The sequence below is a fragment of the Hydractinia symbiolongicarpus genome, chromosome 1 (genome assembly GCF_029227915.1).
Source record: "Hydractinia symbiolongicarpus strain clone_291-10 chromosome 1, HSymV2.1, whole genome shotgun sequence".
Classification (NCBI taxonomy): Eukaryota; Metazoa; Cnidaria; class Hydrozoa; order Anthoathecata; family Hydractiniidae; genus Hydractinia; species Hydractinia symbiolongicarpus.
Genome location: NC_079875.1, coordinates 25285213 through 25357301, shown reverse-complemented (window position 1 = coordinate 25357301; position 72089 = coordinate 25285213). Strand labels below are relative to the sequence as shown.

General features: G+C 35.0%; 2 protein-coding genes across 6 annotated transcripts; both read left to right on the top strand.

Moving 5' to 3' along the window:
* The first annotated feature begins 28360 nt into the window (after positions 1-28360).
* On the top strand, positions 28361-38020 carry LOC130648246 (uncharacterized). The gene is made up of 16 exons (XM_057454289.1): positions 28361-28439; positions 28952-29019; positions 31106-31123; positions 31774-31791; positions 32007-32057; positions 32358-32467; positions 33593-33625; positions 33707-33737; positions 33890-33955; positions 34247-34312; positions 34475-34560; positions 34635-34757; positions 35720-35813; positions 36840-36882; positions 37681-37721; positions 37921-38020. The coding sequence occupies exons 1-16, from the start codon at positions 28388-28390 to the stop codon at positions 37999-38001; spliced, it is 981 nt and encodes a 326-aa protein (XP_057310272.1). The 5' UTR covers positions 28361-28387; the 3' UTR covers positions 38002-38020.
* Positions 37767-67240, top strand: LOC130648215 (uncharacterized). Of its 5 annotated transcripts, none has more exons than XM_057454261.1 (26): positions 37767-37980; positions 38341-38406; positions 38555-38640; positions 39363-39491; positions 39652-39751; positions 40137-40239; positions 40767-41017; positions 41318-41353; positions 42219-42294; positions 42622-42656; positions 44697-44726; positions 44805-44841; positions 44927-44985; positions 45101-45113; positions 61877-61926; positions 62017-62038; positions 62736-62782; positions 63211-63229; positions 63395-63447; positions 63524-63542; positions 63736-63773; positions 64159-64180; positions 64298-64335; positions 64418-64433; positions 65003-65076; positions 65674-67240. In XM_057454261.1, exons 3-26 carry the CDS (start codon positions 38612-38614, stop codon positions 65854-65856), a joined length of 1479 nt encoding a protein of 492 aa, XP_057310244.1. In that variant the 5' UTR covers positions 37767-37980; positions 38341-38406; positions 38555-38611; the 3' UTR covers positions 65857-67240. The 5 variants fall into 5 exon arrangements, 4 of the variants coding, with proteins under 4 accessions (XP_057310244.1, XP_057310238.1, XP_057310251.1 ...); XM_057454255.1 differs by having other exon boundaries at positions 37767-38012; XM_057454268.1 differs by lacking the exons at positions 37767-37980; positions 41318-41353 and having other exon boundaries at positions 38265-38406.
* Positions 67241-72089: the final 4849 nt, after the last annotated feature.

Sequence of the window (72089 nt, the reverse complement as noted above, 5' to 3'; positions counted from 1 at the left end):
AGTTTAAAGGAAATTTTGAAACCATTCTTTTCTATGAATGACATCAAGGACATCAATGCTTTAAATAATCACTTTACCACTGCCGAACGACAATAAATCACCGAAGCATAAGTATGGAAACAGTTAAAGCTTTCAACTTCAGTGAGGAAGGTTTTCATTTTCACGAGGTTAAATACAGTAAAGTTGTTGACCTATTACGCTTATTAAGAAACTACTGTTCTACTGGTGATGATGAAATACCGATATGGCTCATAAAACCTGTAATAGAGTATCTTGCATCGCCTTTAACGCATATAATCAACTGTTGTATCGAAAAATAACACTTTTCTAAGCAATGGAAGATTGGATGAGTGGTTCCTATACCGAAGGTTAATCAACCAATGTCTTAAAACGATTTGAGACCAATTACAATTCTTCCAGCTCTTTCAAAGGTTTTTGAAAAATTATTATGCAAGCTGTTATTAGAGTACATTGACAATAAATCTATATACAGTAACACTCTATCCGATTTTCGGAAAAATCATTCAACGGTTACCCTCTTATTAAAACTAAAGGATGACATTATTAAAGCAATGAACAAAAGTGAAATAACATTGACTGTCATGGCAGATTTTTCAAAATACGAAAACTTTATCGAATAGGATTATCGAAACCTGCCATAATAATGCTGTTAAACATCTTTCTGCTCGAGAAAAATACATACAAGTAAATGATAAAAAATCTAGCATATCTCAAGTAGTTTTCGGAGTGCCCCAAGGCTCCATACTGGGTCCAATCTATATGTTAATGACCTGAGTGATTGTGTAAAAAAAAATTATGTTCGCGAAAGATTTTTTTATCCTTTTCAGTTACTGCCTATGCTGTTAAGTCACGGAAAGAAACTTTACTCACGATACGCTAAGCATAATCGATAATTGCCGTAAATTGGCATATCTAAACAGTGCTCTGTATACTTGTGACGTCTTAATGACTTTAATGAACAAAATCGGGGACGAGTAAATTTTCCTGACTATTGCTTACACTTTCAGATTTTTGCATAAAAAATTTTAGTTACCATGGATATTTCTTTTCGTACATCCATGGATACACTAAAGTAATTTGTTTGCTTTTCTGAATTAAAAAGTGTTTCGCGATAAATCGATAAATACAGAAATCGGGAAAAGAAGAAGAAGCACACTTAACACAAGGCCCTTTATAAATTTTGTAAATATATGCTCGAACTCGCCGTAAATAACAGGTTTGATAATTGCGATAGAAAATCTATAAAGGTCTTTTAGCTGCATTATTGTGAAAAAGTAGAATTTATTAGTTATGTAATAATAAATTTTGCCTTTTTTTGTGGTAAACATAAGCGATCATCTACAAAATAAATTATTTAATCAAATTTGAAAAGTCCGAAATATTCCACCAAAAAGCTAATAATTGAAATACATATGCATAATGTCAGAATTATTCCACCAGTCCAACATATTCCACCTTGTCCGACATATTCCACCATATGTCCGATATATTCCACCACGTCCGACATATTCCACCAAAGTCCGACATATTCCACCAAAATAATAATAATAATAATAATAATAATAATAATAATAATAATAATAATAATAATAATAATAATAATAATAATAATAATAATAATAATAATAATAATAATAATAATAATAATAATAATAATAATAATAATAATAATAATAATAATAATAATAATAATAATAATAATAATAATAATAATAATAATAATAATAATAATAATAATAATAATAATAATAATAATAATAATAATAATAATAATAATAATAATAATAATAATAATAATAATAATAATAATAATAATAATAATAATAATAATAATAATAATAATAATAATAATAATAATAATAATAATAATAATAATAATAATAATAATAATAATAATAATAATAATAATAATAATAAGAAAGTTGACGGACTCCTTTCCTACACGAAACGGACTCCTTTCTAACTCGGCCGGACTCTTTTCCAACGCTCGGACTCCTTTCCAACACGATCGGACTCCTTTCCAACATGATCGGACTCCTTTCCAACGCAAACGGACTCCTTTCCTACCCAATCTAAAAATCGGCTGCCCGTAAAATTTGCCAGTTAAAGTTTACAAATTCAGAGGCGAGGAAGGAGACGAAGGAAGAAATAATACACGTTTTTTTACTTTATTTAGAATGTAAGAGTGGTTAAGGGGAGAATATGGTTACTTTATTTCAAAGCAAAGACTTGTTGCTTGGGGATAAACGCTGTGAGTACGTTGCTATTTGTGTATAAGGTTATAGCTAGCTAGCTTTAAAGATTTCTTGGGGTGATATGAGAAGTAAAAGAAGGTGATATATATTTAACAAAAATGATCTATCTTTGTTTTTATACTAAAGACTACCTAGCTAGTGGCTATTTAACACAAAAAAGGGCAATGGCATTAGCTAGCTGTAGCTATAGCAAGTTAGGGATATCTCTTAATTCAGGCATTAGATCACCTGATCTAGGCATCTGCTTCTTCTGTAAATATTTTAATTTTTGGTTTTATCGGCTCACCAACTTTCCAATCTAAAAAATCTTTTCTTTAGTTTGGATAAAAGTATCTTTCTCTTATAGCTAGCTATATATATAGACATGCCAAATTGCATGTTTTATGGTCAGCAGATTGGCTAAAACTGCAACCACCTCAGTCAACATGTATAGACCTTTTGCTGTGGCAGGCAGAAAGATGCGGAAGCTTGCTGAAGAAAGGTCTTTTTCAGCCCATTTCTTTCTATGGAAACATTTTCATTTATCGAGTGTAGATGGATAATTTCTGATTGACATATATTCATATAAAGTCGTAATGATACCGTCGTGCGAAGAAAAAGACTAAAAAGGACCTCACTTTATCTAGCGCCCGCATCTTTTTGCCTGTCACGCAATTGTTAAAGCCGAAAGGGCTTACCGCGGAAAATGTAAACATTAAAAAAGGTCTATGCTTGAGATAGTAGCTAAACATTCAGACAAACAATGTAGCATTTGGGATAAGTTAATTGTTTTGTAAGTTATATGTCAGTTATATATTTATTGTAATCAATGATAGTTATGAGGGTGCCGACTCACCGGAAACGCCGCAAAAACCACGGGCTGTCGGCCCGGAGAAACCTGAATCAACCCGAAACAACATTTTTTTTAAACATTTATTACAATGATGTATAATTTATTCTTTCAATGTCGAGCAGTGGTAGTGGATGTTAGACGTAAATCTCTGGTTATGACGGAGGCTTAGTAAACGCAATAAAAACGCGTATATCTATATTGACATAAATGTTTGTCTTATGTGTATTAACGAAGTCCGTAGATACTTTAAAGTACAGCTACAGCGCTATTATAGCGCATTTGCATATCGGCACATAACGGCATGGTTAAGGTAACCAATACCAACATAATGGTAGACTAATAGTCACTCCTCAACAGTGGAAGTTTTTTATATCATTTATTCGATAAATATAGCTGTAATAAAATCCCACACATAATAAACTAAGAGTAAACGACAAAATAGCACCTTCCTTCTTCGGGACAAAATTTAAATGAGACCAATGAGCCTTGCACGCATAGCATGTCAGGCGCAATTCGGGCGATTTTGGACGGGCCCAGGCTTTTCCAGATGGTTACATAACATATACAGCGTTTTCGGCGAGTCAGCACCCTCATTGGTAGCTGTGCACTTCAATGCAGAAAATATAACACATTGGTTTGAACAAGTATATTTTGTCACGATAACTATAGTTTTTAGGTTGTTATGCTTATCATTTATACTCTGTTAAGGTTTTCGGTATACATACTTTCTTAGCAGTGATTTTTAAAACTTAGTGTCTTTGGTGACTACAAACTACCATCAATCTCAAACACTTACTCATTATTTTAGACTTCATTACCTAGATACAGACTGCTTGTACTACAGACATGTGATGATCATCAAATAAACAAAGTACAACACATTTCTCACAGAATGAAAGTCAGTATAGATACATTGCAAAATCTACACTCTGCTCAAGTGACGGGTGATGTTTTGTTGTTTTTTCTCACTTTTTAAAGATCGTTATTTATTTTTCTTTAAGTCAAATTTCCTGGGAACGAGATTGCACATTTTCTAAAAAATTTTGAGTAATCGAGCACAAGTAAATATTAAAAAATAAAAAAATAACAAGAGCTATAGTCAGCTAGCTGAGTTTGGAAAAGGAAGTTTGTCGTATTGATATACTGTATTGGTATAATCTATAATGCTCTGTTTCTCCACCTCCTGCAAGAGACAGTCAGATGGGCAATAATATTTTTTCAAACTAAGCAGTCTTATATTTATCAAATAAATTGTATATATATATATGTATATTTTTATATTGAGGATTTTCCAAGACCATATTTTAAATTTTGCTTCTATTATTCAAATGTTTGTACTGTTACCGTTAGTAATAAAATAAACATGGCAAGGAGTAAAACAAATCGTTTTTTGAATCATTTTGAAGCATAAAATTATTCAGGAAAGTTTTATTGCTCATGTCCCACCCAAACTTGTATGAATCTAACTTCAAAAAATTGCTAGGTGTATGCTTAGTGTACTCCATCATCATTTAATATACTTTGTGTTGTGTTTCCGGCTGCTTTTATAAATTCAGTATAGATGATACTCTGTAAAACACTTGACACATGTTGTCAGAATAGTGCAACTTCATGAGTAAATGCTCATTAACTTTTGAAAAATGTTGAGTGGCAAAAGTGGCAAACCTCTGATTTTAAGTTAAGCAAGAAATGAGTATTGAATGTAATTGTATATAATAAAATATCACAAAAGAACTAAATTAATTTATTGTATGACCCATTGCATTTTGTGTATTATCATGAACGATCTTTAAAATGGGCAATATAAAGGTTTCTTTTATTCCAAACTGCAAATCCCATTGTTACCATTATCATATATACCCAACAGAGCCATAGGTCTTTTTGTGAAAAAGTTATTTAATAATGTATCTAGTGTAATAATTATTTTTACTATAACTTTTACTATAAGATGTTTTAGGAAAGCATGAAAGAAATTTGATAAAGATAAATTTCTATTTTGTCATTTTAGTAAATTTTACGACTAGCTTTTATGTATGGTATATTTTGACTGATGATGACAATGAAACAATCCGTATTTTATCTTAAAATTTTTTACTCCACTTGTGCTGTTACAATCACTTGAAATTACTGTATTTTTTGTATGACTCTGGAGTTTACTTCTGAAAACAATAAATTAGTTACATATTTACCAATTCTGCTTTCAGTTGAAAAGTCTTGTATAGAATATAAACAGGATATATATAGTATGTATTGAAAACAAAACAATGTAGGAAAAACAGATTTATTGATGTTTTTTCAGTTGGGAAACTGGATAGGAATTAAGATTAAAAACTTTTTTGGTTGAGATTGAAACACATTAAGAAATTTACTTTAGAACCTTCTGTCTTTGACAATTATAAAAAAATAGGTAAAGCTTATGCTTACAAAAATTGCATTTTAGATGTTGTCGTCTCTGCTACTATTTTGATTTGATAGGTAAAAATATTTGGCTTACAGTTTTGATTATATATTTAGAAAGTTGAAAATAATTTGTAAACATTGGGTAAGTTATACAGTTAAAGTCAAAAATTAAAGTAAAGGATTGTTTAGTTTATTATTCTTTTATTTATTGTTGTTATGGATACTTGTATTTTAAAATAATCTGTGGAAGTCAATGCTCAAGTGTAAAATTCAATAGACTTTTTTAAAAATTATGGAAGTTCAGTATTATAGTTGTGACAGATTTGGTAAAACATATTACAGATATTTACAGCAAATCAGTTGTTAACTAACTTCTTTTTAATAAGGTGGTAATGCAACAGGTTATACATTTATACTACATAAATCCGGAAAACAATTTTGCAGTAGACACAATGTTCGTATAAATGCTAACCAGTATTAATTAATATTATTCAAATTTTAAATCAGTATTAGATTAAAGAAAACTTACATATATAGTACATAAATTATAAAGCACAGTTTTAGCAAAATGAACACAAGAAAATTGGTCAGATTTATTTTTTTGCTCATAGTTATTATAAGTTCCCCTTTTTAATAATTTCAGATAATTGCTAGTAAAAATTTAAAGTGGTGATGTAGATTCATTTTGTAATTCTGTGTCCTATCGTGTCAATTTAAAATATTTGATATTTGTTAGTTTCAGTAGTAAGTTCAGGAACAAATAATTTTTGGCAAAATATTTTGAGAAGTAGTTTTTTTTAAAAAAGTTTATTTTAATATTGTTTCATGGATTATATTTAGTCTTGCTTATATTGCAATTTCGGACAATACGTATTATTATTTATTTTTTGTCACAGTTTTGATTTTAAGCTTATTTTTATATTCCTTTTTACGACGTTTTTACTACCTTTTCTACAAGAAAAATTTAGGAAAATGCACAAGTAGTAAAAAAGTGCCAGAGTTAATTGTAACTTCACAAAAACTTTTCGTTACAAAAAGGATTTTCAAGTTTGTAACAAAAAATAGACATTTCTTTTGTTTGTTTTTATTATAACTAGATACGAATTCAACTTAAAATATGGTTTATAAGTAGCATAGTGGGAGTAGGTAGTTGAAATTCACCCTGTGACTTGTTTTATTACCTAACATTTTTTCAGTTTTTTTTCCCGGTTGTTACTATCTCGCCTGCGAGGAGTATTCAAATACAGCTGTCCGTCCCAAAATGGAAATTTTTGGCTCTCTGAGCACCGACACGGGAGTAGTCGTGTGTTCGAATCTCATCTTGGTAACTATTTTTACTTTTTTTCTTCTTTTTACTATCTCGCCCGCGAGGATAAGTTTCCAACTCGTAACTAACTAAATGTCCCAAATGGTCAATTGCAACGTCACAGATTTAAACTTCGTACCTAAACTCTCTAAGTACTTGGAAGTCATCTAAATGACGTTTCAGGCCAAAATTGGTATTTGTTTTCGACAAAATTTGGCACAGTTAACAAAAAAGGTATGCTGAACATAATAGTGACATCATAATTTTGATTTTTGTCACCTAAATGTCATTTTAGGCCAAAATTGGTCCAAAAATTAAAACTGCTTTATTTTAGACAAAATTTGGCAAAGTTAACAAAAAACGTATGCTGAACATGATGGTGACATTAAAATTTTGATTCTTTGTCACCTAAATGCCGTTTAAGACCATAAACGTTTCAATCGCGCGACTTTTAACCATGGATGATAGGCTGTATTTTTGTTAGCAGAAATTGCAGAATTGGGTCGCATTGTGGATGTTTCATAGTTGTGCATTTTTAATAGCGAGATAGTTTATGCAGCGCCTGCATCTTGTTAACTTTACTAATGACTTCTCAGACTACTATTCGCTTTGTACCCAGATCTTTTTTTAAAACGTCGTATCGGACTCCTTTCCAACTTCGTTCCCAAGTTTGGTATTTTGTGTAAAATATTAAGAAACGTTATCGGACTCTTTTCCAGCCTTGTACCCAAAAATATTAAGAATTTCATAACGGACTCCTTTCCAACTTTGTACCCAGGGCCTTTATTATTTTGCATGAACACATGAAGAGACGTCGGGTCGGACTCCTTTCCAACTTTATTCCCAGGGTCTTTTGATATTTTGCATAAAATTATTCAACATCGTATCGGACTCCTTTTTATATTTGTACCCAGGGCCCAATTCCTTTCAACTCTGTACCCAGGGCTTTTATTATTTTGTATGACGGTATGAAGAGAGGTCGTATCGGACTCTTTTCCAACTCTGTACCCAGGATCCTTTATTATCTTGCATAAAAATAAGCGTGTCATACTCCTTTTGAACTTTGTACCCAGGCCTTTATTATTTTGCACAAAAGTATTAGGAAACGTCGTATCGGACTCTTTTTCAACTTTGTAACCAGCGTCATTTGATCTTTTGCATAAATATATTAAATGCGTATCGGAGTCCTTTTTATGTTTGTACCCAGGGCCCGACTCCTTTCATCTCTGTACCCAGGGCATTTATTATTTTGCATGAAGGTATGAAAGGTCGTATGGGACTCTTTTCCAACTCTGTACCCAGGGTCCTTTAATATCATGCATAAAATTAAACGTGTCATACTCCTTTTCAACTTTGTACCCAGGCCTTTATTATTTTGCATAAAAATATTAGGAAACGTCGTATCGGACTCCTTTCCCACTTTGTACCCAGGGTAAATTATTTTTTGTAAATGTTAAAGTCGACTCCATTTCAGTCAGGGGTGTTTAACATTTAGGATAAGAATATCAAGAACATCGTTGTGGACTCCTCGTGGGCTCGTGAGTAATGTGATTTCATACCTTACATTTTACCCGAAAATCGGATTTCCGGGTAATTCATATAATTTTTTCATGCAAACCATGTAAAATAGGAAAATATGTTAAATATATTTTATTAATTCTCAGAAACATCGAACAGAATGCGAAAATTTGCTCTAGAAATAAAGTAGTTCATTTTTAAGCAGATCCTGGTATTTTAACAAACTTCAAGCTTTAATTGACATGACAGGAAAAGTGCTAACACAGCCAAAAGACTATGTTTGAAAACCCCTGGACCAAATAGCGTTAAGATACGAGTTACCAAGATCAAGTGTTGTTACACAATAAAAGTCAGTCTTGATTAGTCCTAACAATATGGCATTCAGGTGTTTATTTGAGTCTAGCATAGTAATATGTGAAGTAATTTATGGAGGTGTTGCTAAATTCATGTGTAGGTTCAAATCCTGTCACAGACATTCTCTAGCTCGTATGCAGCTATATAACATGGACAACGGGCACATCGTCTGTGAGCCCGGCATGATATAGCACTTTCGTTAAGTTATATTAATAAAGTTTTATTGTTTTTTCATTTTTTTGTAATCCAATCAAAATTTGCTCTGATAGATTACTTCACATATTCTTTTTTTCTTTAATGTAAGCACCAATGTTTTCACTGTCTTAACGAACATAATTACCCTCATCTGTGGAGCAACGCTGCTTATGTGCTGACCGATTTCCTCTCTGAATTAGAGTATTTCAGGTTTCAAGAAAACAGTGCCAATAGGGCCGGTATTATTTCGCAGTTAGTTTATGTTAGAAAAGAAAATAATTCAAACAAAAAAATTCCAGCAGTTTAACAAAGAACAGCATGAGTTGCTTTTGTTTTTCGCAATATTCGCAATCAGGTTGCTCTTATTTTGTTTTAAAACAATTGTTTTTAGTTTTTATTAAGCGTGCATCTCGACTCAAAATGTTTTTCTTCGCACATAATGCGTCAATAAAGCCACTTATACCGTCAATGATAGAGTAAGAGCTCGGGGCGCTTATTTAAAATGTTTATGTTTTTTTTTGGGGGGGAGCTTTTTCGGCAGGGGCGTGTATTTAAGCAGGGGCGCATATTAACTCTACTAAAATAAAAACAAATGAAATGTGTCATTTCATTTCTTTCCTTTCACTTTTAACGAACAACATCTAAACAAAAATTAATCTATCTCAATGTTTTCATCTTCGTCTTCGTCTTAGTGGTCTGAATCGACTGTGAGAAACTCGTGTGTTGCTGTGACAACATTTTCATCTATTTGCATCAGTATCTTTCTCAGTTAAGATGGAAGCTGCCTTTCTAAGATGTCCAGTGAATACGATCGTTTTCTGATCCGTCTGTGGCAAGGTTCAATGCACATTATTTAAAAAAGGTTTTTATATTTTCTGGAATATTTTTTTCCCAAGCCTCCAGGATCAATTTTACGATTGTACGTCGGGGTGGAGGTTTTAAAGTTTCCCCCAGTTGCGAGCTTGCTAATTCCTTTTTCCTTTAGCCAATCATCGTATTTTTCTGTTGCATAAGCTTTGAAGGGTTCGTTCCAGCTTGCGTCCGGAGCACGAATATACTGTGTACAGCTGCCTGGTTCATTAAATACGTCAATCTTTTTGGAGTGTAGAGAACATTTTACACTGTCCTCGATGTGACATTCATAAGAATCCCAAACAAGATAGCGACGGGTAAATTAGAAAGCTCCGAGTACTTTATTAAGCATATATTGGTTAGTTCAGTGTTCATTCAGGCGTTTGGGGATGATACTATATAGCAACTTTTTAATTCTTTGTCCATTGCGGCTGTCTCACGCTTTACACCTTTAAAAACAATAAAAATTGTTTTTACCGTCACTGTATTTTCCCTAAGCCGTCCACTGTTGTAGAAGAAACCATATCCTATGACATTAGCAGCCTTGTATGGATGTTTCATAGACAAGCGGCGGACATTTAAAATAAGTGCTACTAAATTATCAAAAAGTTGATCTTTTTGTTGTTTTTTATGCCTTATTCCAAATAAGCGCCCCCTTCTGATAGCCGTGTAATGAAATAAGCGCCCCACTGGCTATAGAAAGGGGGCGGTTATTCAAGCAGCGGCGCTTAGTGAAAAAATGTCTCTTAGGGGGTAGTGTCATTTACGGTAATCATATAGTATAATGCTACGTGCGTTGAGTCAATATCAGTAAGTAATATGCGCAAGAACCATCAGAATAAGTAAATTCTGAAGATTTTTTGGTTTACTACAGTCTGACGTACTTCTTTTTTTTTCTTTGTCTAGCTAACTTACTCTCTGGTACTATTGACGAAAAATAATGTCGTTGCTTGTTGAGATGTTTGGTCTTGGACTTCTTTACTGTGACCGAGCAAAGTAATTAAGCCTGTTCGGTCTGGGGTATTTCAAACATATTATTATGACTGGGAGGATCTTTGTCTAATAATTTGTCTAATATACCACTACACTATCTGCTTTAAAGTTCAATTCTTATATTCTAGAGTCTAGACCAAATTTTCAGATTTTGTTTAAGGTTTCTGATAACCAAATAAAAGTTATTTAACATATTTTCCGTTTTTTGCATAGTCCGTATGAATAAAAGCCAAAATTGCCCTAAAATCCGTTTTTTCCAGATTTATGTTTAAAATATGAAAAAATCGGGTAATCGGTTTTATCACTTAACCAAAATATTCAGAAAGATTCCCTAAGGATTCTCCTAAGGATAATCCTAACAAGAGTTATTGTATTTTCCCCATTATAAGGGTTTTATAGAAGGCAGTCTTGAGTAATAGCCAATATCTACAGCTTTGAGAGATATGGGACCTAAATATTTCTCATACAGGGGTCTATTAGATAGATGAAAACGTTCCCAAAGCATGGAGTCCGTCAAGTGGATAAAACAAAAAATGTGAGCAATCTTCAGGCTGTTGGAAAAGATTTTTAGAACACAATGAATTTTTAGGAAAAAAAAATATTTTTAAGATTTTGTAATCTCGACTTCCAAACTAAACTTTCCGTATTATAAAATCTGTCCCCTTTAAGGCGGTTCTCCTAGAAAAAAAACTATATCGCAGAGAATTGTCTTTTCTGAAGATACTTGATGAAATAAACATTTAATTGATTGGTTGCCATGGTTACCCGTTGCTATGGGTAAAATATGACATTTTGCTGCTCGACGCCTAACCAAATAACTGAATAACATGTACTATTTCAAACGTTTTTGGCCGCGTAGGTTCCTCAAGAGTCACGTGTATGGATTAAGTGAAACGCATTTTCGTAAGGCTGACTCGTCTGAGAACTGATGCGGTATTTTTTAGACGAAAGAAAAGCTAACACAGGACGGAACAGGCAATACCTCGACAACAGAACTGAAAGGCAAAACTTGAATTAAAAATCGGTTTCATTTAAACACTAGGTGGTACTAAGGCCTGCAATGACAGAAGAAATTGTAAAGTGTGTGTGCTTCGATCTTGAGAATTCTTGTTTCGCGTGGATTTCAAACTTAAACGGCAAAAAACTTGTTTAAAGATTATTTTATGGAAATTCTTGACTTGTGGATCGACAAAAGCACTATAAGTCTTAGGTCTACTTGATGACGAGTTCACTTTGGTGGGTACACTGTTAATGAAGCTTTGTGACTGCTTGTGCAACAATACGTTTGACTTTTTGGAACTGTAATTTATTATCTTCAGAGGCTCGAAAGTGGGATTTAGCAATTTTCAGGCGTTAAACACGGAACAAGATGCAGAAAGCTTCCTGAAATGACAAAAATGGTCGCTATTGGCGTTGCTATGCAGTTTTTTTGCGCTTTGTTGCAAAAAGTACCGGATTGCACAATATAAACCGAAATTTATAACTAGCGCTACTTACCACCGTATTCTAAGATGAATTTGTCGTCTGAAAACAGGTAAGAGACAATTCTTGAAATTTAGACATTTTATCTAGGGGAACCAAAGGATGTGGCTTTGTATCCGAGATCAATATTAGCATCTGTTTGAAACATATCAATTTATGAAAGCACTGGAAGTGAGTTTTCGCAAATTTGAATAACATACGACAGACTTTTCAAAATTAATTTAAACTTAGCTTGGTGGTGTGTCATGAAAGAAACATGCCCGTAATGTCTGCTAGTTCTAAAACTTTTTTCACATTTTGGTTGACATTCCCGATAATTTCGTTATATACAAAGTTTATTATTTCCGTTTTTGAACTATTTTATATGATTGTAAATTTGAATAAAATTGCGAGTGTTTCACGTGCCCCAACTTTTTAATAAGTTTTCCCTCAATAAAATAAATTCTGTTGTAAATTTTAGGACTTTACTGGCATGAAATTTAGGTAGTAATTTCAAGTAATATCCAACATCAGACAACCAAATAAAAGTTATTTAACATATATTCCGGTTTTTACATAGTTTGCAAGAATAAAAGCCAAAAATCTGGTAAAATCTGGTAAGCGGATTCATCACGTGACCAAAATTTTACAGAAAGATTCTAAAAGATACTATATGCTTATTAACTACGCATATCTGCTGGGAATTTTGCTTCTAAAGTCCCACTAACATATTCTGCCTTTTAAATGTCCTCGAAAAACACATTTTCCCTCTATTTTACAATTATGTATATAAGTTACCGAATTTTAAACGCAATGTTACTTGCAAATCCCAATAACCATACATTACGTTGCAAATGTCCTTGAAAAACAATTTCTTTCTCTATTGTACAATTATGTCTATACATTACTGGGTTTTGAACGCAATGTCACTTCAAAATATTTTCAGTACGCAATTTCCTCATGGACAAAAAAAAGATTAGACCAGCTGACTAATAAACGTAAATGAATAGAACAAGAACAGGGGCGTTGCCAAAAAAAAAACAAACCTTAGTTAAACCATTGACCCGCAGGATCAATATCGCATCAAAAGGATAATAGACAACTGGGAACTAGGCAACTGCGGAAGCCTGGAAGCCAACGCCTTTTTACACCTTTTAAGCACTAAAATGCTATAAAACCCACTCTCTGCGATACGCAATACATGTTAAGTATTCTGAACAATTGATCAAGAAAGGGGAATAAATGACAACATAAAATAAAGTCAATTTCAGTGTTATAATAGGAATTTACACTACATGGTCCTTCTTTTACAAAATTTTCCCAGTGGAATTGTCACATGGTACAATTTTCGGTTGAGAGAAAACACACACGTTTCCCGGTTAAACTCTCACAAAACAAGCTTTGATTAAACAAAAACTAAAGTAAAGCTAAACTAGCAAAAACTCACCTAAAACTACACATTTCAGCTCCTATTATAAAGAGGTGATTGGGTGAACGGTGTGTTTTCTCTCAAATCATGATGGCTACCGTGAAAAATACGGACCTGTAATTGGATTAAAAGTATCACGTGATATTTTTCTCCCGGTGAATGCCCGAGTAAGCGCTAAAAAGAAGATGTAAACCAAAACTTGTTTATAGCTATATACAATTTAAAAATATAGGTATCTATGCACATGTATGGTTCCATTACTTCTCTGGTGTTATTTCAACTTCACATCATAATTTAAAACACATCAACAGATACTTCTTCTTGTATATAAACGAACGATCTGCTGGAGGATTACCTAATGTTTTTTGTAAAAATCCTGTGAACTGCACATAAAGCATAGATATGAAAGGGATGCCGAAACAATAGCAATTTGAATAGAATTTTAATGAGCACCAAGATGAGTTCAATCTCCGTCTCTATTTCTACCTCTATGATTAAAACAAGGTTTTGTAAACATTCTTGGTACAGGGAATGTAATACACTTCATTAAACATATAACAGATTTAATTGTGGAAACCGAAAAACACAAATATGACTAGAAGCTAAAAAGCAGCTAGCTAGCTAAATAACCTCTTAGGAAAATATTGGGTCTGCGAAAAATGTTAAAATGCTTGCCATACAACGACAGCCAACAAGAATGTTGATGGAGGACATGGGACTTCATTGTAATGCTGGCCACACACACCTATTTGATATGCAGCAAGAAAGCTGCTAACTAATCAGATTATGCTAATTAGGCTTCTCTAATGTAAGTCGAAGCAATATTTATTTTATATATAACATTTTTTTAAGATCCCAGTTCATCCCCTTTGATACGCAAGCACGAAATCGATTATTTTACCTTCATAAATATAAAGGTAAGCTCAGTGTAGTGGCTATGTACACAATTTAGAAAACGATTGGTTCTTATTCACTTATTTAGGCGATTTTCTCTAGGTGATTCAAGCCACGTATGATTTTTAAAAGCGGTGGAAAACAAATGATGTAATTCGGCAAAATAAGATTCCATGATTTGGATTTTTTAGCTTAATTAGGCATTCGTCATCTAAATTGTGCTAGATTATTCTGCTAATTAGGAGCAGTATGTAGCTAGCTAGCTAGATCTGCTGTAGCTAGCTAGCCTATTATAGCTACCTAGCTAACTACAGCCAGAGCTATATAAATATATGGTATAGTTCACAAACACTAGCTAGCTAGGCTAGCCAGCTACTAGTCAAAAAAAATCAAAAAATACTAAAACATTTCGCTCGTTTAACAAAATATATATAAACAATATTTATTTGCTAACTGAAGCGCTACGGAAAAAATATAAATAGAGCATATTCTTACCTTACCTTACCTGTCTTATCTTTTCAACGTTTTTTAAGTTTTTTGTCGATTTTCGAACAAAACATGGTCTCGCAGTAAAAGATACTTTGCTAGTCAATGCAAATAAATATGCTTTGGGAAGTTAGTTTAGCAAAAAAAAAAGAATATGCCAAGAACTTCACGTATGAACGCATAAGAGCTGGGTCACGTAAATGATTCACCAATGTGTTCATTTTTTAATCCGAGACGAAGAAAGGCTAAACCAAGCACACATTCCTGCGGATTGTATGAATGAATGAATAAAAACATGGCAAGGATCAGAGTTTCATACCCAAACCATAAATAAGTGAATCAATCAAATCAGATACATAAATACATGTTGTATCTACCAGTCAAAATGACAGTAAAATGGAAAAAGGGGTGTTTACTTATTATTAGGCTAGAAGTGGGGCATTTACTTAGTATTAGGCTAAAAGAGGGGGTAAGTTGGTTATTTATTTAAATTTTTTATATATATATACCTTACTTATAATACATCTTAATAAAGTCTGAGATAGAAATTAATTGAAAAAGTTGAAAAAGAATGATTAGACAAAATGTAACCTGCGTGGTCCCTTGGCAGAAAACCTTTTAATTATATCTTCTTTATTTATTTGAACACCCAAATGAACATGGAGTAGAGCAAGACCATTAAACCTTTCTTCTGTCATTGTTGATCTGCAATAGTTTTTTAGTCTCCTCATGGCAGAAAAGGATCTCTCACATTCGCATGAAGTCATAGGAATAGTGGCTAAAATTCTAAGGGCTACCTCTATGTTGCTAAAGACTCCATCTGCACGAGGGAAAGCTTTAAGAGTAGCTTCAATGGAGTTTGGAATGGATTCAGGATTTTCTCTTTCCATCCTTTGCCAAAGGGTACCCACACCTCTAGCTCATTTGAAATAGTTAAAGGGTTGGGAAAGTCGTTAAAATAGAAATTTACAAATGTGTCAAATTGACTTTTCCATGGCAATTTAGAAGAGTGTTCTTTTTTATATGAAAGGAGATGTAAAAGTTTGGATGGTATGATTACTAGACCATGACATGCAGTCACAGAATGATTAAATCGATTGTTTAGCTCAGAAATCACATGGTCAATAAGAGGGATAGTTATGGCCTTTTTAAAGTAATCTGAAACATCAGAATAAGTATAATTTGGCCTGTGTACTTGTTCTTTAGCAGTTCGAGGAACACTAACTGTTATGTTTACTTTTTTAGCTAATTTCTCTGCAAGTAAAAACCATTTTTCATGATAGGTGTCAATATTGTCTGTAATGCAAGAAAACCTAACTTTTAAAGAATTAATTAACATTGCAGTTTTAAACATGTCATTAGTCTTACTCTGTAATAGTTTTGTTACTTCCATTGTCATGTCAAATACCTGTCTATTAATGACCATGGCAATAACAAACTCAAATCTTTCCAATTCATTTCTATGACTGACTGCTTTGGATATAGTATCAGCATTAATTTCCCTATTAGGGTTAAAATCAAAAGTAGCTAAAATGCCGTCAAATCAATCATTGAAAACACTCATGCCAATAATACGTTCCACCCACCTAGTGTTACAAACATCAATAATATGGGCATAATTGGGATTATTATTAAAGTCAGCAACATTCTTTCGTAAAAGTTTTAATCTACTTTTAGAAAATTTGAAAATATATGTTATCTGTTTGATTTGATCCATCATGTTGCGGACATAATGTAGAGAGCACGAATTAAATACAACTAAATTTAGGAGATGAGAAGAACAGTGTGTGTATAAAGCTAATCTTTTTGCTTTAAAATGTGAGTGTGACAACCATTAATTTTACCAGCTACATTTCCAGCACCACCATAACATTGACCTCGACAATTCTGTATGTCAAGAGAAAGTTTATTCAAGATTCTTAAAATGACCTCTGAAAGCGACAAACCTGAGAGCCCTTCACTGAGTAAATAAATTCCTCTCGAAAGTTACAATGTTGGTCTCTACAAAACGAAGTACTACTGACATTTGTTCCTTGGTAGATGTGTTGCAAGCTTCGTCACAAATTATTGAGAAAATTTAGCTTGTTTAACTGCAGATATTATTTTGTCTGTTATATAATCACCACAACATAAAATAATTACATTCTCTGTTTGTGGTGATAAGTAAGTTACATTTTTTGAACAGGCTTTTAAATGATTACCTGTAGCTGTATCACCCCCTCTTACTCTATATTTTAAAAGGTTAAGAAAATTGCAAACAGAATAAGGAGCATCGCAATCAACCTCAGGAAAATCTTTTAAGTTGAATATTTGGAATATGGTACAGATGTTCTGTCCAAAGTAACTGCATCAAAGGTTAATGTTTACTCGCCATTTAGAAGTGTGGGTCGATATCCAGATAATTTTTACAGAGTTTTTGCACTTAGTTTCAATGAGTTAATTTTATCTATTTTATATCTACAAAAAAATTATCTAGGCTATATGTGCTATATAAATCCATAAGCATATATAAGATGCACCTGTAAAGTTTTTCATATATGTACATTTATGCCCTGTTGGTCTAACTGCTATGACTCTAATGCACATGAGAGATCCAGGTTCAAATCCTTGACAGGGCTAATAAAATGTAATTATTTTGCATCTACAATAACCACTTTCATTTATATATCAAAAAAATGCCATGCTTAGAAAAGGCAGTTCGTCTTGCCATATTTCAAGAAATATTTTTAAATTAGGTCCGCTAAAAGTTTTTGCTTGCGAACGTAGGGGAACCCTTTCTATATTGATTGCTCTGATTAGGCTAGCGTACCGGTTAAATCTTCCACGTGGTGTGTGTAAAAAGCGGAATTTACTCCACTTTCTTCACTCTGTCCCGAAAAGTGGAAAATAATGAAAACGAAAATTTTACTACAAGCAAATTAATTTTTCAAATTCCTCTACTTCTGAAAAGTTGGGCAAAACTGAAAATTAATTTTGTTCCACTTTTCAAAACACGAGCAAAACTGAAAATCGATTTTGCTCCTGTTTTTAAAACATGAGCAAAATATTGCACCAACGAGCTTCCGTAAATTAGCAGAAATTTCTTTTAAGTTTCAGAGTTTAGGCATTCTATTGGAGGCAGATAAGACTTTTCGAAAATAAATAATAGCTATTAATAAAGAGATTAGCCGGATGACCCGAAACGTCGAAACGCCGAGGAAAGCCGCAAGTAACTGTGTGACTAGGCGTTAAACACCAGACGGAGAGCCTAATAAAGGCCGCAAATTGTGCTAAACAACCAGGTGGAAAACGAGTCGTAAATCGAGTGAAGCGCACACGAAGTTATAGTGTTTCAGACGCAATATATCTTTCCAAAAATAACTTTGCTACAACTTCAACTGAAGTTTATAACGCGTTGTTACCCCGTCATAGCAAAAACATTCGTGCAACCCTTTTTATTTTTTGGAAACTGTTCCTGAGAAAGTTAAACTTGATCGTGATAGCGGATTGCGCGTGTAGTATATACAGGTAAACGATGTTGCATATCCATATAGGCGTATTACCCATTTTTAAAAAACTTTATCGTTGCTTCTGTATAAATAAAAACACAACAGTGTCGTTACCCCGTTCAGCTTTACTCAACAGTTCATCACAGTAATAAAAGGTTTAGCTATCTAACTGCATTTATCATAGGTATTATTGATCAAAAATTTTGTTGTAGCCATAGCCAAACTGCATTTGGCTACTTTCACTTTTTAGTCAGAGGTAGCAAAGGAGCTAGCTAGACGGCCACAACCCTAGCATAAAAATGCATAATGTTGATTAGGATAAAAAGCTCTTATACGAAACTGAATATCAACATTATTAACAGGCCAGTTGGCTACAGAAATACGTTTCCGTGCACTGCAATCAATATAGAAAGTGTTGCGGAGAGGTTGCCAAGGCAAAGGAATTAAGCACGGCAAGAAAAGGGCACGGCAAAGGCATGCAAGGAAACAGGAAGAGGAATCAGCAAGGCAGGGGTAGGCAAGGCATTGGAGGCACAGGCAAGGACATAGTAGGCAGGCACCAGAAAAGGCAAAGGAAGGATAGGCAAAGGAGCGGTCAGCACTGGCAAGGGCAGGAAACGGCAAGGTAGGCGTAGGCATCTTAATAGAAAATATCCCCCACAACTCAGAGATTATGTATACTCTATATATATATATGCCTAGGATATGTATCATATTAGGCCAGGAGTATAGAACATACTGAGCGGTCATAACGCCGAAAATACTATCAGTCTTTGATAAATCTGAGATTAAAAATTAACTTCGTTCCAATGACAACAAACAATAGAAATAATCACAGAGGTCCACGAGCAAAGCAAAAAGGTTTAGTAAAAAACTTGGTTTCTTGTGCCTACCACGTTCATCAACACAAAACTTTTTATGTACATAGAAATGTGAGCTTCGTCAAATGTGATGACATCGTAATGACATAAGTTCCAATTTATCTTACAACTTATTCTGTCATCCACAGGTATGAAAAATGCGGAATGAACTGTTTCCGTAGTAATTTGAATTCAACAATCATTCAACAATCATTCAACAAAACAATTTTGTTGAAAGATTTTGTTGTTATAATTATATCCTGGTACTAAATATCGTTTTGTTCAGGGTCAAAGCCATCCACATTTCAAGTTCACATGGATGATATTGAATCATGTAACAGAAAACAGCTTGATGAACTGTCACATCCGCAGAAAACACACCTAAAATGAATGTTAATTAAAAGCATATATATCTTTTTTTACACATGTTTTCCTTAAAACCTATACCTTTGCACATTATTAAATCTTTCATCTTTGACACATATGCAGCAACATATCGGAGAATCATGGCACGACCATCACAAGTTTGGAAATCCATGCTACATGGTAATGACAGAGCAAGTGTGTCATATAGGCCCTTACCACCATCAATTAAGCTTTCACATATTTTACATCATTTTGAATAAAAATGTATTCACCGGTAGTAAGAGTAAGTGGTTGGTACGACTTATTCTGCTGATTTACTGTCCGATAATTGCTAAAATGTTGTAAGAATACCGGTAGCAATTCTTATGTAATTATTTAACGATGAAGTACATTTAAAATATTTCCATTCTGGCTTATCTGCTCCTCCAGCCTTTGAAATATTGTCCAGATGGAAATGGACGTATTTGGCAAAATGTAAGGCTGCTAGATACATGCTAGCACCTATGCACATCATTTCGGGGCAAGTGTAGCTGCAAATTCCGAATAGGCGACGGATGGTCTATTAAGCCACTGGCATGTGAATGGTTTTTATTTCTTTTCCAAATCCCCATCCAGTATTGGTAATGGTCGCTGGACCGTATGGTCCAAGGAAATCGGCTTTCGTTCGACTTGACATCTAAATATATTTAAAAAAATTTAAATGATCTGGAAACAAGTGAATATAACACTTACTTTTGCAATGTTGATCCACAAAAATCAAACCAGCGACTACTGACTTAGAATATTTCGCGCTGCTTTATACTTTACTCAAATCCCTGCAGATATAAAGGTAAAGCGGAAGTTTTTTTCAATAAACTCTATGGTGGAGAACTGAAAGTTTTATTTCAAAAAACTAGAAACAATCAATAGAGAAAGTGTTGGGACTGAGTCCCCTAGGTTCGCAAGCAAAAAATTTTAGATGCCCCTTTCGGTTGAAACGTATAATGAATCGTATAAAAAACAAAGTTCTCACGTGCCGCATGGTAGTCGATCAAACGGTTTTATTTTCGCCTTGATGAAACATTTCCTGGGGTTTCTGCATTGGCAGTACCGCAGTGTGTTCCGGATGCATTATTGCATGGGCCAGTAACACATTTTGTTCAGAACCCGATGTATCAGAAAATGCTAAAAGGGTTTAACGGAACAAGAATGGTGTCCGGCATCAGTGTGCAGTACAAGTTACAAAAAAACGGAAAAAATTTCTTTATCAGGAATTATTTACTGGTTTAGAAATTATGAAATTTCCAGATCAATTTTCTGAAATATATTCTGATTGAACCCAAAAAATGAATGAGATATATATATATTTAAAAATCTTCAGTAGGTGTTGATAATTCCACGAGAACTGCCTGTTAGAATTTATATAAGTGCCTCTTTCAAAACGAATGTAGACGTTGAAAAAGTTTCCTGATATAATATATAGTAAAATAATTTCTGTTTCTATAACTTCAACCGCACTGGTGTATGCTCAGGCGCAGGGTTTAAAAAAGTAGATTTCCACATCAACCTTTATGTATAAAACATTTAGCGTTAACAGGAGAAGGAACGTACTATCTGTAAAATATGCAGCTAGCTATGTTCTTTTGCTGACTTTGCTAAACTTTTTTGGTATAAAATTGTCAGAGACAAGAAATTTTTGTGGATGATTATAGCTAGAACAAGCTTTGTGATGGGACATTCCTACAGAGCTCTCACTCAAAATATAGCTAATTTTATGCTAGCCAGTAGTTTCATCTCAGTTAAGTAGTTAATTTTATGCTAGCTATGTTATCTGTCTGAAAGAATTTTCCAAGCTAGTATGTAGCTAGCTAGCTAATTTTATGCTACATTCAAGTTAAAATTGCCAAGGAGCAACATATTTTGTGGAGACGGATGTAACTACCAAGCATAAGTGATAATTAGGAATGTGATGGACATTCCTAATTAGAGCAGAATTATGTCACTCGTGATGCTAGCATAAGAGGAAATCTTTAATAATTAGTTTTATCCCAGCTAAATTGGTAGTTTTATGCTAGCTTAGCTGCTACTGTTTGTGCTAGCTAGCTTTAGGTGTAAGTAAGGCTAAATAAGGGGTTCATAACATGTAAAAAATAGCGATACAAAAGGTACAAACCTCCACTTCTTTCTTGAAAAATTTCATATCGTTTCTAGCTAGCTACGCTTAGCACCATCTTAAAAAAACAAAAAAAACTCCATCTCCGTGCTAAAAAAATACGTCCTCTCGCTCAGTTTGAAACATACGGGAAAAATTACCAGACAAAGTTACTGGGAAACACAGTCAAATTTGTCTAAATTTAGCAGTGGGGGGAGAGTGCTCGATATTTTTGATGTATAGGGGCGAGATACGGAAATCCTATACAGCCTTATATTTGGCTTATATAATGAGGAAATGAGCTCCGCTACGCTCCATTCGCTTACTCCGCAAAAAAGTACTCCAATATACTTCCCAGGGAAATAAGTAGCTAATCTTCAGTACTTATTTTCCAGGATATTTTTTATCTTATGAATAAATCAGTTTATTCTTCATCATATCACAGAAAATCAATATCGATAAAAAGAAATAAAACAATTTAAATAAATTGTCTCTTAAGCTTTGCTTACCTTGAATTAAGTTGATTGAAATATCGAACCTAAAAAAGTTTAGTACTACCAGGATTTTATTAAATAAATAAAAAAATTTGATGGAGCAAAACGAGACGAAAAAATTCGACTAAAAAGTAAAATTCCCTGTGACCAGTATGAAAATAAACTAAAAGAACACGAATCACAACCTCGCGAAAAAGTCGGGTTTGTTGTATTGAAGCTTTGCTTATATATTATCACGGTCATCTCAAAAAAAAAACAAGAATTAATAAATATGAAGATGTTAAATTACATTTCAGACGCTTTCCGAAAAGGTTTTAATTTTTGTTCTACCAAACAAGTTATAAGATGTGCGCGAATTTTATCCACAGCAAACACAACACAACGGAAGGTGAGTTGCCGTCAAGAAGTTCGACTGCAAATGCTATGGCAAAGAGTCCACAATTATAGCCATCTGGCTGTTTCTGCTCCGGAAAAGCGAGTCAGAGTTAATTTAGGCTATTACAAACTTGTACAAGACCATTAGAGCAAAATCTCAAGACCCAATAATTACGACCGTCGTTAAGTAGCTAGACGTGTTCTTCGTAGACCGCTTGGTTGGGCTTGATACTTTCTTTTGAGAGTTAAGAACTGTTTGAAAAGTCAATGAGATCTCAATCTCTTCACCAATCAATTTTGAGCTGCGTCCATTAATCGTTGAGCCATTCATCTTTCGAAAGTAAAGCCTCCTTTTCTTTCCGCTTTAAGATGTGAAGATTATGATCAACAATTATGAAGCGTGTGGTGCGATAACAGACTCCTGAGTAGTATTCACTACCAGCTTTTTCCTTCAAAAACACACGATCGATGACAAACCAACTATATAAATAAAAACTATAAACAACCAAGCTGACTTTCAATTCTTACTATGAGTGGCTTTGCGAGCAGCGTCGATTGTATCGCTACCAGGGCTGAAACGCCTTGACAGTTTATTTACGCTTACTTTGATCTTATTTTTTCTCCTTGGAAGACGTTCGGGTACGTCGTCGTAGAAATAAAGGTATACACAAAATAAAATTTTGTTTTTCTTGACAATAGATCGTGTTATACGTGATTACATCTTGGTTTGCTGTTGCTAGTTCCAAAATCATTAAAACTATATTATTTAGAAGTTGATCAAAACACGATATCTTCAATGATTCTGGTTGCGTGAGACACGGGATCTTCAACGACTCTTGTTGATTGAGACATGGAATGTTCAACGATTCTGGTTGGTTGAGACACGGGATCTTCAACAAGTTCTTCGTTCGAATAAAATGATTTTAGCAGCAGACTGACATTGTATTTTTTCCTCAAGGTTACTCCTTTCGAATTGGTGAGTGCGCACAAGCCATTTTTCGAGATGGATTGTATGGTGTATAGACCAAGCCATTTGTAATTGAACTTCCCACCTTTTTTGTCCTGCCGTTTTTGATTCTGACAAAGTAACCTTTGATCCAATATATAACGTCAATTCTAGTTTGTTGTGTGGTTTGTCGTAGGCTTTCTGCTGCTTCTTTTGGACCTTTTTTTGATATTTCGGCTGGCTGCGTCGTGAGATGCTTCTTGCATTTTGGAACATTAACTTAAAACTACTCTAAATTTTTCGAAATCATGGGAATCATTAGTTTCGATAAATTCTTTGCTTATGTCATACTTAATCTCAATCGGTGGGGTGGGTTGGTGGTTGTACAGTGAAAAATGGCAAATATTTGGTTGAGAAATGAATACTTACACGGTGCGCGAAAAGAACATCTTCAATAACGTCAGGCTATTTTGTTGAATTCTCTTCCAAAACATGTACTAATGAATCTTTTATTGTTCTATTTGTATCTCGCATTGGCCATTCTATTGTCGGTGGTAGGCCAAAGTTATTCGTTGATCAATACCTGGTTGATCAATACTTGTTAACACAAGCAATGCATCTAAAATCTCGCTTACGAATTTTCTAACTTGATCGTTGATTTGGTCTTAAAGCACCCGTGGCTACACATCACTTCATACAAAAAAGCGACAAGTTTGGCTTCCAACCATTTTATAAAGTAACCTAGAATCGATCAAAGCTATTAAGTGTTATAATAACAATTCACCTCTAGAAGATTAAACACATCAACTCCAACTCGATGCTCACTCCATGCTACCGCTACGAATGCTACGGTTCTCGTTTATTCCCTCGTGGACATCATGAATTAATTAATTAATTGCATTTAGCATAGATACAAAGTATATAGAAGAAAAAAAGGTGAAAATGAGAGCTACAAACCTGACACTATCACTTCCAAACCAAAATGGTCTTCGTCAGCTTTTTTTCCGTGTTATACGGTGATTCCAAAATTATCGTCGTTCCATCTAATTTAGTGCGACCAAAAAATTTTCATTATTATCGCACTAATAATTAGAGGAAATAAATCATCTTTTTTCAAAAATTAATTTCACACTAAAATAGAGGAAAAAAATGTGTTTAATTTTGTATTTTTTATTCTTATTATTTCTTTCATCCATTTTCGTTTTTCGTTGTACACATTTCCTTTTGTCACAGCTGTTTGTGCCATTTTATTAAAGGAGAGGCAAACAAAAAATTATTTTGTGGCAGCCATGAAATAAATTTTAAGCGAGAGAGGGAAGAAAATCATAGATTAATTAAAGAAATTATAATAACAAACTAGTCGTTCACCCGTAGACGGGGTCGCCTGTCCTTTATTAGCAGCATTTTGCGTGTCTCGCTACTGTGGTTACCATTTTGAGTGACAGACAGACGCATACGGGTAACATAAAAAAACTATATTTTACGACTATGTATCTACAATCGTGGTCACAATATGTTGGGACAAGGCAACGAATTTCGAAGTTCGCTACTACAGGTAATTGCGTAGGCTCATTCTATATTAGATTCACACATCTTGAACTTGTGAAAGTTCACTTGTCAATGTTTAGAGTGAACTTACGACTTCGGATCTTAGGTTATTTGGTAAGTACAAAGTTCGTCAGCAAGGCTATTAATCACGAATTGTGGGGCCTTCGTGGTCCCCGATGCGAATTCTTTCGGTGTGCAGGCGTGCTAAAGAATGTGACTAGCAACTTTTCAACCCTCTCTGCCTGGCCTACTTGTGTGTAAAAGTATCGACTTTGCAGCCTGCCGGCTGCAGAGTATTGACTATTTGACTGTTTTGTCCATATTTGGATAACGAGTAAAAAACTGCCTTAGTCTCAATATTTTTGTCCAAGATTGTGTATATCTTCCTAACAACAATTTTACAGAATTTTCATGGTTGTGTGGCATAAAAATAAGTAGATGTAAGTTGTACTTACCAGTAAACGTTAAAATAAGATATTTGACTTTGTTTTTTCATGTTTTAAATCTCTTTTTCACAACAAACTACGAGCTTCGAACGATAAAGTTTGTTATGATGAAATGGCGCCAAAGTTAATAAATATACAGACCGGAAACATTCAACAACAAATCGAACGTGCAATATGGAGGCTTCATCTTTATTTACGAATCTTTATTTTCTTTTTCTTTTACTCAAAAATTAGTTAAGTTGAGTAGTATAAAATAATACACACGTTGTTCAACATTTTTGCTATTTTGATCTTCAACATAAATAAAAAAAAAGAATATCCAGTTGTTTTTTAATTTAGCCACTCGTTCGGCTCAAGTGAAAAATACTGAATTATAAATAATTCAGCACTCACAAAGATGAAAAAACCCTGGTGTTTAAAACAGACTGATTTATACTTTGGGTCCAGTGTGTTGTCGTTCTGCAAAATTAAAAATTACTGTTTTTAAGTGAAAACATCAATTTTTTAACTCTAAGAACTGAAAACAACCTTAGTCCTTGTTTCAGTACTTTTTATAATCAAGATAGCTGAACATGTAAATTGATTTGTTATGAAGCAGACCAAATCAGTCGGTCTGGTTTTCAAAATTTGTTATCATAAACTTTTATTCAGCAGCCGTACCGTGCAGTGCGCCGCTCGCCTTTCCGTTAAATAAAATTTGGTTCGATGTCAAAAAACAATATTGGGCGGGGAGTTTCAATCCACTAACGAAAACAGTACCTCTAAATTATATGGTTCGCACTGAGCTGTAATTAGAGGAAAAACAAAAATTAGTGAAAAAAGTTTCGCACTAAACATTGGAGGGAATAAAATTAAGAAATTGAAAATTCGCACTAATTAAAAGACGCATTAAATTAGAGAAAGGACAGTAAGATAAAATTAATTTAAGTTAATTTTCCAAAGTAAACTGTTTGAAGAAAATAATATAAAAATACGACTATTATTTAAGAGAACACAATCACTAAATAACCAACTAGAGACTAATGTTTTTAATCTGATTTTTAGTATAAAAGTTTGTAGATACACTGAAAACAAAATTATGTAATGACGTAAGCAAACTAGGGTGTTTTCTTCTTTCCTGCAAGACAAACATTGTTGCAAATGCTTGTCTTCAAGATCTCAGATCGCATTTAAACAGCATTAGCTCCATATCTTTGAAGAGAAAGAACAAATTAGATTTATCTTGAATGTAATGTGTTGTACCATAAAAATTTACATTTTGGAATAACGGCGAGCACTTTTATAACTTTAAAAAATTAACAAAATACGTAGTTTTAGGGTAAAATACTTTCAGCACATTTTTTGATTCAGGGACAAATATATTAATCAAAATAGGAAATCATTATTAAAGTTCACGAAAACGAAAATAATTATGAAGGGACTTAACTTAAACACTTTTCGTAAACAAAGAAATATGAAACGGGTTTGTGTTCTAGAAATTCCCTAATATATTTACTAAATGTGTTCGAGATAATTCTGATCTTCAACGTTGCTATTTGTTCAGGATATTCAGCTTCTACTAACTGAAAAAGCACAACAAAGAAATCTTCAGCTGCACCCGGCATTTTATTATAGTGTTTTGGGCTGATCTACCTGTCTCTCTTTTTATTCAGACTATATGATTTATTTCTAGAGTGGGACAGATCTTGAGGCAAAATTAGAATATTATGATATCCTCTTCTTCTCCAAAATGCGACAATTTCGAATTGTTGTTTTGTTAAAAATATGTATCCAAAAGTAAGTATGCACAACGTAAACTTTTTCGGTTTAATTTTTTTTGTATATGCAAAAATAACATTCGAATTTATATTCATTCTACAAAGAAAGTTACCCTGACAAGACTCCAATTCTTAAACTTTTGGATGTGATTGTGTAATAAAATATTTAATCGCGAATAGGTTGAAGTGTTATATATTTGAAGTGCATCCCACGACCAGGTTTCTTTTTATGAAATGATATCTATAACTATTACAGATTACAATTAAAAATGGTGAATCGTAGCAAAACATACTTCTACGCCGACTAGGATTAACATAATCAATAAGATACTTAATTTATGAAATTTATAAATGAAACTTTACTTTTTTTGATGTAATAATTGTGAAAACAAGGTCTGTGAAATTCCAACGTTACCTGGCAACATATTGGTCACTTATTCCTTTAATGTTTATTACCAGTAAGCTGGGGAATTCCCCCGGAAATCATGGTATGTTGAACTATTATCTCTATGAGCAAAAATAGTTGGCATTAATGACATTATGTCAATAATCTTATTTTTAAAAAAACTTTTAGTTTCCAACTAGTGAAATACATTTCGAAAGTTTGATCAGAAAAATTATGATGTTTCATTTTTTCTGAAATATTCCATTATTATTATTAGCAGGCTTAATGAACTGTTTTACTTTCAAACATCATTATCTTATATCGCTTTATTTATTTCTTTGCAAATACGTAGAGTTTATTTTTAAGCTGATATTACTTAAAAGCGCATCAACAAAACAAAAAGAGTAATAAAATTATCATTTTAAAAAAAAGTTGATTCATGCCAAAAGTTGATCCAAAACCAATTACAATAATTATTCTCCTACGTCAAACGTAGAAAACAGTACAGGGAAATGTAGTGCAAATACATAGGGGCTTCCCCTGCAAGCGTTTATATGATGACTGGCAGTAAATAAAAGTTGACAGTTTAGAATACATGAGGGGATCTAAAGACAACATATGTATGGTGAGAAAGCATTGTTATATAGGTATTTATTGAATATTGGCTTCATGATAAAACTCTTAGTCGCGGTGAAGCTTTGTCAGTTTCAAAAGTGTCAGACACTGTTATTTTATATACGCTTTTTGCTTTTATTGTCGCCTATTTATTAGTCATGCAGTGGCTTGATTGTATTGGGCTGTTTAAGCGAGCAGGTCCAATGCCTATGAACAGAAATGAAATAGTTTTAAATTTCTGCGAACTTTTTTTAAATAATTTGATAAAACTTTTTGTATCGTTTCTTGCATTCTCATATTTCTTCGTTTAAGAGCACTCGGATGTTCAGAAAACATGTGTGATATTAGATGGCAATAAAGGTAGTTTAGGCGTTTTGAGGACGTCAACATTGCGTAAACAAAAAACAGCCGTTGCCTAATGTGTAGAGTTTGAAACGCTAATTTAAAAAATGTATAAGAACATGTACTTTCAAATTAGTTACACAATTCAAACAATCATGAAACCCTAACGCCTTTCCTCACTTAAAGAAATAATTTCTTTTAGGGAATGACTTATTTAAATGTGGGAAAGTTTATCGCGCAGTTTCACATGACTTCGACGGAGAAAAGAAGGCAAGTTACTGGTATATACTATAAAAATAACTATAAAAAAATTAAAAAAAGGATTTTTATTAAAGAAGAGTAAAATTTATGAAGCTTTTGTGATAGCTGTAAACTTTTTTTAATAAATAAAGATATTCGTAAGTGACCGCGTGATCACCCTTACAGCCTTTCATCAATCCAGGACGAGTGATGACTTTCCTGAAAGTTGAAAGGTACTAGAACTGAAAATAATGGTGCTTTATTTTTCTTGACTTTCTTGTTGTTGTTTTGACTGATATTTTTTTTTAAACTCGTTGGTGGGCCAAAAATCCATGGGTTCGTCCGTTCGCTTATACCACATTACGTGCGTGTCGCTACTTGCGGTACCATTTTGCGTGACAGGCAGACAGACGTATACAGGTGTTAAAATATAGGTAAAAAGGTGCAGCAGAAATTATGTTTGTCTGATATTTTCTTGCATGGAATGGATTGAGTAATTGTTTACATTTTCTTGGGAAAAATACTCGCTTAAAATGTCCAGTAAGTTCAACTCTTTGAGAGAAGCTCGGGAGCATGTTTTTCACGTCGATTCACCTAACAATCAAAAAGTAGGGTAACATCGTGGTGTGCTCGAAAACAACATTAAGATATAGAAACTGAATGATGCAACTAGGCGTAATTTGAGTAAGTTAAAACTTTAATTCATAAAATATAACAAAACACTTTAATTAAATTATCATATAGTCAACACTTTGTTGATATGTTTAAAAAAATCAATACGATGGAAAATCAGCAACAAATGCTCTCCCTCATTGATTATTTTTTCTTTGATGGCATGTGTCCAGCAACCATGTGGTCAGTTTTGCTGTCATTTAGGTTTGCACGAATCGTGCAATGAATTGCAATGGCGATTCTGTGGGCGGAAAGAAGTTTGACGTTGGCGTAGAATAATTAAATATATTCTGATTTTCAGTTTTCAATAAAATTACCAGTATGTATATTTTTAAAATTAAATTAGCAGGGCTGGTTGGGATACACTTTTCTTTTATAAGAAATCAGTCTATAAGAAACCTTAGGCTCAGGAAGGCTGAATTTTAGGAAAATTTGACAGGTTATAAGAAACTTATATCTATACATATAACAGAAACAGCAAATTTTATTCATATATATCAAAACCGTAGACCAAACCTAAAAAAGGTTAGCAAATAAAATATTTTTCAGGTCAAATAAGAAAATTTAGGAACATTTGAAAAAACATCTCCAGGCTCAACCAAATGGTTAGGTTTTTTATAAAAAAATCCTGTAGTAACCAAGGTGAGGTTTAGGCCAGTCAGACGTTCGGGACCCTTGTTTCTTTGCCAGTGAAAGGAAGCACAAGAAAAAGTCTCTGAGTTAGGTGATCACGTGTCATTAACCAAGGTGCTAAGAGAATCGAAAAAACGCAACATTAAGTGCTGTGTTAAATTTAATAAAAATATGATGTCACGCATCATTTGTTAGTTATAACTTGTGATCACTCGATTTTTAGATATTAAACTAGGGACACATGAAGGAGAATACAATTTTAAATCCATCAGTGTCTGACCTTTATACTTTAAGTTTTTGAAAAGAATGTTTCTCTTTACATCTTCCTGACAAACACAAAAAACAAATAATTTTTTTTGGAACATTGGTATTTCGCGCTGGCTGAATTCGTTAAAATCCGTTGCGAGAAACGCACAAGTACAAGTAATGCAAGTAAAGTTTACAACGAGAACGCCGACGTGAGATTATTGCACGAAGACGATTACTTTTATTGTAATCGCCTCCTACTCCAGGATAAAAACCAGCGTACTCTGTAATAGATGAACTACAGGTTCTTATGCTTTTTTCGGTTGCGAAAACCTTTGAGATTGCTACTCAATGACGACGTAAGCAATTACTAACATAATTTCCTAATTAACAATATTTAGACAGAATAAAAAATATTGAACTATCGTTGATTGTTGCGTCATCCTTTATCTCTAACATTTGTTTTGGGAGATGTCTCTTGCTTTTGAATTGATTAGGCGGCGTCTTGTTTCGTCGAGTTCGACATCACTTGATTTGTTACTTATTTTTTATTCTTTAATTTTAGTTGCCAATAAAGTTTAAGGTTAGTATTTTAGGGTTTTTGTGTTTTTTTGTTGTACTTCTTGGCTTTTTGTGGTATTTTATGGTTGTTTGTGATATTTTATGGTGATTTGGGGTATTTTATGGTCTTCAGGCTTTTTAAAGAAAATATTTTTACTTTATCTCATTTGTAATTATTAAAAATAAATAAAAGGCATATTTAGCACCCGTGTGTATTAACCCCATTAATGCTGACTAATTATAAAGTCATCATTTTTTCCATAATTTAAATTTTTTCGCTATAGAAAAAAAAAGTTGAACAGAATATAAAAAAATTCCCTTTTTTTGTAATGGAACTGAAACATCTTCTTATAATAAGGAGATAGTACGTCATAAAAATATATTTCGTCTAAAACAAAAGTTATTAAAAATTAAAAATACCCCCCCCCCCATGCACTAGTTTCTTGGAATTACGAATAAAATTATCTCTCCAAGAGATTTACTAGTAATAACTTAACGCTTTTAAAACAGAATATGAACCAAAATAATCCAAATAGAATAGATCCAAATTCCCTATATTAGCAGAAGACCTTTATCTTTTCTCTCAAAAAGTTTTTTTCACATAACTTCTCAGTGATCAACTTTTTAATGTTATTTTGCTGCTTAGTTAATTTTAGCAAATTATTTATTTAGGTGAAATCGCGCAAAGAGGTACGTGTACAACATATATTATTATATATGTCTGGAATAAAAAAAAACATAAAAAAATAGAAGATATATGCCTTAATAACGTGTGCAGTTATTTGGCGTTGCACCTTGCCAGATGAAGTACACTTAAACTGGCTTTTACTTCTTTACTGTCGGGGTTTTTTTTGTTTGTTTTTTATTTATTTATTTTACCATTTGTTTCTGATAATTGTTTTTAGATATTGCGATTTTGGCCAGATGATAGTATACAAATTCAGAAAATTAAAGAGGTCGGTATTCCTGGTACTCTGTTTTCCAGTTGAGAGTAGGGTCATCTACAATAGAGAAAATATTATTATTATTTTTATGAGCATGAGCAGGTGGTGTTTTCCCTTCTACTTTAAAAGAAACATTTTGAGGTTATAAGGTCAGGTTATATAAGGTGAGGTTATATAACGTTAAATATTGTGATAAAATAAAAATTTCCATGGTCTAGGTATAACATTATGCCCAAAGACAAAGTTGTGCCCAGGTTTTTTCTTGTCTCAGGCAAAACTAACTATTAAATTAAAACCACGTTTTTTTATTAGGGTGGCTGGTTTACTGCAAATAATTTGACCTTTCCAAAAGTTGGCCTAATACATCAGCAAAACTTGGACGTCTCTTCAGAAACAAATGTACCAAATTTTAGAAATGAAAGGTATGACTTAGAACTTCTGATTTTTTTAACTGGTGACTACATAGTTTGGGATTACAGGTCTGTTACTTTTTACATCCACAGAAGCAATATCTGCTAACATTATTTATGCAGAGGTTTCATATCAAAAAAGATGCTTCGATGATGTTTATCTCATTAGTTAAATTCGCTTTACATCGTCAATAAATGTTATTTTAAAACTTCCTACTGTAACTTCCCACCGATGATGTGAAACTTCTCTTTGTGTTGTTCTTATTCTTATTACTAATTTCATTTCTATAGAGAATAAAGACAAGGCGAAAGATACAACGAAAGTGAAATTGCAACACATTAACCAAAAATAAAAAGACGATATTGTTATTCGACAATAAGCGTTGTGCTGCGGTGCATATCAATAGGCATTTTATTTTCATTTAAGAAGATAGTATTTTTCCATTTGCAGATTATGGAGGTCAATGCCAAATATAATTTGTGGCACGCGGCTTTGTGGTTATAGAGTTTGCTTTATAATCACAAGATCCGTGGTTCGATTCACAGGGCGGGCATGTTTAGCAAGTGTCTTTACCACAGCTACAGGCCAACCCATGCCATGCACGGGAAATTGGGTAGCCAATGTCGACCTCAATGTATGTTGAAAACACAGGACCCAGATTAACGACACTGAAGTGGCTATATCCTGTATATTTATTCAGAATAATAATGTTATCCTATTTATAGCTGTGCAACCTTTTGGCCATGTTTTAGCTATCTTGATATTTTGCTCTGAAATTATGTTAGTACCTTTCTTTTAAAGCCAAATTATTCAAGTTATTGATTTAAGTGCAAAAAGGCACTGGTCTTTTGCTAAAGTCGGTGCTTGCATTTCGTGTGTCTAAAAGCAGGTGTATGACTACTCAATACGCTACACACAAGATCGCGTTTGTAGACAACCGTCCTGTACATAGCTATGATTGCACTTACAATGCGGATTTGCAATTCCATAGTTTAGTTTGTTCATGCATTATTTATTTACCACTGACAATTCTCTTAACTTGTATATTTATTTGTCATCCTTAATTTATGCCACTTTCCTGTTTTTCCGAAGATAATAAACTCTCCAGGGATTAACATTTCTCCCTTTACTCACAGGTTAGCCAGTGGGAGCGATATTTACGAACCTATGTAAGTACCAAATGAAAGATTTGAACAAGGCTAACATTTGTAAAGTTCAGAATGAAATATTTTTTTTTGCTTTTCCTATAGAGAAGATGTTAATATACCTATAAAGGCAGAGGTAATTTTTTGTTAATATTTGCGAAGAGGTAAATTTTAGATTCACAACAGATTTATTAGCTTTATGTGTTTATTGTTCCATGCCACGTTCAATGCCATATTTTGTTTATTACCACGTAGCACCCTGAAACAGTTAAAATTACATGATTATAGGAATGGTTCGACAAACCCATACTGCCAGATGTTTTGTTAAGAGCTTTCAAAGAAAATAATGGCGATGTAAGTTTTATTATTAAAACATATTAACAATTTTTTTTTATCTAGGCGTATTTGTTTCCAAAATCTCTCAAAAACTACATTATCACTTCACTGAGGAACTTATCTTAAGAATTTAAGAAACTTTTTGTAATAATGCAACGTGGATAAAAGGTAGATAATTTGCTCAAAACAGTTTATGGTCAATATAAACTTAAAATTAATACTTTCATTAAATTTTGTATGACATTTCACTTTCTGTTAAATTTTACACATCTTTAATAAGTTAACAGTAATAAGATTGTTTTTAAACAGAAAGCCAGCGACATTGTTTCTTACACAGAAGACGATTTGCTCAAACCTCTTGAATGCAACACACAGGTGAGATTTTCTTACTTTCCATCTTATCCATATGCTTATTGAGCGAGTGCAAGCTACAAAATGTTGGCAAAAATTCGTACGTGGATCAACAACCACGTTAAATTAAAATCATTGAAAATATTCTGTATAATTAGAAAAATGATTCTTTATGAAATGTTTTAGGATGGGAAAGTCAAAGTGAGCAATATTAGAAGTGGTGATACAGGATACGTATTTGTTTGTGATGTCTCTCCATTCTGTTCAAAAAGGTAACAACTTTATGTTTTATACTTTTCGCAAATATTAATACTCTATAATATGTTACACTGTCACGTATTTTTAGATGGTATCGCGGCAGAATGTCTAAGTTATATGTAGAACTCATGTTCCAGAACGCAACATATGGAACGTTTTTGGTCTGGAAAGTCAACAATACTCAATACATCATAACAGTAATGCTTGCACAGTAAAATTCTACTCCTTACTTATATATTTATACTTCTGCTCAAAAATTTACTTCATGCTAACAATACACGAAATACGCGTGAAATATCGCAGTAATTTTTTTTGCAGGCTGACAGCATGCAAACTAACAATTTGTCTGCAGGGTATATTAACTACTGTAATTCTTCTAATTTTAGCGTCCCTTTTCCGAAACAATTTTTTTCCATAAGCAAGGTGGACTGAAGTTACAAAAACAAAACAAAATTGCATAAATAATAATTATTGAAATTCATATGATTTTTTCTCTAATAGACCTCTGTCATATTTCCTAATTATGTCCAACTCAAATAAAAAGGTTGCTACTAAAAATGATTCTCATCCCTAAGTTTCTTATTAAAACGTAGAACAAAAAACCTAATATCGTGAATTTTTAAGTCCCTCAATTTCAAACTGAAAATTACGGCCAAATCCAATCCTTCAAATAGACGAACTGTTTAAGAATAGCCTCGTTTTCCAAATTATTATTTCTTTATTTCAAATCTAAATAAAATCCAACCAAAATATTTTATTGATCTAAAAACTTTAGTTTTGTCATGATAATTTGATATTCCAACTAAATATTTTTATTTAAAGAGCACAGAACCATTATAAAATTTCGGATGACGTTATAATTATTATATTTTATATAAGTCGTGAAAGATGTATTATTAGTACGGATAGATATTGCAGTAATTTACCTTCTCTAATTATTGGCCAAAATAATGTTTTTTTATAATTAGAAGAATTATGGTAAACAAATTTTAGAATTTGTGAAAAAAAGTCACTTGCAAAAAATTTAGTCACTTTTCCCCGAATTGTTTTTCCCCCGATAAGATATATAAAATGTATGTTACCGGTGTAAATCAAGAGGAACAATATCATTATATAGAGGAATAATTTAAATACATAATTATTTATTTTGTATTGTTAATATATGAATTTTAGAGGACAGTTGAAACATTTCGTAGTTCTCCAAATGGACGACTGGCTTTTCTTGGAAAAAAGCGGAAGCTATGATAGTTTTTTCAGCATAGTCCAGGTAAAATAAAATGTTTTGTTTTTCACAAATGGTTTATACATTCTACTGTGTTTGACAATCATATATCATAACTCATGTTTCTTGCAATCTAACTAGCCAGGTTAAGCCACAAGTAAATGTATGAACGCTTATAAGAGCCGTACACAGTGCCACGGGATCAGGTGGAGCGCTTCAGTACAGGTATACAGTATGTCGTCAATCAAGTGAAGCACATACACCATTATAGTAACATATTTTTCGAAAATACCTTTTCCAGAACTATAGCTAAAATAAAAACAGAGTTTACAAACCGTTGTTACTTCATCATAGCAAAAAAAATCCTCCACAATATCTTTTTTCCTAGTCAAAAATCCTAAAACGGGTGCGTTAAAGATTTGTACGTGTTAAAAGAACGTGATAAACGTGTCCTAACATTAAAAACAAACATTTTACAAAAATATATAGCTTTCAGCAGATAAAGAAGTCAAACAGGCCCACAAACCTCACACACTGACCACACATGACAATTTTCAAAATCAAAATGGCCTTTGTTCGTCCAGCCGCGAAGATCTTGAATTGTTTTTTTAAAGAATCACGTCGGTAAAAATATATTGCATTAGGTATTTCGTGCGTATTTTAAAATTTCCGTGTTTCCGTAACAGTACGCGTATTTCGGAGACAAATAACTAAAGAGATTATGGTGGAGTTAGAAGTTGCTTCCAGTTAGGCGAGCTGGCTCTTCACAATAAAAAGCATTTCCAAAGCAATTGAATTAAATAGCGTATTGCGATCATTGTACGTCAAATTCTTCTAAATGTAAAAATGAATGGTGGTAAAATATATATTTTTGACTGGATAATGGACAAGAGCCCATACCTTGTAAAAAAAGAACTTGAAAAAAGTTTTTCAGGACGGAATAGTCTATGTACACAGAAAAGAGTTTGTTTTTCTGAACGAACAGTAGCATAAAGATCTTATAATATTATGGTTATCAAGAAAGCAGTTTAACGCATCATGCACATACACTGTTTGGTTTTGTTTATCTAGGAATGCAACTCAGATGAGATGCCAATGCACAATCCTCTCAAAGGTTAGTCTCCAAATTAATTTTCAATAGTTGTTCAAAGATTGACAAACTATGGACAAAGCTGTTGTTAGGGATATAACGCTTGATCGCAATCATAAGGAGGTGCTGGGCCAAATTATCATTTACCGTCGGCTTACAATATACAATTATATGCCATTATAAATTGCGCTGGCAAAAATTTCATTTATCGCTAGCTAATCGGGCATAAGTGATATTTTCAGCCCGCTAAGCAATACTTTCTGATTAAAAATTGAACTTCTTTCGACTGCAACAAAAAAAGTACAAAAAGATAAACAAATGAATAAAAAAACAAAGAGAAAAAGATAGACAAAGCGAAAATTGTAATTTAAAGCAAATCACTAAAAAGCAGAACAAATCAAAGCAGAACACTAAAAAATGAGCGAGCTGTTGTTTACTAACATTTCAGAAGTGGGCTGCAAAAAATGTTCGTCATTTTCTTGACCAGTGATTTGAGCTCTGCACAATAGCAACAATGGATTGAGTAATTTCTAAAAAACATTTTTTTGTTCCAGGTTTAACAAACACGTTAAACTTTTGTATTTTCTTTTTTATATATTTTCATAATTCGTCTTGTATAATCTTTAACTTAATTATTTCCTTGGGCTGCGGCTCTTTGCGCAAATCCGTGTGCAGGAAAATTTGATAAAATAGGGTACTGACAGGTATCAGTGTTTTAGTGTCCAGCTTGGTAGTTTTGTTCGATGGATTATGAGCATAAGACACTCCCGTTAATAATTCTTTTCTAAAATTTATATATTCATGCATTTATTTTATGTACAGTTCCGAATGCACTTTGTGGATGTCCTTTCGAAAATATCGAGGTAAATATCTTATATAACACGATTTACTATGGAATAGAAGTGGTTTAATTTTTATCTACGTAAATGATCATTTAAAGAAATTAATAAAATAGAGTTTAAAAAAATAGACTAAGCGAATTGAAGAGCGAATTCCACGGGGGATACAACTAGTCTACGATACTTTATAGATGTTTACAATAAACATGTTTATATTTTTCAGATGCCAACACAAAGAAAAGCCGATATTGTTTATGTTTCAACGCATGATACTAGGCACTACGTAACTCAAATCTTTTACTAACCCAGCAATTTGTCAGTGTTTAATTTTGTCTATATAAGAAAACGTTTTGTCTGATATTTTGTTAAAAATAAAGAACTTATTAAGACAGAACTTCTTAATGGATTAAGAACAAGGGTTTTACGCCTATAATTACAGTCTATATTCACAGTATTTTCTCCGTTTATATTAATTCATATATACTTCTAAGAAAACCTCAACACCATCTATTTTTTTCTATTTTTTCTTCGACGACTGAAAGTTCAAATCAGCGTGTAGTACATTTTGATATATTTATTTGTTGTTTTGAATGCAAAAGAAGAGGCCAAGCTCGCAAGTTTTGGTTTTCTCACTGCTTTATAGGAAAATGACACAAATTTTGAAGTTAAAAATGGAGATCTTATAAGGAAATGTGGATTTTGTTGAAAGGTAAAGTAATCCTTTTCCGGTATATTGTCGCGAGAAAAAAAGTCTAAGAGCATATGAAATTAATCAATGCAGTTTCATAGACATTTTGGACAAGACGAACTCCCGATAATCGTAAACCAATGTCTTATTTCCTTGTTTTTAATTTTAGTGTGAGTTAACAATCGTAAAACGACTTGACAATTCCAGTTTTGGCTTGGTTAAGACAATGAAAAATAAAGAATGTTTCGGTGTAAGGTTAGTCCAAAAACTAAACGCTTTCTTGATATTAACTCGAAGGCTTGTCTTTACACATAATGTGACTTAAAAGGGTATTGTCTTGTTTTCTGTTTTGAAAAATACTGCATTTTTCTCTAAGGCGGAGATGATGTAGTGGTAGCGCCTTCGGCTTGTACTCATAAGGTTTCAGGTTCAAGTCCCCGATCCGGCGCACAATGTAGTGTTGTCATCCTATTTTTCTTTTTTTCACCAGGCAAGCAAGTTAGAGCAATGCTGTACGTGTCTCTAGCGCTAACGTAACATAGTTACAGTCAAAGGGGAGGAAGAGCCAGCCGTTTGGATGGAATCTCCAAGGACGTTAAACTTCCCGTTGCTTACTTACTTACTAAAGGGCAAAAGGCAGCATTTTTACTTTTATATTTTGCTAAAGTAAAAACAAAAAGAGATTTTTCGATGTATCCTCCCTTTTATGGATAAATCTGTCGTATCGCTTATTGGATTCTAGACATAAAGATCTTTAATTTTCTTTCCTAAACATTTTATTTGCAGATTTTCATTCGAGTCAGACATTGTAATGATTCGAAAAAGTACCCACAAGCTGTATTTTTTTCTTTTTAATAAACGCCCAAATCAATGTATCAAAAGTGAAAGAGCGTCCATATCTTAAGCAGATTTCATATTCGAGCTCGCCCTTCCCACAAAGAATGTCAATTCTGTAATTAAAACTTTTCCTCTTTTAGCTGGTATGCTGGAGATTTGTCATTACAAGAATCTCAACAACTTTTAAATGGAAAAGAAAGTGGTTCCTTTCTGGTGCTTAATTGTGAAAAACCGATTGGACAATACATCGTTGCAATCAGTACAAATAGGTAATTCAACTTCGAAATTGTACAAGAATCTACTGATACTTGTACGATTTTCTATTATACTATACTTTCAGAAAACGTATGTAATAACACAGACTGTATTAAGTTTCAAGAAGTCTTCATGTCGAAAGTCTTCCTTTTACAAAATTTTTTATTTCGTTAGTACCGTCGAGTACTTACAAGTAGAAGATGTTGATGACTTTCTGTCGTTTAAAATCAATGGAGAGAGCCATAATTGCACATCTCTATGTGAGGTCATTCAGGTAAGATTGTGACGAAAAATTAAAACTGATTTGTCGAAAAAAGAAGTGTTTTTTGGCTTTGCAATGTACTTTCAAAAACGAAGGCGCGCAATCCTGCATGTTACTATACATCCTAGAGGATGATATAGGGGAAGGGACAAGAATATCCCATGTGCATTTTATTTTCGTAAAAATGCGATGAGTTAAAACCTATAATCTTCAAAAAAAGTTCATGGAGATACACCTAAATTAATTTCTTGGTACAAAATTTGTATTTTTGTTCCTGGATTTGTAACGCTACTTTTCTTGCTTTTAATGCACAACGAAATCACAAAACTTCGTGAAATTTGTCCTATTGTAACGGCAATATATTTCAATTCGAATTCATTTTCTTTTGAATTTTAAGGTTTTGCTATGCCTGAAGAAGGTCTGCTTACCAACTGAAGCCAGTTATGATAGAAATCGTGAGAGATTGTTAGCAGCTAACCAACAACACATTACCAGAATAGGTTAATCTAATTATACTCTTTTTCACCATTTTAAAAAACACGTACCTCCAAAATAATCATCATTTAATATGTGATAAAGCATGTTATCCTCTCGTCTCGTCAAGTCTCTGTTATCCTGGTATCCTTAAGGTCAACAACAAATTACATTTCACTTCTATATCGTTCTACAACAACTTGTAGAACTATACTTGTACAACAAATTGTAGAAAAAGCTCGTTTTGATAAGGAAGCACAAACCTAAAAAGCGTGTTTAAATTGTTGTCTTAAATGGCTTGTTGTGTAATGCTCTTGCAGATATACGTTTGTACAATTCGAATTTAACATGATTGAGTTAAAAGGATTTGAAACTAATTGGAAGTTTGATATTTAAAGCGCTATTGGTAAATTCACGGATACCATAGCAGCATATTTGTTCTTGAGCATGTTTTTCTGCAAATAAAGTCAAAAACAGCCTTTTAGCTTCTTGAAAAGAATTATCGCAATCCACAGTGTGAATAATAACCCTAAACTACTGCGTTCTTATTCAGGACATATGATATTTGGTATGACACGCGATAAGGAAGCAAAGAAAATTAACAATAGCACAGGCTTTGACTACTCCTATTGCTACGAAACTTCCCCGCCAGCACTGCCAAAACACTTAATCCAAGAATATGCACCTGATGCTCTTGAAGAAGTTCGTCCGGCACCTGCAGTGAAACGCCAAAATAGGCCAAATCTTTCCAACAGTTCTGAAGGAATCAATGAGCCAAAATACTTTGAAACTGTCAAAGAAGAAGTAAGCTATGTTCTACCTGTAAGAAACCCCGAGAATGTATAAGGGTATTTGAAGCTGTCATCATTACTTATATTGTTCTTTGCAAATGCTTTGATCTGATATTTTTTTTAATAATGCGGAAACTGTGTGTGTCTGTAACAGGTAACGGTTCTTACATTTTCTTTATAAGAATCTATAAAATGTCCCTGATAAAAAATGTTCTGTATTTTATAAAACTTTTCTTTACGATTTTATTTTTGCTAAAACAAAATATGTGACAAAAGAAAGTGATGCCATTAGTTGGGAATTTATATCGTTTAGAATACCAGCAACACTGAAAAACTGGAACAAGAACTGGTAAATTTCTTTGAATGTTTCTCAGTTGCGTACTTTTACATAAAATTGTTGTATAGTTCAAATTTTACAGTATTTTACACAGTACTCCGATTTGGGAAATAAAAGTGAAAGTTATGAGGATACGGTGGAAGAATACTGCAACGAAAAAGTGAAAAGTACTGAGAACTCAACGTTTTTTAAAGAAGTGATATTATTAAATAAATTTATTTATTAAGGTTGAAACAATTTCTAGAATATTCAAAACATTTTAAAACAAACTATATGGGTTGAATTCAGATAGAGAGTTACTATATGCGCTATTACTATTCGTAAAGGTCATATCACAGTACTTCATTTACCTGAACAATCCTATAAAATTTCCAAAGTTTTCAAGTTATCATAGCCAGGAACGTAAAATTGCAATCCTGAAAAAAACACCAATAAATATTTTCAAGGCATTACTTTAAATCGAACGACTTACAAACACCATCCATTTAACTTTCGTAGCTAAACTGACGAGTTTCATTTGTTATTTTGTATTTAAAATGTTGAGAGCCTCGACAGTGTCGTGTATACATTGAGAAAAGTTTAGTACAGGTCGTTAGACACTGGTCGAGAAGTGGTTGCTATGTGCGTTGTGATGGACTTTTCTGTCAGGAAAAAAATTAAAATGTGGGGTTTTAATCGACTTGCCCTAAAAATACTTATATTAAAATAAATTGCGTCCAGTACGGGATAAATTTTTTTGAATATTTTTGTGAAGGTTTCCCCTTTAGAGAAATATTTTTTAAATTTAAGTTAAATAATCTTAGCGAATTTGCTTCACAATTTTAAAAAAGATATCCTGCAACGAAATCTTTTTCTTTGGTCAATTTTAATTTTTTAGGATTCCAATAGATCGCTCTATTCAGATTCTAACAATGATGACAATGATGACAATGATGACAATGATGACATTGATGGTACGCCCTCTATCAAACACTAATTTATTTATTTTGACAATGAAAACTGATTGACTGTAAGGTAGCCTTTACATGGACGCAAAATGAGATTTTAAATTCTATAACATGTCGTTCTGTTTACACGAAGTTTTTCATATCCAGGTAGTGTGAACTGCACAAGCTCAATAACTTTGTACACATGCGCAATAACTTTGTACACACGCGCCATAGTTTATTTCGGATAAATCATGTTTGCATGAAAATTTTGAGGAAGAATTGAAATCTCATTGCGGTCCCGACTGAACTCTACCAAAAAATGCAACTGTTCATATCAATTATTTTTTTCAGATGTGTGCGATAACAGTGGAGCAGAAGAGTTATTGGTAATGATACTAAATATGTTTAAGATATCTTCACCTTTTATAATAGCCGTTGTGTATCTGTGCGCAAAATGGTACCAGAGCAGCGATATCTTGCCCAACGATATCTAAGCACGTGGATGTCATAATTCAATTCATTTATAATTTACAGCAGAGATCTCAAAAATTTTCACATAAATTGACATCTTGTACGCGGACTTAAATTCTCTCCAAATTTTATATTGGTAGATTCGCGAAATGATTTCCTAAAAAAAGTCTACAGGTAAAAAGCTCATTGCATTTTCATTTTTATTTTTTCTTGATTATGGAAAAGGAGAATTTTAGGAAAAAAAAGTTCCTACAAAATATATAAAGTCAGTGACCTGTGGAGAATTTCACCGGTTCGCCCATCTTTTTTATACTGCATTGCATGCGTCTAGCTACTGGCGGTAACATTTTTCGTGACAGACAGACGGAAAACGGGTATTGCAATATATACTGGTGGTTAACCCGTGGAACAAACCACGGGAATTTGTTATGGAATTACTCTGCAGTAGTCCTGATCCCTTGAATAATACCCTTATAGGCATAGAAGCAAGCTCAAAAACACATTTTTCTTTTTTCGTAAAATAATTTATCGGAAGTAGTGTTACGCCGCTTACTCGCAAAATACGTGTATTTAGCAATAATTTGCGCATTTTTGCTGCCAGTTTAAGAAAGATGCTGCTCTTGTAAATAGCGTGTTAAAAGCTAAATTTGACATTTTCTTGCACTTTTGTTTATTTAAGAACATAAGAAAAACAATTCCAGCAAAAAATAAACCCATCCAGCGTTAGCTAAAATTTAGACATTCTTCTTTGTTATAAAAATGTGCATTTACGAAAAAATTTCGAATTCATATTTAATAATTGTCATTTTACTATAATTCGATTTGTAAATTGTTCTACGGCTTTTAAGCCGGTAGAACTTTAAAATGGGCTCCTTTTTGTCGCCGCTTTTACTACAGAGAATAGTGAAGCACAGAAGGGTACAAGTCTAGTGTAGCGGTAGGTAAATTATTAATTTTTGGGTATTGATAGCAGAACTACCCAGTTGAACATAGTACAAAAACCTATTATCTTTACAAACAAGTCATTTTGCATTATTATTTTATGTTCAGTTGGTTTCGCCGTATAAAGCGACAAATTGCTTTGTTATATTTTTAGTAAGTGGAATTTCTATGAATCTAGATTTGTATTTGTATACAGGGAGTTCTAACAGGCTAACAGGCTTCATTATAAAAAAGGAAATAAATCAAAAATGTAGTTTTTGTTGATTTTTACGTTTTATAAAAGCAGTGTTTACACACTTGAACTCGACGGCTATTTTCATGAAAACGCCGGGTTAAGCCATAAGTAACTCTTTGACCCGGCGTTAAACTCAAGGTGAAGCGCCTAATAAGAGCCACAAACTGTGTTATATGTTTAAGTGAAGCGTTTTAGCACAGATATAAAGTATGTCGTAAGTCGATTAAAGTTTAGGCTATAAGTGAAAGTTTAAGAATTAATCTCAAGGTCAGGCTGAGAACTGAGTAATGGTCTACCGTGTCGCACATCCATTTATACATAATAACCTTGTCCAAAAAAAACTTTATCGCGATCTTTGGTTTAAATAAAAACACAGGAAACAACCTGTCGTTAACACAGGACTGAGCGGTTCGTACAGGTAAAAAATAAACAAGGTTGGCTGGGATAAAAAACAGCGGAAAAACATTAAAGGAATAGCAATAAATAAGGCTAGCTATAGCTATGTGACTATAGGATGCTAGCTACCTCAAAATCTTCGTTCGTTTTAAATACACGGGTAGCCAGCCTTAAAATATCGCATTTTGTGTAACAGGATGCGTCTTTTGCAGACAGGCAGACAAAATATTATGCTATTATTATAGAGGTTGGTGAATTTAAGAAAAAAAATTACAATAGTTCTTTCTTGTGAAAATCTCTTACCTTTCTGGCATTTCTGAAATTAAAGTTGTCAGATTAGAAGAAAGAATTTTTTGTTATATTTCCGTTTGTATAATCATAGGACAATTCTACGGGATACTCGCCGCTACAGGTAGAGTTATTGTTTTTAGTCTGTTTGTTCGTTTGTTTGTTTGTTCACTCGTTGTTATTTGAACATTTTTTTTCATAGAATGACGATGACGTTGCTTATCAAAATACTTTTACAGGTAATTATGAAATATTTTCAGTAATTGAAAAATGATATTTAAAACCTTTTATTTTCATAAACTGGTTTTCTCTTTGTGATTCTAGAAGATGAATACGTTGCAGCAAAAAAAAATCTTGAGACAAGTGCAGAATTAAGGGACGCAGTAAGTTATTGCAGGATCGAGCAATTCTCATGTTCTCATGACATGTGATAATTGTATTTTAATACCGAAAATAATGTTTATTAGTTGTAACCTTTTCCTTTCTCTTTTATTTTAGGAAACCAATCCAGGTAAATATATTTGATAAGCATTATATAAACCATCCGGCCCCGTTTCCATTTTGCAGCATTTTGCACTGTAACATAAGAGATAGGAAAGTACCAATGTTAGGACAGACCCCTTAGCAGTTTCCTATCCCACGTTAAATTATGGATCATCCCCGTTAAATCAACGATAGAAGAGTCCATAAAATCCATGTGCACTTTACCACTTTACGTCAAATAAGCGGGCATGCTCTATAATATCTGTCCAAAACCCCCTCCCCAGCCGTATCCCCCCGGGCCCCCTCCCCGTCCCATGGGTCCCTACCCACCCTCATCTGTCGTGTCCCACAATTATAGTGTTATGTGTGTCTATAATGGCCTCTGGCCAGTGTGGTAATACCATCTTCCATAATTATACGCTTATCATCATCAGCATTGAGAGCGAGTTTATTTGTTTTTATGGTATGAACATCATGCTTAATCGATCGAAAGGTCATCTGTTCCCTGTAAACATTTTCACCCTCGAACAGACATCTCTTGTAGTCATCGAAACCTATGGTCTTCCTTACCACACACTTCTTGACACCCTTGCACCTCTTATCCTCACTACCACATAGCTGTTTGTAAGCGTAGGTCTTCGCTCTTAGGGCGACAAACTCCGTCATTACCTTGCCACCTAACTCGTCCTTCATCAGCCCAATGATCTTTTTATTCAAACCTAATGGTAGAGGTCTACCATCTTTCTCATCGTACCCTGATGTGTCAAATCTCAAAGCTATATCGTCGGCGATATCTTTGTAAAAGTCGTCGGTTTTTATGTGGTAGACGAATGAATCCGTATCCATGTAGCAAAGCTTTACATCCACACCATATTTTGGTCTCATATAATCATAGTGGAACTCATACATAACCATCTTGGACAAGTCGAGAATTGCCAGTCCCAGGTAGATTGGCTTATTCATTTTGATCTTGATCTTGGACATCTCTATGCCCATCAGTGTTTCCGAGAACCACGTGCTACCCTTAAAGTTGGGCTTCATCACCAGCTTCTCATATTGTTCTTTCTTGGTAGCCAAACGTATATCCTTCTGCCTTCGCTGATTCTCCATTGTCTTCCCAAAGACCGAATTATTCATCAGCTTGAAAAAGTCCTTTTCGAAGTCATTAGTTGATTTGGTACGCAAATCAGTGTTGAAATCTATGTACGACTTCAACCACGCACTCTGATCAAATCTCAAGACCCTATGAACCTTCTCAAGAACAAGACCATGCTTCAACGCTTGATCAAGCGCACGGATATGAGTGATATATTTCTTCTTGTCTGAAAGACATGGCGTCAGCTTCTCGACGCCATTAATGATCTTCCTCTCGGGCATGAAAGGAAGGTCGTTATGGGAATCATGAAGCTCCCGTGGATAGCTAACATCAACCTCAAGGATGTACCCCTTTTCACCGTTTTCCACAGCTAATCGTGAAATCAGTTCGGGTGTAAAATCAGAAACCATTCTCTTTCCCGTCCTAGGAGAGTTTACCGCACGATTGAAAGTGTTGGTTACCGGATCGTGAACAACTTTTCCACTATTAATAAGACCTTGGAGAAGTGCGTTTCTAAGAGTTGGTGTAGGTCTCGGGGGTATCGGTGCTGGTACGGGTTCGGGCAATTTACCAACGTCATCAACCCACTCAAACCCACCGGTCGGCATCTTCTGAATCATGGCCCAGCCGTACAAATTATTTGCATCGATGTACTGGAGATAGCTATTCATATCCGATGTGTTGTACTCGTCCCCCATATACTTATTGTTGGCTTTGACGTATCGGTGGACAGCCTGACACAATCCACCCCTAATACCACTCTCAATGAACATGACCATCTCCATATCCGACAATAAATCTAGACTAACCTTGGTCTTTTTCAAAAAAGCCTTCCAGGCTAATCCTGGAGCAGTGTAAAAGTGAGCAGGGTCTAGATCGTAGTTTCTCAAGCATGTTTCTCTGAATGTCTCAAACACATCACTCAGAAGCAGAACATCCGTCTTGAGATAGATATCATGATAAACGCCCATATTTTCAACTTTCATGTCCTTCCACACCTTCTGGGCATGCGCATAATCGGCATCGCTGATACCATTCATGTTCAACTTGCTATAAAAGTCATCTTTCGAAGGAAGCCTGGTTTCATTAAACCTATCGAATGAATCAACATACTCATATGGGTATACACCCTTCCTTCTCATTATGTTGAATTGCTCATCATTGAAGAATTTTCTAAGGTTTTTACACTGATCATCGGATAGATTGTCAGCTAAGGAACCTAATCCTCTTGACATAAATCTAAATGAATCGATGAATCTCAGCTTTATCTTTTTGTCTTTGGTCTCACCATTTTTGTCGGTGTATTCACCAACCTTAACATCGGTCGAGAAAGAGATATATTTCTCTTTATTTTCAGCGATTACACTCATACCACCTTCTCCATACTTCCTCGCAAGCTCCTTAATGAATAAATGCGCATCGTAGCCACTCAGATTGTGGAAGACAACCGGAATATAATTGGGCACTTTGTATCGGATATTACATTCTCGATGGGCAGCCCCGCGAAACTTACCGGTGAAATGGCAGTGATCCCTAACCTTGATGTCATCCTTGTCATCCTTGTCATCAAATTCTTCCATGCAAATGTGGCACACCACGGCTCTCTTGAAACTGTCACGCTCCTCCTCCGTCAGTGGATCCATTGCTTTGTGAGGAAACATGTTATATAACCTTTTCGCCTCAGAAACTACATGATCTACAAAGCGCGGAACACAGTCCTCACCGCGGTAAAGATTCAGAGGGTCCGGCACTTCACCATGAGCATATTTACTATAACAACAGAATCCGGTGGGAACATGTTTACCAACTTTCTCGGTGGATGATCCGCATTTTCTCTCATCTTCTGGCAACTCTTTTGTAAAAGCTTCGAAATCGGCATACATGATGAATGGGGCTTTGAGCTGAAACTTACCATCGGTGAAGGTTAGGGTGCTACCCTCCTTAGGGAGTTGAATCTTAGCGGCATCGTTATTCTTCCAATACTCAAAGTGCTCATCCCTTTTCTGTTCGCTTGGAAAACCAGAGAGACAATTCAAGCAATAATGCTCTCTATGTCCATCCTTCGAGTTAACCTTGCTCAGTACACCGCTCAAGTTTTTAACAGCAATGTAGTGCTTCTTATCACCCTCACACAGCAAAAACAAAACAACCGTCTCCTTACGGTCAAGATGCTTCGACTTGCGACACATGTAGATACCTTCTCCCTCATCCTTTGTCAAAACATGCACAGCGACATCGGGGTTCCTTCTCTCAAACAAATTTATCTTGTTTAGCGCCATTGGGAAAGTTAGACCATCCCAATTATACTTATCATGCTTCTTAAGGATTGAGATTCGTTCAGGGTGATTATCGATCTTATCATGATTGAGAGCAGCGATAATAGCCCATCTGAAACATTTATCATCATCCTCGTTATGAGGGTTAATCACAGATCGCTTTCCACTGAAATTCTTAGGTAGCGGCAAGTAAGAACTACCTCTAGTTAATTTTAGTTTGTGAAAGTCCACATGCATATGTAGGATCCTTTCAATTGTGAACCCGCTGGCGGGTAGAGCAGGGTTTTCAATCTGCTCGATTATCTTATTACACATCCGATCGAAAACATCAGAAATGTCATCGTAGGCGTGCAGTATCTCCATATAACTATTGAAAGCTTTATCGACATGTACACACGGGGCATCGCTCGAGCTGGTGTCCTCCCTTACCCATTTCACCCACAAGGTCGCCTGAGTCTTCAGCCACTTCTTCTGCCCTAGCACGTCACTCATCAACCTATTTACGACGTGCTCGACCTTTTCGAGAAAGACCCTGACATTCTTCCCACCATCCGAGTTTATTTTGAAACGTTTGTATGAACCTACAAAAGCTTCTTCAATGGGGGTATAGGGGTTTTCCTCCTCCTCCTCCTCCTCCACCTCCACCTCTTCCTCTCCACTGCCCTTTTTATACAAACCCATGATCTTATCCTTCATGGTTTTGAAAGCTTTGCTCGCTTTCTCCTTAATAGCCTTAGGTACATGATTTATTAACCAGTCTCTCCATTCGATCAACTTGCTTTTCAAATCCATGTCTTGTTGGCTAGTGCCCGGTCTCGGTGCTGGTATGGGTGCTGATACCGGTCTTGGCACCGGTATGGGTCTAGTGCCCGGTCTCGGTGCTGGTATGGGTGCTGATACCGGTCTTGGCACCGGTATGGGTCTAGTGCCCAGTCTCGGTGCTGGTATGGGTGCTGATACCGGTCTTGGCACCGGTATGGGTCTGGTGGGTCTCGGCACGGGTACGGGTCTGGTGGGTCTCGGCACGGGTACGGGTCTGGTGGGTCTCGGCACCGGTATGGGTCTAGTGGGTCTCGGCACGGGTACGGGTCTGGTGGGTCTCGGCACGGGTACGGGTCTGGTGGGTCTCGGCACCGGTATGGGTGCTGACACAGTAGTGGGTGTCAATAATTCGATCAGATCGGCCTTTCTGAGCCTTGAGTAGCCACGTAGGCCGCGTTCTCTAGCGAGAGCTCTTAATTCAACAACTGTATTTCTCGAAGTCATGCTTGGTTATGATATACGATTTATGAACCTTTAAGATGTTTGGCTATGATATACGATTTTGTAATCTTTAAGCCATTTTTATAAATCGTAAACCGTGTTGGAGGGTCGTGAGTGTCCTAGTTTGTGGGGCAACCACCATGTTAAATTGTAGTAAAACACGCTTTGTGATACATACATCGATACACCATGGGTACCCACCCATTGGCACCTCGAGGGTCGTGAATCACATTTGTTACCCGTCCGAGTAACAAAAAATGCCCTAACAATCCGACCCCTCAAATATATTGTCTTATGACAAGATCTATTGATGCGCGACATATAGGGCATTTATCCCCCCTCTTCTCCAATTTATTTGCGCACGATAAACAGCAGCAAAAATGCCCTGTTCTACCATGAACAATGGTGGCGGTCTTTCGTTTAGAAAGACAAATGATACATCTATCATCTTCATCAATGTCATCGTCTGCGTCGTCCTCATCATCAACCTCAACCCGTGCTGGTACTGGTCTAATCGGTGCTGGTACCGGTCTAATCGGTGCTGGTACCGGTCTTGGCACTGATACATTTGGTCTCATCACGGGTCCTGAAAATTCGGTCACTTCGAGATCCAGCATCCCTAGGACGAGCGGCAAAGTCATATCGGGATATCTTGCGGGTACTGTTGATACCAATAATTCGATAAGCTCAGCCCTTCTGAGCCGCGAGTATCCACGTAGGCCAAGGTACCTCGCTCTGGCTCTTAAATCAGGGACCGTGAAAAGATCAAAGTCATCAATATATTCTCTACTGTGTATCAAATCGAGAACGATTCCTGAAGACATGCTTGGTTGTGATATACGATTTTGTAATCTTTAAGATGGTTTTATAAATCGTAAACCGTGTTGGAGTGTAATGAGTGTCCTAGTTTGTGGTTGCCCCACCATGCTAAAATTGTAGTAAAACACGCTAAAACACACATACACCGGTTAGACCATGGGTACCCACCCACCAACACCTAGAGGGTCGTGACCGGTTAGACCATGGGTACCCACCCACCAACACCTAGAGGGTCGTGACCGGTTAGACCATGGGTACCCACCCACCAACACCTACAGGGTCGTGACCGGTTAGACCATGGGTACCCACCCACCAACACCTAGAGGGTCGTGACCGGTTAGACCATGGGTACCCACCCACCAGCACCTAGAGGGTCGTGACCGGTACACCATGGGTACCCACCCACCAACATTTGTTACTCGTCTGAGTAACAAAAAAAAAAAGGGTTGTTCAATCACTTGGATCTTTTGTCGTTATAACGTTTTTGAGCTTTTAGATATGCCTCCCTGTTTTTCGACCTCCACCTCGAACAGTATCCATACCATTCCTTCTTGGTATCCTGATCGATGGTGTAGGATGGGTCGAGATCATTCTTCTCAATCACCTCAACCAGTTTAGCCTTTCTCATACCCACGATATACTTAATTCCGCGGGATTTAGCAACCTCTCGCAACTCTCTCAGTTTCATCAATTTGTAATCCGGTGTGGTATCCATGTCTGACATATTAATATAATATAAAAAACTTTAAGCACTTTTATCGTACCACATCATAACAAAAAGGAGATAAATAAAGGTTTGCATAAATAAAACATGTCAAACCCTAAACTTCAAGAGACTTACTATCAACCTCAAAATTTATGGAAAGGACAAAAGGCAGTTCAGAGCTTAAGAGGATTCGGTTTCAGGCCAAAGGAGGTTAAGAAGTGGCTATCAAAACAAGCATTTTGGCAAGTACATTTACCCGCTCCAAAACATGTTGAAAGACCACATTATGAAGTTACCACCCCTAATGATTTACATCAATTCGATTTATTGTACATGCCCGGTGACATACTGTATGGTAATAAATATAAGTACATTTTGTCGGGAATCGATGCTGCTTCCAGATACAAGGTAGCCCGACCTTTGAGGACCAAGAAAGCCAAAGAGGTTGCCGCTATGATTGAGGACATCTACAAGGCAGGACCATTAACTTATCCGAAAACTTTCCAATGTGATAACGGTTCAGAATTCAAGGCAGATGTATCAAAGCTGTTGGAGAAGCATAAGGTTGAAATTAAAAGAGCGACTACAAAATATAAGCATACACACACAGCTTTTGTTGAGGCGTTGAACAAGATACTTGCCGAAAATTTATTCAAAATACAAGATGCCCAAGAACTGAATGATTCGGAAAAGGTATCATCTACATGGGTTAAGCATCTGTATAAACTGATTGATAGGCTAAACGATACAAAGACGCAGATGATTGATATGAAGCCAAAAGATGCTATTATAATGAAAGAGGTGCCTTTGGTTAATCAAGAGAGCTATCCACCTGAAGTAGAATTACCTAAAGATGGCCTGTATAGATATCTACTACAACCTGGTGAAGAGCATGATGATGGGCGGAGACGGGCAACCGATAGAATATGGTCGAAAAACACATATAGATTGCGTGAGGTAATAGCACAACCTGGTAACCGTGTAATGTACTATGTTCAAGACGGACCCGGACGGGCTTTTGTAAAAGAGGAATTGATGTTAATACCTGAAGATACAGAATTACCTCCTGATTATGTGCAAGGTTGGTGAAAAAGGGGGCGATATCTTTACCTGTTTCTGGTAAAGATGATTGTGCCGAGGATCGCGCGGGGCGGTCGGCAGATAGGGCCGCTATGGCTCAGTCTTGGGGAGGGGACGATCGCGCCGCATAATGTCACAAACCGCCTTAATATTAATTTTTATCGTACCACACGAAATATGCGAGCGGTGTACATGCGCACATCACTAACCTTGATTTACGGTCCTTCTGAGGCTTTGAACCTGGTCCATTAGACTTTTTTCAAACTGGTTGCGAGTTTCGCTCTCCATCTTTCTGTCGGTTTTCGTCATCTTGTCCAGAGCTTCGTAGTATATACCGCTCAGGGTTTGAAATTCAATGTGACTAATGTCGTCATTATTCAGAGCCCGCGAGACGGAGTTTTCAAACACGGCGATGGCGGACGTCGCAACATCATATAATTTCATGACCTTGTCAAGTTTGCTCCGATATCTTTTAATCAGGGCCATGACGGAGCCCGTGAAAATGGTTCCGGACAGTGCTACGGCTCCCAATCCCACGGAAGCGGGGATTCCGATGAGCGTGGCACCGGTTACCACCGAACCTATGCCCGAAGCGACGGTTAGGGCCGTGGCGCTGGCATTTAAAAGCACCAGTCTGTGCAGCGTCTTGTTATATTTCTCATATTTTGTATTGAACTTATCACGTAATTTTCTAAGCTCCCCAAGTTGAGAGTTCACGGTATTAGTATTAAACTTGTCCTGCTCGCTCGAATACTCGGGAGCCGTGGGTAGCTTCGGATAAATCTCTGCCATTGTGTGGTAACTACAAAGAAAAAAACTTTACTCTAAATAACCTATATCCAGTTTATCCAGATCCTTGAGAGTTCTATGATACGTATCACACAAATTCTCAAAATCGGCTCTACAGATCCGAGTGTGCCAGAGTAGCGTTTTATCGAAAACATCGATGGCATTTTGTACAACGCGATATGCGGCTCTTAATTTGATAAGTTTCTCCCGATATGTCCTAACATATTGGGCGGTAACCGCATAGGAAGCCGAGCCCAATAGACACATACCCGAATTCCGCATGTAATTTCCATGGGTACCGCCCAAATTTCTAATAATGGTCACCGCGGTCGCTATCGAGCCGGTAATTGCCGCGGTTCCGGATAATCCCTCCAGAATCGACCATATGATCAGAGATCCTCCGTGTTCGTGTGTCCTGTCTTGGAACTTACCTCGTAATTTCACCAGCTCCTCAAGTTGGGAATTGGATATATCCGTTTTAAACACTTCTTCTCTGGTACTAGAACTCTCTGCCATTTCTATTATATTAGGAAAAAACTATCCTCTAAATAAATAAAATAATGGCGGACATTGATATTGATCCGTTTGGTGACCACGACCAACCCGACGAGGGTACCGATGACTCCACACCTCTGGTACCGAGGGAGCGCACGCGCGTGCAGATACACACACCTGATGAAAAGGAGACATCATTCGGTGGAGGCTCCACTCAACGTACCAGAGTTTTGCGGGAAATGGTTGATGTGTTGTATGATAGATTATCTGAAGGATCCCTGTCAAAACCTGAGGTGCTACATACAGACCTTTTTGAAATTAAGGATGGTGAATTATACTACAGAGATAAAAACGAACCTTTGACAAACAATGGAAGACTAAGGGCCACCGGTACTATATCAGATATATTAGGCAAGAGAAGGCTGCGTAATTTAGGCTTTGACATACCAAAAGGTAAGATTACAGCCCGACAAGCTGCTAAGCTAAACAAAATACAAGAAGAATTACCCTCGTCATCTAAAATAACAACAGCAAGTGATGTAGAATTAGAAGCCATATCCGGGGATGTGGTAAACAGTACGGAAGATTTAATTTCATTGGTCAAACAATCTGTAGACCATGAAGCAACCCAGACCGGTGATCTATTTGAATATCCTATGCGTGAATTGCTAGGATTGGATAGATCATTGAGAAACATAAGAGGAAGTCTTCAGGATGAAGTTGCAAAAAAGGTTCAGCTCGAACAGCATATTGACAGAGAAAAAAACAAGTTGGAAGAGATGGAAAACACACCAAATATGACCGAGGAACAACAAAATGAAGCGAAAGAAAGGTTGAAAGGTTTGCAAAATGAGTTGAAAGGCCGGCAAGAGATTATCGATATTCTCAAAGGTAAACTTAACAGTCAAATAAAAAGCATCAGGGAGACGATTACAAAAGTACTTGACAAAGAAACTACATTGGGTGAAAAGATACGAACCCTATTCCGTGAGCAGGGTATCACTGTTGTCAGCGTACTAACGGCATTTGGTATGGTTATCGGCCTTCTAGTAGAAGCTTTGACACCAGGGGGTGGGGGGTCATCCACCGGTAATACAAAAAATCATGAAAAAACCGAAGGTGGTGCGAGGGAATGGATAAAGAACAAGCTGAGCGCACTAGGATCTCTCCTGGGTAGATTAGCCAGTGCCGCAGCCGCATCACTACCTGGTATAATTGGATCCATCGTATCGTGGATCCTAAATAGAGCAAAGGAGGCCGTCGGTTGGTTGAGTCAAAACCTGTGGGCTTTGATAGTCGGAATCGGAGGTCTGATGTACACCTACATGGTGACAAAACGTTAGTGGAATCTGGAATATATGTTACATGACACATGTAACATAATACCCGCGGCATGGTACTATTTTTCGAAATACCACACGGCACTCCCGACACCAATCATGCTTAGCGCGATAAATGCCAATTCCCTCTCATGCTGGTCATTGCTGGGTGTATAAAAGTCGCTCAATACGGGTTTGCGCGGAATATCTGTGAGAGGTGATCCTCCAAATACTTTTTTATATTCCCGCATCGCGTCATCCAGCTCCGTGAATTTACCCTCGGCCTTCTTCTCAAGTCTGAGCTGCTTATTAATAAAGTCAACCCTCTCCTGTCTTTTACGTTGCCATATAACCTGAGCCTTCTGCAGTTGTTCTATGGCTAGATCATGCCGCTTCCGTTCCTTATCTATCCTATCCTTTGATAAACTTGAAAAGAGGTAGCTTGATCCGGTAAAGGCCAAAGCGTTCGCGAAGGCACCTCCCAACATCATTGCAATTGAAGCCATGTTTATATAATCCGATATAATATGGTGGCGTTATTTTAATGCGATAGCCTCGGAGGCTATGACATCAGAGTCGTCTATGACCTCGGTATCCACCTCGGTGTATTCCACCTTGGGTAAAATACTCTCAACTTTCTTACGTCGATATAAAACCCAGACCAACCATTCCAGTATTCGCAACATTATATATTTATAGTTTCAGGTATAATTTTTTGCTTAACTAGATATTCTCTTGTCATCTCACTTGCGGCGACTATGGCTACAAGCTTTCCTGTATCTTCCAGGTCAAACTTCTGAATTGAGGGTGGTGTCATTTTTAATACCTTTTTCCCGAGCATTGAATAGCCTACAGCGAAAACGCATACGACCGATGCCTTATAAATATCGTTGACTATACTTTTCTTATCCATGTCTTATATTTACTTCAAGATTATAGTATCGCGATATTATCCCTTTATTCCATTTCAAGCTTACTTATTCTCACGGTTTTTTTAGGATCGGAGGGTGGTGGGGTACCCTTCACCTTAATATTTTTGTCCTTATTTTTATACACGAAATAAGCACCAATTAAGACTAGTACTATCACTCCTCCCCCCATTATGGTGTAGTTCATGGGCCCTCCATCTGGTTTATGGCCTTCGGTCATAGAATCCACATCTATTACAATATCATTTGAATCTTCGGGCTGTGTTTGTGCTTGAGGCGTCGGCTGTGTTTGTGCTTGAGGCGTAGGCTGTGCTTGATTCTGTACCATGAGCCATTTTTTATATTCCTCCCTCTTTTTACGGTTGTATTCCGCCAACCTCTTACCAGATTCAACCTTTTTAGGGTTCTTCGTTGTCACCTGAATAGGGGTCTGTTCCTCTGACATCTTTATTATCTATATCTATATTATTATTTGCGTTTAAATTTCTTCCAGCGATATAATGCCTACCTGTAATTAGACCCACACTGATTGGTGATAAGAATGAGCCGAATCTATAATACAAATCGCACGTGAACCTTTGAAGGGCGGAGTTTAGGAATGGGTCATTCTCCAGGTCATCTCTCAATGCATCTTGATTGTTTATTCCTAAGACTGTACAGGCCCCCATGGAATACATGTGAATGATTGATTGCCCCAAAGACTTCACCATTTGACCTGATAGTTTAGCTTCATAGATACTAAAGAGTTTCTTTACCTCTTCATCTTTGAGCTTTTGAATTTGCTCGTCCGTATACATTTTACCCAGGTATAGCTTGCTATTTCCGGTTAACACACACTCGAGCAATTTTTGCCTCTTGCCATCATCGGGTGTAGGACCCTGAATAAAAATTAAGTTGTCAATTGCAGTTTCAGCCATTTTCAATAGCGATAGGTATTTTTTAACACAAAAAAAGCAAAAACTAAGTACTAATACTAGTAGTAGTACTAATATTATGAAATTGATATATTCTATCATGGTCCTATAGGAGTCTATAGGAGTCTATAGGAGTATTATAGGAGTATTATAGGAGAGTCTTATAGGAGTCTATAGATCTGTTAGATACTTTTGTTACAAGAGTCTTGTAACAAAAAAAAAAACGTCCAATCTAGCAAATCACATAAGTTCTTGGATGTTCCATTCTCATGACTAAATGTGTGTATTTGCCATCTTTTAGCCTTTCCTTAACCTTCTGGATCTCTGACCGTGATTCAATGACATCATTCTCTTCATGAATAGTTGCGAGATCTTGCCTGTCCTTCGGATACCACACATATAACATTTTCGCCTGCCTTCGTAAGTTCTTCGGTATCGCGGTGTATGATTGTGTGAGTAGCCACATGGTGTGGTTTCGATGCCGACCGCTGATGGCCAGCTCCAGCAGTGGTTGTCTCTTTTTGTCCAGTTTCTCATCTGCGATTATATCGTCGATCAGGAATAATGTTTTGTATCCCGCACAGAAATCCGTCATCTTTTGAATCCATTCGTACAACATGCCCATGGGCTCAATTAGAATCACATATCTATCCCTCCAGAACCATTTTCGACACATATATGTCTTGTTCCATCTTAATGTTGGACATATAATCACAATGAAATCGAAGTGATCAAAGTATTCACTCTCTAGTAGTGTTACAACGCGTTTAGATTTTCCGCAGCCCGTGGGACCGACGAATAGTGCCGTGTGGGGATCTTTCATGTAGTCCATCTTAATATAGTACATCCATAATTTCACCATTTTGAATATTTAATTGAGCATCCATGATTAGATATATGTAGGCGTTTAAGGATCCCGCGGTTTCGGCCGTCTTTTCAACTTGCAGTGTGATGCCCTCGCTCGCATTTTCAATCCGTCGGCCGGTCCCGTGCAGTGAGTTTTCATCTATGGTTCTGAAGTCCAGCCACAGGGCATATTTCGTGGTTAGGTAGTCCGCGACCTTCACGTCATGTAGTTGCAGATGTTTCTGTATTTCACCGGCATTGCCGTCCCTTTGCTTACCCTCTGCGAAATACTTGCATATTTCACCATAATGCTCAAACGGTTGCATCCCTTGAGCGAAAAGTTGGTTAGGCTTACCCTCAACTATGGCGGATACCTTTTTGATCTTGGGATTGTAGAACTTACCGGTATCTCGTTTGTAAGCTTTCTCTTCCTCAAACAGAACCAATATACCCTTCAGAGACTTGCATGGTGTATTGAACGACCAATTCCACGTTGTGTCTGACTTATCCACCCTAATTTGTCTATGTCTCAAGAATCTGTCATAGAGCACGGCCATGTTTTGGTATTCATTTGAGATGAATCTGGCGAGTGTGGGTTGTGTCACAATCTCATATTCTAGAGATATGTTGGAGATTTTGTATTTGGCATCCGGTGCCGGTGCTGTGGCAGAACCCGAAGGTTTGGTAGGTGTTGATAATACGACCCTGTCGTAACTGTTGAATGTTATCTCATAACACAGCCTATTACCTAATCCGGCCTGATAATATGGGATCGTGCTATCCAACATTTCAATATCTAGTGGTATGGTGAACTTATTTTTGTATGCATCATAAATAGCCTTGTCCGCTACCTCCGATGCGTCTTTATCCGCAGCTCCAACTCTCAGTTTCATACAGTTTTCTGTACACCCTTCATCAAAGATGATACCTTGTCTTATTGCATTTCTTTTTTCAGACTTGGTTAGCCATAAATCTCTGTAGCACCCGAAAAGATCAAAGTCATCAATGCTCAGAATCTCGGTACCCTCGAACTTGATGGCCAACTTTTTAACAATTGCCCTCCCTATGTTAGATACTAATGTTCTCTTCGTGTCGACTTTTGACTCGAGTTCAACGTCGAAACTTATTTTCGAAGTACCGGGAACAATGACATCATCGTTACCTAAATTAGGGAACCTAATCAGGAGTAACTGGTTCTGATCAATCTCACTTGGGTTGTGAGTGACAACTACTTTTTGATGCGTTCCTTTTACGCCATGTGCGGTTCTAAGTGAACGCTCTGGGTTTAACTTTTTCCCGTATTCCATGCTATTCCATATTACTTTTATTTTATTTTACTTTAATTCGGTTAATGCTACGGTATCATCTGTCCGCCGTATCTCTTATGTGTAGGGTAACTGTTGTCTTCATACCACCCCATAGCACCTTACCATCCTGACCTGTGACTCTCATGGTAAGTGATTGAAGTAAACCTTTCTTTAGTTTCTTATATTGCGGATTTTTCGGTTCAATATATGTAAAATCACCACCATACTCGGATATATGATATGTCATCAGGTTGTTGCTATATTCACCATCTTTAAGATTTAACGAGTTATCCAATTCATTAAGATTAAAATGTAGTTCCGTTACACCCTCCATATTGAATATTTTACTCAACTTAGAGTTTCTGGCTAGTTGTGTTGATTTTACATCACCTCTCACGATTGAATTCAACTCCCTCCCTGTGTAGTGCTGACCCTGTTGTAACCTAACCGTGGTAACTCCATCAGCCAAGGGTATATCTATTGGAGCTGTAGCTACATATGTGACATTATCCGAAAACGTCTCCACGATCGCAACCTCCTTTGTACCATGCGAGTTGTCTATCGGTTGATACAGATAGATTTTCTTCTCGCTATTTACGTCCTTTATTGTAATATACATTATTATATTAGAGATTGTGAATATATTTAAATCAAAGAATGGATGACATTTTCAGATATAACCCGAATGCGACATATAAGCCAAATGGAGGGCTTGATCTTCAAATATTGGGCGCTAGGGATCTGTACAAACAGGCCATTATTGTGTCTGAAAGTGGCTCTTTCCCCGCTTCCTTTCCTAATATTTTTACCAATTATGAACTTAGTCATAACGCGCAACGTATGAGAATTTGGAATGATCAACCTTTTAGACTATGGCAAACCCAGCTAAATTTCGCCACTTGGTGCGCTTCAAGTGCCTGTGGGGTAAGTTCCGAACACCTGAAGGATGGTAGATCTATGGTCAGGTTGATATATCGTTTTCATGTGTATTATCACATTAGACGAATCATTAAGCGTCTGCAGACACCTCTACCCTTTGAAGATAGTTTTAATCAATATGACAATCCCTATTCAAATGAAGAATTTCTAAAAATCTGTGGTGAGTATGATGTTGATTCCAACCCCATGAAATACAGAGGTCAGTACTTTTTCACTTCATATCAAAAAAGACGTAAAGACTATCCAACTCCCGGGTTGAGTTATTTCACTAACGACTCCATGACGCGGTGGATTGTGGAAAAATCCGATGGATTTACAAAAACGGGCCTTGTGAAGATCTCGAGCAGTGTTAGGGCCTATGCCTATCTTGTTCTTAGTTCTCAAGCCTCGGCACGCTCATCCATCCTCGGTAATGATTCAAGTGCTCTGACCGCTCAAAGAGTTTTTATGAATAACCTTGAGGATATTGTTAACCGTAGGGTCGATATTCAGGAGGACATTAAGCGTTATCAGGATACTCTAAACTACGCTTCAAGTAAGGTTGATTATTCCGTTGGTCAGGGTATTTATATGATACCTAGTGACATGAATCTCAGAATTAAGACCGGTGTGGTGGGTTACAACAACAAGATTTTGATATCGGGTGAGGATCTTACCATCGGTATTAATCGAAAGGTCAATGTTATTGAAAAAACAGCTGAATCACATAAGATAACTAGAAAGAAGCCAGTAACACCCGATCATCCTGATCATACTGATAAACACATTACCGTACACCACGTGGATACTACAGATAAACACATTACTGCACCTTACCACAAAGATACTCCTCCTACACACGAAGATGAGAAGATCGCTCTTGTGATTGTTATGACAACGGGTTATTTCATATGGTATTTGTTTAGATAAAGATTGACGTCAATTAAATGTCAATCAAGCCAGAATAACAATAGAGAAACAATGCATTCCTTACATACCAAATATCCTTAGCAACGGCTACTTTCGTTTTGACTTTTTTCTTATGTAAACAACTTTCTGGTATGTAAAATATGTAAAATCCTATTGTTATGAGCGTTTGATTGACAGATGGTAGATAACAAAAACTGCTTTCTGATAGAATCTATAAAGTGGTATAAAGAGATATAATAGTGAATATAAACACAATGGCTTTTCCAACAGTTGAAGAATTTGAACAAAACATAGAACAAGTTACTCCAATCATAAAGTGGAGAGAGCTGCCTAAAAACGATATTTACCTTGTTAAATATGTGAAAGAGATGGAAATATCAAGACCTGGTGCTCTTTCTGAAAAATCTATGTATGCGGAGGTTCAAGATAGAATGGGAAATAAATATAAGACATGGTTGCCTGCAAAACTTTGTGATGAATTGAAGGATTATGGTTGGAATGGTGATGCCTTTGTCAGATCAAATGGTCTCAAGCAATCTCAAAAGAATCATCAAAATCGATTCTTCAGTTATGACATTATGTGGCGCTAAACCTTGCAATGTTGCAATCATCTTTACTTGTTTCTGGTAAAGATAGACACACATAACACTATAATTGTGGGACACGACAGATGAGGGTGGGTAGGGACCCATGGGACGGGGAGGGGGCCCGGGGGGACACGGCTGGGGAGGGGGTTTTGGACAGATATTATAGAGCATGCCCGCTTATTTGACGTAAAGTGGTAAAGTGCACATGGATTTTATGGACTCTTCTATCGTTGATTTAACGGGGATGATCCATAATTTAACGTGGGATAGGAAACTGCTAAGGGGTCTGTCCTAACATTGGTACTTTCCTATCTCTACATAAGAAGCTCACGAGTTTCTTTCCTTAGCGTTGTGCGCTACAGCAGAAGATATAGTCAAATGAAAAAATGTCTTTTATCTTATGTTTAAAAAACATCTGCATGAATTTCAATAATAGCCATTTTACATCATGTCAGTATTTTACCTTCAAGAATGCGCGCGCATGTACAAAATTCATCAACTTCATTTTTCATGTTAGATAGTAAGAAACCGCTACCAACACCGAGACAAATTCAAGAGGAGGTGATTGTACGTACATTGTTTTTTTTATTGATTTAAAATTTCAAACTGACTTTATTTTATATCGCAAAGTTTCTAAATGACAAAATCTCATTATAGGAATGCAGTACCACTTATTCAAGTAAGTATTTATTGTTTTTTAAATACAATTAATCTTTAAAATATCCCTAAAACTTAAATGACAGTTGTCATGTCTTCAAATGTGAGAAAAAATGGTTGAACTGATATGTTTAGACTAGGCTTTGTAAAATTTTATAAAATGACCAAGTTTTACACATAAAAAATTTCTAAAATTAGAGCGTTGCTTTGAGTTTACCTACAGAAAACTTTAAATTAAATGTCTTAGACTAGTTAGGCAAGGATGACATGGGCTTAGACGATTTTTATGTTCACCGGGTAACCAATTTAAATCAAATGTTTAAGACTAGTTAGCCAAGGATAAAATGGGCTTAGACGATTTTTATGTTTACTGGGTAACCAATTTAAATCAAATGTTTAAGACTAGTTAGGCAAGGATGACATGGGCTTAGACGATTTTTATGTTCACTGGGTAACCAATTTAAATCAAATGTTTAAGACTAGTTAGCCAAGGATGACATGGACTTAGACGATTTTTATGTTCACTGGGTAACCAATTTAAATCAAATGTTTTAGACTATTTAGCCAAGGATGACATGGGCTTAGACGATTTTTATGTTCTGGGTAACCAAAAAGTATTGTTTTTGCTCCTCTGTAACGGACTCCTATAATAAATCACGTTTTCGCTGTAGAACTTTGTGCCTAAATGGCTGTTTTCTCAACTGAATTTTTTTGCACAGCAATACAAAGACCTGTGCCAGCACCGCGGCGTGCTAAAACGATAAAGGTATGTTAATAAATATTACTCCAACCATAAGTTTTTTGTGATTTATTTTGTTAAAAAAAAATCAAAGACAAATTCAACGTTTTTTAGATTTTTTAGCCTTTTGGGCAAACTTGAAAATGGTTTTGCGAATTTTTACGGGAATTAATTTTCGTGAATTTAGCACAAATTATTTCTTGCGAAAATTGTTAAAGAAATTGCTACTTGCAAAATTCGTGAAAATGAATTATTTGCATCGAACTTTAAATCTTCTTTTCCTTTTTTAAAAATAATTTACACAAATCTAAATTTTATTATTTTATGCCTCCTAAATAAAAACCAAATGTCATTCAATTATTTTTTCACGAATTCCGCAAACTTTTTCGAAATTTAGTTTTCTCAAAATTAGTGCAATGCTACTAATTCTATATTTGTAGCATTATTTTGTTTAGGAATCAACTCGAGAAAAATGTACTACTATTTGTTTTAACTTCATCTACTATTTTATCCCCGTAAGTAAATTTTCCGAATGGTAAAGCCGTTGCTTGAGTTTTTTTTAGTAACAAATCTTCCCTTCCCTTTCTTCATATATGAATATATGAATGGACAATATGTTAGAAGATCTGTTTTTCTTAGATTTTGAAATGTTCGATACACCAAGGCCAAGAGCAACAACGGACTCTAATCTAGTATGTTAGTTAGTTTGCAACATAATTTACATGTAACTTCTTTTTAAATATACTATACTCTGATTTTTGTATTTAGACAAGACAAGAGGGTCCAGGTAAAAGTATTATTTTATTCGGCATTTTTCACCCTTGAAAAGTACTAATATCTGTCTAAAGTATTTAATATCAATTTAAAAATGGGTAAGATTATTTGTAGCACATAACATCCCTCAGCTGACGAGAATTTCGCCCCATATCTGGTATGATGAACAAGTAAAACAGAAATTATTACAGATTCATTTATTTTAGAACTAACTTTTTTAATGCACGTTCATGCAGAAAAAGAGGTAAAAAGTTTTAATTTCAACATTACAAATTTAATTTTAGTTTAACAATTATGTATTGGCAAAGGTGTAACCTTTTTTGTATACCTCTTCTTTAGGTTCGTTTCATCTATTTTTTAAAGCAGATATTTAAGCCACATTTGTGGCGCTTTGATTAGCAAAAAGTGTCACTTTTCTTTTTATTTTCTTTTGTTCTTGTTATCAATTTCAACAATGTCTAAGTTTTATATGGCTCAGGTAATATGAAAAAGGGTAAAAACGCAAAAAAACATTTAAACGTACCAGCTAGTTGCTGAAATAAGTCCTTACAAAGTATAATATCTGGAAAATCACGTCTATTAAAGTAGTTCCTGAAAAAAAAGTAAAGATTTTTTTTTTAATGTTTTAGGGATTTGAAGCTGAAGCAAATGGTAATATATTACTTTCTGTCATCCTCAGCAAAAAATACTTAACCTATTCCATATCTGAAAGAAAGTGAAAACTCAAAATGTTTGTTTTCATAACGTTTCACCTGTACATTTTTTCAGCATATTCATTGGACCCAACAGAATGTTGTCATTCAGAGGTAACACAATTACCACATTTGACAATAAAATTATTTTCTCTTTCTTTAGTATTTTATAAGGTAATATTTTCTTTACTTTCAGGTTGCTTCCACTTGCAGTAAGTAACAATTCTCACCCTGCATTGTTCTTTTTTTTATTAAAAAAATCAGTTAGATAATTAAAATAACTACTAACACATCATTGGCATGCAAAGTGCTTTTCTATTGTATTTTTTTATTGTAATTGATATATTGATATATTTCTTAACCTCAGACAGTGCATTTTTAGGTGATCTTAGGCATCAAAAACCCAAATATTTTCCAGGACCCCGATTATGCTGAGTCCTCGCTAAAGTGACGAAATTTGTCCCTCTCACTTTTAAAATCGAAGAGTGGGCTTCGCTTTTTAAGGATTTTCTACTATTCTTTCGCGAACAAATATAATGCAATGAACCTACAGGTTATTTTTCACTTAACCTCTGCACTCCTACACAGAGTGTTTATCATTCTTGTGACTGAAGAAACATGTCCACTTAAGACTATATAAATACTAAATATTATACCATCATATCTATTTCAAATAAAATCTAAGAGTGCACGCATTGATACAGTATTTATATGAACTATCTATTTTTTTATTTTAACAAATACAACCACATATCTCCAGCAACTTCAATTTTATATTTAGATTTTGAGTCAACATTTTCAAGCTTGTGTACTAATTACAGTACATTATCGTCAATGAAACCGCTTTTAAAATCGGTAAGGTGACACTGTAGACTGAAGTATTAAATATACTTTTACCCTAACTTTCAATAATGAGACCTAGCTGTGAACTTTCTATATCTCTGTAACATGTGCTTTTTACATATGTGACAAAAACTGATACTTTTCGATTTCTGATTTCTGACTACTAAAATCTACACTTACTTAACGGGAAGAATACCTGACTTTTCTTATTTTTTGACTAGTTATCAAAAATTCTAATGAAATTGACAACAGTCAAATTACCTGTGGTGTATGTTTCTTCTTTTAAAGTTTATATTTTTTTAATGGGAAACAATGACTTCACTCAACGGATTATAAATTGATCAGGAAAAAAAAACTTTCAGAATGCTATTTTAGCCAATTAAAGAAAGATTTAACCGGGAAATATCAACTTTTTAAAAGGCGGACACTTCTAATTAGCGACAGTGAATGAATAATGTGTTCGCCACCTTCTGTTTTGCGTGTATCAATTTTCAAACATACGATTTGCATGTAATGATTAAAAAAGGTCGATAATTATTTTTAATAAATAAATAAATTGCGCACCCCTTGAAGCACTGAAATAGGTAGTACTGAAAACATTTTTTGTAGGGTATGCTTCGGGATTTATGCAGTCGCGATCGTCAACATCTCTGTAAACATCTGGATTCTAGGAGAGAATATGAAAAGCTAGCACACTATCTACAAGAACCATTGAAGCTCACACAAATTGAAATAGATAACCTGTTCTTAGCAGGGGAAAATCCTGCTTCATTTTTTTTAAGGCTTTTATGATAAAGAAAACAGATTTTAAAGTCAGAAAATTTTAACAGTATATGAAAGAGATGGGCAGAAAAGATGTGCTTGATTATATGAAGAAAAAAGAATGGCCTGAATTGTTTCTTGAAATACCATTTGATCCGCGGGAAGAGCTTGTCTCGTATCTGAACAAGTCTCCGGGTAATTGGAAGATATTTGCTTCAAAGTGTGGATACTCCTCTGATGACATTGCACTTATTCAAGGCAACCACATGGAAAAGAAAAGTGCTACGGAGTTTTTGCTGACTATCATAAATCAACGATGCCCAGATTTCACAATTGACAATTTACGAGAAGCATTTGCTAAAATGAAGCGACATGACCTGATTCATTTTTTGGATAAAAAGACATCTATGGTGGCTTAATATGGAATAAAATGAAACGACACAAAAAAACATAGATATTTTCAGACATAAAAAGAATTAATATTAAGCTGATGATACAAAAGTCGATTAGTTGCGTTTCACACATAAATACGTTGCTTTAAGCGAGTTCAAAAAAGTTCTCATTATTTTTTTTCTAGAAGTAAACTAAAATCTTTGAGAAAGCCATTATCTACAAATGTTATTTTAAACAAAATTAGCTAAAAGTTGTTTTGCATCCTTATATCCAGATCCATTTAATAGATATTTACTTGCACTGAGAAGTTGGCTGCTTATCACTTAATTTTAAAGTAGTGACGATTTTGGACTTTTTTTTAAAAAAAAATGGCGGCATTTTAGACGAAGTCAACTGAATTTGTGCCCAAAATATAAATTTTTAAAAGTGTCTTGAAAAAATAGCACATGTTTTTATAAATGGACTAAAATGTTATAACAGTTCATTATCTACAAATATCATTTGCTTGCTCCGCCTAATTCAAAATTACATAAAATTAATCACTTGAATTGTGTAACATTTTTGAAAAGACTTTGTTACAAATTGCCATGTTTGCTTTTCTTTGTTGTACGAGTTTTTAAAAAGTTTTAAAACAACCACACTTTAACATCTATTTGATTTATTTACTTTAAAATTTTACATTTGTTGCACCAAATAACTAATTGCTATATTTACATCATGTTGGAAACTGTTTATTGTTATAAGCAGGTAAAAAACAGGACTTTTAATGTGATACACTGGTCTATTTGTAGAACGCAATTAATCAACTCGCGCATCACCAGCTTTATAATCCAATCCATTCTTTTGATATTCACCCAATGTACCACACCAATTGTAATTATTTTTTTATCCACTATTTTTGTACACCTATATATCACATTTATTTTTCTATTTGTATATTTTGCTAAATCACTTTTAAGAAGTTATTTTCTCGAGTATAATATAAAGTAAGATGTAAACTAGAATACAAAAACTCCACCCATGGTTTGTCTGTTTGTTTGTAACTGTGTTTACAACGCACGAAATCTTAAAGTAACAAACAACAGACGCGATATAAATTCAACGTCTAATCAATGTTAGTTCTGCCAAGTCAATGCAACTTACGTAATTTTAACGTCTTTCTAACGTTGCCCTCTAAATGAATACAACGGTCGTTTATTGACTTCGTTTTAACGTCGTTACCTCAGCGTCTTTCCAACCGATGTAACGTTGATGTAATGTCGCATAAAAAAAGTTCAACTTGTTTTTATTGTCCCCTCCCTTCGACTTAAATTTAAGTTCGCATCGTTGACGTCTTTTCGACGTCGTTACCACAATGTCTTTTCAACCGACGTGATATCAACGTTGATGCATCGTGGAAAAAAGAACGTTGTTTTTGGCAACCTAAAGACAACGTCATTTTAACCCCTCGCTATTTCAGTCGATTAACCGATGTTTATTCATTGTTAAGCCTGCAACGTTCATTTCACCGACGTATTATCAACGTTTACACCATATAGGATAAATTTTGGTGCTAAAGAGTACTCAATGCTATTGGTAAAGATTGAAATAAACTATTTTACTCTCAACGGACAGAGCTGAAGTTGTGTTGTGCTATCAACAACAACACCCATTTTTACGTTAATGGATTAACATGCAGTGTTAACCGTCTGGACTTTGCAAGCGGGAAATACGGATTTTTAGGCATTCTGATTGGCTTAGCGCTCTTGACGACGGGCCGATTTGCAGCGGTATTGCCCGTGGTCAAGACAAATAGTAGCTTAAAATGTAAACAAGCACGAAAAAAAGTTTTAAAAAGCATTGGAAATGATTATTTATCTAACTCCTACAATACATTTATCAATAAAAATATTTTCATAGGATAGAAACAACAACAATGTCAAGTTTAACAGTTGAAATAACCAGATCCAGCAACATTCCGTCTGGATGCCTCTTCAACATGGCTAGTTAACTAGCTACATTGTCCATAAAAAACGATGACCTAATATCCAGCTTTATTAAAAGTACTAAATACCCGGTAACAAATACAATAATATCGATTACATACTCCGTACTGTACCGAAATTATTGTCCTCAGTCATTGCACCGACTTTACAAGCTCGGCTGGCACTTAGACCTCGGGCGATATTTTGCGGTTATTATTGTATTACTGTTTATACTACCGTTTTGAACCAGATTATATATGATGCCAATGTAATGTTATTTCTTACATGTAATTACTCTATATATCGTCATTATAATTTTAATATTTCAAGATATTAACAATTTTGTTCACAACTTTACACACAGATGAAATCTACCTAAAAATATTGATTGGATTTCTTGATCCATTTCTTCGAACAGAGGGTTTTGTGTCGTCAGATTTTGAGGGGAAAAAGTATTTCAACTTGTTTTTTTTATGTGAAAAATTGTATTTTCTTTTAGAAAATGTATCCTGTGAAACAATAATTTAATATAGATTTAATAACTTCGTTTTTTTTATATTTACACATTCGTTATGTGGCATGTATTACCCTGCCTAGCTATTAGCGGGAAACTTTTGCAGAGAAAGAATGGTGAAATTTATATCCACAAATCGAAAAGGGCAAACAATAGAACCCCTACGAACAGCCGAGAGTAAGTATATGATTGGTGAAAATTTTGTTTCGGTCTCATTCGTACACGAAGCTCAAGAAGGAGATATTTGAATTATCTTCACATATTTGACATCCCAGGAATTGATCGGTCAACTATTGCGTTTTATATTTGAGAGACATATAAAAACATTCGTACAGATTTCTAAAAGTTTCCTTTGTTGAAAGTCTGGTTTCTTAATAAAAATAAGTTTATTCCGGGAAAAACTGTTCTAAAAGAAAAGCGAGTTATAGCTATATTACACACTTTATTTTTATAAGAATCGTCCTAAATTTTTTTAGCTTATATTGAAATATTGCTCTTAACTCCCTTCCGTCGCATTCAATGTTAAAAAAGTGCCATTTGAGGTTTAGTGGTGTAAACAATTGAAAGATTATCACGTGAACCTCTAGCTATATATACATGTTGATCATGAGAGAAAAAGGGAAGTATACACTATTTGTAGAATATATATGTTCTTTATTTTGCTGACTTTGCTAAACTTTTTGGTTCTTGTTTTCTTGGTCTAAAATAAGACATCAAAGTAGAATTATCTCACTCACTGTGTAGTATACGCAGCTAGCTAGCCAAAAAAGCTGAATTTTTCTATCTATGCTAGCTTTGTAGCTAGTATATGCTAGCTATGTGGCGTTGTTTGCTCTTTTTTATGCTTAAAGTAACTAGCTATCTATACCATATCTACACTCTAATATAGTTCCATCTAAATTTAGGTTAGCTAGCTTTATATGTGAGTGAGGCTAAGAATTGGTCTATTCCATGTAAAAAAATAGTGATATACAAGCTATAGCTACATACCTTCCTAAACACCGCGGTATTTAAAAAACATCTTGTCTCGCTTAATTAAACATTTATAAGGAGAATGACCAGATTAAACTACCGGGCAACCCAGTCAAAAAAATGTCCGACGAAGAATCAATCATTTTGATGTATTGGGGCGAAATCCTATACATCTTCCACCTAACTTATATTTGCCTTATTTAATGAGGAAATGGGCTACGCTTCGCTCCGCAGAAAGAGTAAACAATAGTTAAGAAAAACCAATTCCAGCTACTTTTAGATCGTTTAATCTATAAATTTAAGGAAGTAGTTAATTTTTTTTGTGTGGTCCTTTTTTATTGTCTGTGAAGATGCGCGCGATACGGAATTTGTAAACATTCGCAACTCATCTATAAACGATAAAATATTTCGTTAGATACATTCAAAAATTTTCCTTCTAAAATTTTTTGTCACAATGTATTCTATATTTAGAAAGAATTAAGCTCAATAAAAGTTGATTTCACGTGTTGCAAAAGTTAACGATTGTTACCAACCTATAAATCCGCTTCGAATGTTATTTTTTGATTTCCACTTGTCAAAAGCAGCAAAAAGAGCGCTTAAACTTTAAAACGACAAAAATATGTAAACATAAACGTTCCACGTAGAAAATTATTGCTGTTTAAGAAAATAAATCTTCTCAAACTATTGTTGTTGCTGAATGAAGAAAAAGAAAACAAAACAAAGAAGTATGCAAAAAAGTTTTGAATAAGACGGCTGTATCAAGAAGGAAAACTAAAAGAGGAATTCAATCTTTTCGTTCAAGATATGAAATTGTATGGCAGTCAACTTTTTACCTTGGGTTGCTCTTTTAATTACAAAAAGATAATAGAGCCGATAAGTGCGAATGAAAGGCTTTGTTCACAATGAGATATAGTTTTGATGACTCTCGCTGTTGTTTATATCACGTGGCCTTGGAGCGTTTTATTTGGATAGCGCTTTGGAAACGTCGAAGTAGAGTCAACTTTTAAAACCGCGCTGAGCGGTTCGCTTTTAGCGGGTTTAGGACTAAAAGAACAATAGCGCGTTCTGGAACGCGTAGTGGAAATTCGGCTATATGTACTAAAAGGAAAAGAAATGAACATGATTCATTATATGAAGCAATAAATAGTTATCACCAAAATATTTCTTGATACACCCATTATTAGAAAAGGTAAGTTATGTTTGATAACTTTTTACCTTTTTGCTATCTTTTTAGTTAATGAATTTTAGCGTGCGTCAATACACCTTTCCGAAATTTCATAAATTATAATAATTATGACGTCATCTAAAATTTCATAATGGTTTTATGCTCTTCAAATAAGGATATTATGATAGAATATCAAATTATCATGACAAAAATGAAGTTATTAGAGCAACATAATATTCTGGTTTGATTTTATTTTAACTTAAAAAAAATCATTATTAGAAAGTTCGTCTATATGAAGGGTTTGACCGTAACTTTCAGCTCGCAGTTGAGGTACTTAACGAACAGAAATATTTACGAAATTAAGTAATTTATTCTACCTTTTGATAAGAAACTTAGGGATAAGAAGAAAGGTCTATTATCTAGCCTACTGATTAGCTATCTAAAAATTTGCCGTTTTACTGTTATGACGAAGTAAACTTTTTGTGTGGAAAAGGCCTGACAACTGTCCGACGCAATTAAAGAAGAAAATATACGAATGCGAAGAGAAATCGAAAATGATGACAACACAACTGCGAAAGCTCACAAAAAACAGGAAAGACCAAAAAGAAGAGAAAGTATACTTGGTGTCATGATTCCATCATCAAATTAATTGAATTTTCGAGCTCTTCTTTATCTTTCTTTACGTTCTTCTGCGTGTTTAAAAGTTTAATTATTATTATACAGGCTACTTTTTACTTATCTCCAGCATCAATTATTTTTTAGAATACACACGTAAAATTTCGAAAGAAAAAATTAAAATGTTTCTAAAAAAATATTTCACCGTGTATTCCTGCCCTAACATTTGTTGAGCATACCGTAATGCTTCAAATAAACGCCCGGGGCGTTTATTAAATTTTTTGACATTTTTGGGGGTCGTATATTCGAGGGGGGGGGGTGTTTAAAAGAGGGGGGCGTTTATTAAATTTTTTACCCTTCGTCACTTTTGCAGTTTTTAAGGATACCTATATAATATATATCTTCACAACAGAAAATAGAAGATATTCACATGTTTTAGAGAATAATTCATTCTCTAAAAGCGAAAAACTAAATTTCCAACCTTAATCCTAAGATTTAGGAAAAAAGTACTTTTACTATCGCCTCGAATAAACGCCCCTTATGAGAGGGGCGTCTATTCGAGGGGGGCGTGTTTAGGCTTGCGCGTTTGTGATCTCATTTTGGTTGGTAAGATTTTATTTTATTCTTTTATTTGTTCGGT

Excerpts from the sequence above, each read along its gene's own strand:
- LOC130648215 (XM_057454261.1), top strand. The coding sequence starts at position 38,612 with ATGAAAAATAAAGAATGTTTCGGTGTAAG. Across the intron at positions 41,354-42,218 it reads AAAAACTGGAACAAGAACTG|GATTCCAATAGATCGCTCTA; the intron begins GTAAATTTCTTT and ends TTAATTTTTTAG. Across the intron at positions 64,181-64,297 it reads ATTTGAAGCTGAAGCAAATG|CATATTCATTGGACCCAACA; the intron begins GTAATATATTAC and ends ACATTTTTTCAG.
- LOC130648246 (XM_057454289.1), top strand. The coding sequence starts at position 28,388 with ATGAGGGGATCTAAAGACAACATATGTATGGTGAGAAAGCATTGTTAT. Across the intron at positions 33,626-33,706 it reads AGCGATATTTACGAACCTAT|AGAAGATGTTAATATACCTA; the intron begins GTAAGTACCAAA and ends CTTTTCCTATAG. Across the intron at positions 34,561-34,634 it reads TCTCCATTCTGTTCAAAAAG|ATGGTATCGCGGCAGAATGT; the intron begins GTAACAACTTTA and ends ACGTATTTTTAG.